The sequence below is a fragment of the Apodemus sylvaticus genome, chromosome X (genome assembly GCF_947179515.1).
Source record: "Apodemus sylvaticus chromosome X, mApoSyl1.1, whole genome shotgun sequence".
NCBI classification, from domain to species: domain Eukaryota; kingdom Metazoa; phylum Chordata; class Mammalia; order Rodentia; family Muridae; genus Apodemus; species Apodemus sylvaticus.
In genome coordinates, this window is record NC_067495.1 from 17,983,760 (window position 1) to 18,055,229 (window position 71,470).

At 45.4% G+C, this 71,470-nt stretch overlaps 2 protein-coding genes and 1 non-coding gene across 3 annotated transcripts; 1 reads left to right on the top strand and 2 right to left on the bottom strand.

The window, feature by feature from the left end:
• Positions 1-9,748: 9,748 nt before the first annotated feature.
• On the bottom strand, positions 9,749-17,518 carry Maged2 (MAGE family member D2). Its single transcript, XM_052171088.1, has 13 exons — positions 17,443-17,518; positions 15,879-15,945; positions 15,035-15,529; positions 14,070-14,378; positions 13,892-13,955; positions 13,560-13,639; positions 12,968-13,062; positions 12,520-12,599; positions 12,383-12,425; positions 11,994-12,056; positions 10,959-11,073; positions 10,083-10,554; positions 9,749-9,882 (listed from the first exon to the last, which is right to left on the bottom strand). The coding sequence occupies exons 2-12, from the start codon at positions 15,921-15,923 to the stop codon at positions 10,090-10,092; spliced, it is 1,854 nt and encodes a 617-aa protein (XP_052027048.1). The 5' UTR covers positions 15,924-15,945; positions 17,443-17,518; the 3' UTR covers positions 9,749-9,882; positions 10,083-10,089.
• On the bottom strand, positions 11,245-11,360 carry LOC127675964 (small nucleolar RNA SNORA11). The gene has a single exon (XR_007975625.1). It is a non-coding gene; the product is annotated as a small nucleolar RNA SNORA11 (small nucleolar RNA).
• A 10,024-nt stretch (positions 17,519-27,542) lies between the features above and the next one.
• Positions 27,543-56,505, top strand: Itih6 (inter-alpha-trypsin inhibitor heavy chain family member 6). Its single transcript, XM_052171866.1, has 14 exons — positions 27,543-27,644; positions 28,595-28,749; positions 37,506-37,616; positions 39,943-40,190; positions 43,061-43,230; positions 46,166-46,282; positions 47,210-47,381; positions 47,821-49,630; positions 49,743-49,879; positions 51,629-51,721; positions 52,853-52,888; positions 53,108-53,221; positions 54,653-55,030; positions 56,294-56,505. Exons 1-14 carry the CDS (start codon positions 27,543-27,545, stop codon positions 56,503-56,505), a joined length of 3,855 nt encoding a protein of 1,284 aa, XP_052027826.1.
• Positions 56,506-71,470: the final 14,965 nt, after the last annotated feature.

Consider the following 71,470-nt stretch of genomic DNA (forward strand, 5'->3'; position numbering starts at 1 on the left):
GGCTGAGATCAAAACCACAAGTGAAACCTCATGCTGAAAAGGTTGTGGAGCAAAAGGAACACCTCCTCCATTGCTGGTGGGAGTACAAACTTTTATAGTCACTCTGAAAATCAATTTGGCAGTTTCTCAGAAAATTGGGAATAGCTCTACCTCAAGAACCAGCTATACCATACCTGGGCATATACCTAAAGGACACTCCATTCTACCACAAGGACAATTGCTCAACTATGTTGATAGCAACTTTATTCATAATAGCCAAAAACTGGAAACAACCCAAATGTCCCTCAACTGAAGAATGGATAAAAAAAATGTGGTGCATCTACACAATGGAGGATTTCTCAGCTGTTAAAAAAAAAATGACATCCTGAAATTCGAAGCCAAGTGGATAGAACTAGAAAAAAAAAATAATCCTGAGTGAGGTAATCCAGACTCATAAAGACAAGCATGGTATATACTCATTGATAAGTAGACATTAGACATAAAGTAAAGGTAATCATGCTACAATACACAGACCCAGAGAAGTTAAGTAACAAGGAGGGAAGAGTGGAACACATGGATCTCACTGGGAAAAGAAAATAGAAAAGATTTTATGGGTAGGGTTGTGGTGGATGGGTATGGAAAGAGGAGGGATCAGACAAGAAAGAGTACTGGAAGAAACCACTGGAATTGAGGGGGGCATTTTGGGGTGAGATAGAAACCTAGTGCAATGAAAACTCCGTTATCTACAATGATGACAGTAGCAAAACTCCCAGTAATGTAGGGTATGGAACCTGACCTGGCTGTCTTCTCTATCCAAGCAAGGCTTTCAGTGGAGGGACTGGGACACCAAGCTAGCCACAAAATACTCACAGGAGGCAGACAGAGGGATGAAAGTGGGTGGGAGAGAGGAAGGGGAGGAAAATAGGGGGTGAAATCGAGTATGGGGAAAAAAGAGAGAAGCCCAGAGGGCCAGGAGAATGAATATGCAGCAGTGTGTGGTGGGGCATGGGGAGAACCTCTAGAAACCCACAAAAGCTTCGACCTACAATTTGTCCTGCCTGAAATATGTGCTAGGGTGAAGGTGGCACAGACATTGTGGGTCTGTGACTGGTCCAGCTTAAGATCCATGCCACAAGAGGGGCCCACCCCTGACACTGCCTATAGGTCCAGAAACCAGAGAGTGAATAGCCTAGAGACATAAGGTAGAACCAAACATGACTAGCAAAAAAAATCAATTAAATGATTGCTAATGATACTCTACTATATTTGTAGACCTGAGCCAATCATAATTCTCACGAGAGATATTTGATCCAGCACCTGCAGGAAGCAGATGCAGAGTCCCACATCCAAACATTTAGGCAGCTCTGGGAACTCTTAGGAAGAGGAGGAGGAAGGATGGTGGGAGCCAGAGGGGTCAAAGACACCATGAGAAAACATCGCACAGAATCAACTAAGCAGGGCTCATGGGGCCTCACAGAGACTACAATGATAATCAGGGAGGCTGTATGTGTCTGACGGAGGTCCTCTGGGTATATCCTATGGTTGCTTAGCTTGGTCTTTTTATGGGACTTCTAAAAATGGGATTGAGGCAGTCTCTGACTCTCTCACCTGCTCTTTGGACAATTTCCTTCTACCAGCTTTGCCTTGTTCGGCTGTGATATGAGGGTTTGTGCCTAGTCTTACTGTGAATTCTCATGCCGTATTTGATTGATAACCATGGAAGGCCTATTCTTCTCTAAAAAAAAATAGAGGAGGACTGCGTCTGGAGATAGGGGAGGGGAGTAGAGGGGAAGAATTTGGAAAAGAGGAGAGATAGGAAGCTGTGCTGAGGTGAGATATACGAAAGAAGAATGAATGAATGAACAAATGAATGAACAAATAAGCAAACAAAAGAAAAGAAATGCAATCACTATCGCCTGCATTAACTTAGTTCCAAACATGGAACCGCTCACGTCAATAACAAACACCACATTCTTCTCCACTGGCTGGAGGCCTCTGGGGGCAAAATGAATAAAATAGCCACCATAGACCTGGATAAAAAGAAGGGGAGGCAAGAAGCGTGGTGAGAGCCAGTCCTAATCAGGCCCCTCGCCCTCTCCCCCGGGAAGCCCTGCTCTCCCCTTCCCAGGCCAGTTCTCACTCCCTACTTGTGTGCCTTGGCCTGGTGCTTATCTGCACACCAGAACTGAGCCTGTGCTCTGCAGACCTCCATCCCGGGCCTGGCCCAGGGCAGCAGAGCGAAGAAGACAAGCTTGGGGCCCAGGCCTACAAGGGTCAGCATCTCTGGAATATGTGAGTTCCTGTCCACAAGGCAGCCTGACTCGCACAGGCCTGAGGGTCCCCGGGGACATTAGTCTGGGCTCCAGGAACGGAAAGTATTGTTTTAACCTCCCTCGACAGAGTGAGCCGGGGGCCCAGCTCATTGCTGCCAAGGGCTGGGAGCTTGCAGGGCCTCCTTCTCCTCCTAAACTCTCCTTTCTGCTGTTGCTGGGCAGAGCAGGGAGGGGGAGGAAGCAGAGGCCAACAGAGCTATGTGTTCAGAGGGGATTGGTTAGCACCAGGTGCAGATGCCTTGGGTTGTCCTGATGTGATTGGCTGTTGGTCCCCTGCCCCCACTCCCATCTTTGCCTCTGCAGAGACTGAGGGCTGGGTCAGTGGAGGGAAGAGAAGGACTTGGGCCAGGAGGCCCCCTCAGGACCAGTGTCTTCTCCAGCCAGGGAGGCCTATGCGGCCTGAGGGTCTAGGCTGTGCTGGAGCTAACAGCTTGAGGCCTAAGGAAGGCCTCGGGGCTGCCCGGGACCAGCAGCATGTGCTGCTGTGTGCTCTCAGTCACTCAGTGAGCTCCCTTCTTTGCCAGAAGAGAAAGGAATGGGAAGAGGAAATGCTTCCCCTCCATCCCCGCCTCTGGGTCGATTCTCATGGAATGGGAGGCCTGTCCCCACAATCGTGGCTGCCTGTCCCCTTTCCCCAAGGCTCCTGTCACTCGCCCGTTCTGTCACTGCCCAGACATGAGCAGAAACCTCGAGGGCCCCCTGAACCTGGTACATATGGGCAAGGGGAGTGTGCCGGCCAAAGCCTGAGCCCATTCAAGCAGTTCTGTAACTAGCCTGTATCCGGGGTACAGGACAGACCAGCAGCCTCCCAAGCCCACTCAGTCGATCATGCCATGCTGCGAGCCCAGGAACACAGTGAAGGGCACCAAGTCACACAAGCTTGTACAACCCACCTTGATGTCCAGAGGGGTCCCTATGCTCAAGACCGGATCCCTTCTGAGGAATTTGGAGCCGGGTACCCAGAGCATAATGTCAGGCCTGCTGAATTCAGCAGCTATGCTGGGTGCTAGGTGGGCACATTGGCTCTGGGCGACTTTGCTTCCTCCCTTCCGTTACACTGCTGGGACCCCACTACAGACCCCACAGACAAACCCCAGGCCACGGCACCCACGGCCCCTTCCCCCGCCGTGTCCCACTCACTGGCCACGTGAAGCATTGGAAAGCCCCAGTGTGTCAACCTGGGAGGGCCCAGGACCACCTTTGCCCTCTCCTCCAGCAGCCTTACCATGCTTTTGTCCTGGACACCATCACCAGGCTCCCTTCCCACCAGATCTGAGAGTCAGCCTGGCCCTTCCTGCCATGCGGACAGCCATCCTCACGGCTTTGATCTGCTGCAAACAGTCCAGGGCTCGCTGGCCTCTTCACCTCAACCCAGCCATATTTACAGCATGGACTGCTCACTCTCAGACTCCCTGTCCTAGTACAGGCCTTCCACGCTGCTCTCTGCAACAGACATTTCTGCCCCGAGTCTCCATATGTATCCTTGCCTGCAGTCTGCAGAGGCTGCCTCCTCCCCACAGCAGCCCGTGCCTCCCCCTACACTCCAAGCAAGGACTATTGCCACAGGACTTTCCACTGTAACTCTTTCAGGAAGACTGTCCTGACACCTCCTTGTCTGGCACCATGCACATACTGCCTAACACAGTGCCTCTGATTGATTGGATCTCTGATGACAACGTGGATCTGTCTGTCTGTCTGCTTCCCAACCAGGAGCTGGCTCGGGGAGAGGTTGGGAGCTGAGGCTGAAGCTTTCTGAGTTTCCAGGGCAATGAGTTGGGCCCTGGGCCTGAGTAGTTTGCTAGTGGACATGTCAAGACAGAGATGGGGGAGCAGCAGGCTTGCTCCCAGCACTGTGTGTGGTGGGGTAGAGAGAGAGCAGTGGGCCAGCTGTGGACGGATGAAGATAGGAAGGGAGTTGCCAGGGACTAGAGTGGAGAGGCAGAAGCTGAACAGTGGAGGAGGTGGAGGGAGCCACACCCAGGGCACCAGGGAGCCTGAATAAGTCAGTGCTCCTGTGTCCTGTGGGACTGGCTCAGGTAGGTGTGGAGAAAGGTGCTTGGTGGCCTGGGGCCTTTCTGCAGGGTGGTTTGTGTGCAGAACATTGCAGGGAGGCAGGGAAGACCTTCTGGGCGCTGACTTCTGAGTCTTTGGCTAACCTCATGAGCAAGCCCGGGGTCCCAGGTCAGAGCTCCACACTCTGTTGGAACACAGGAGCTCCCCTCTCCTCCAGGGATGTTCAGGCTCAGAGGTGACACACTTCCTGTGCAGGAAAGGGACTCGTGGTGGGGAACAAGCCTTCAGAAGTCAACCAGACAAGAAAGCCAAGGACAGGCAGACAGTGTGAGACATACAGAAAGTATGTGGCCCAATTACTCAGCAATACCTTGCCCTGCAGAGGGGCTGCTTACTGACACAACTCGGCGGCTCTCTTCAGGCCCTGTTCTAAGACCTCCAGTTCTGTGTCTCTAATTGTACTCTGTGACATGGTTCCCATGATGGGAAGCCACGTGCCTTGACCTGTGATGGTAGCTCTCACATATCCCTAGGAACTCACAGGGGGACACCTCCTATAGCCCAGAACATGGCTCTGGCCCCAGTGACTGTGTGACCAAGAACTCTGTAGCTCTGCGGTCCAGGTACCTGCACGTCTCCAATGATGTCCTCCATGACCACATCATAGTAGACGGTGAAGTCGGCCATGATGCCTGAGCTGGAGAAGGCAGACTGGTCTCGCAGTGTTGGGGAGAAGGTGATGTGGACGCAGGTCTCTCCCCTCTGTATCCTGGTGGATGGGGGCAAGTCACCCTCACCTGTGTGGGCATCCAGGTGGCACGGAGATCCCAGCAGAGAGAAAAGCCATGGATGGGGACAGTGAGAGCTCTGGGCAATGTATGGGGAGGGTGAGACCTGGAGCCCCCGCTAGCATGCCCTTCCTGCTGCCCACTGTCACTCTGTCACAAGCCCCTTCGTCAGTTCCTGCCCTGGCCCCGTTCATCACACCCAGACCCAGCCCTCCCTCAGCTCCCAGGATCATGAGGTAGAGGCTCTGTTCTCCACTCACAACCTCTCCCTGCCTCACTTCCCTTCCCACCCAAGGCCTGTGTCTGCAGGACTCCCATGCCCCCAGCTCCACACGGAGCCACGCTCTCCTTCTCCTGAGACCAACGTAGTAGGTGGGGAGGGCAGAGACAGACACGGTGGCAGAGCTGGGCTCCTCTCCTCTCCTTCTGCTGTGAAACAGGGCAGGCTAGCAGGGCTCTCCTCGGGAGACACAACTGTTGGCCTCTCTTCCCTCTCTTCCCCTGTCACTGAGAAAGCTGCCTCTGAATGAACCTCTTCGAGTCTCCTGAAAGCACAGGCAACTTTTGGTTCTGGACATTTGCTCAACTGCTGTGAACATCAACTCCTTTGGAATTTTAGTCCCAGACAAGTGTCCACTGAGAACGTCCCGGAGCCTCCCTTTCTCCAGAAAACAGAGACTTGGGAATTGAGCTCCCTGCTCCTTCCTGCTCCAGCTGTCAGGAAGCTTAGGGGCAAACTGAGCCCCTTGCTCTGAGGGCCTGGTCACATACATTCCCTGGGCTTCCTTCCTTCCAGGCCTCTTTGTTTTGTTTTATCCCCACAGGACTACTTCTATCTCTGTTTTAACCTTTAAGGAGAAGGGGGAGGTGCTGCCATTTATAGCTTGGGGCTCAGGCGTGCTTGCTGCTAGACTCAGCTGCCCTGTGGGCCCAGGTCCCTGATAGTAGTGTCCTGTGTGCCTGGGCCAGTTGTTGACCAGTGTGCTCTGGTCTCCATAGCCACAGCACAGGGGTGCCCGTGGCTCCTGGATCACTGCAGGCTGTCTTAGGGAGTCAGTGTGGGGTTATGGGAAAGGACATTTGGTAGCAATTGGTGAGTGTCAACTGAAGGGAACTGTTACCACCACCACCAGTATTCATCAGGATGCTATAATTCACATGGAAAGAAGAACGTTCTCATGTCTTGCAATAGGTCTTAGCGCGTGAGTGCTTTGAGTACCAACGACCTCCATAGAGTTACATTTTTGAATGCTTGGTTGGTCCATAGAAAGTGACACAATTAGGAGTTAAGGCCTAGTTGGAATACGGGTGGCCTTCTTGCGCGATGTGTGTCACTGGGGGGAGGGCCTTTGCTCCCTTCCTTCAAGGCGTACACCTCTCAGCTCCTGCTTCATCACCATCTCTGCCTGCATCCCACCATACTTCCTGCTGTGGTGATAATGGACTAAAACTCTGAAACTGTTATCCAGCCCCAGTTAAAAATTTTCTTTTATCATCATTGCTGTAGTCATGCCGATTCTTCCATACTTATAGCAGGGTATAATTCTGTGAGAGAGTCATTACCTGGCATGAATAAGTGCTGATACCTCAACGGGCTTCTTCCTCTGCTTTATAGAAAGGGAGAGCTGAGAATCAAGTCAGAGGACAACTCTGGGGTCTCCTGCTGAACCCAAAGTTTACCGTCTCAGCTAGATAGCCAGCTTGCACATAGGGTCCTCTGTGACTGGTCTTCATACCCATTAGGCTTTTTATGTGGGTGTTCAGGAGCCTAACTGCAGATCTCATACTTACACAGCAAACACCTTTATCTACTGAGCTCTCTCCACAGCCCCTAGTTTCAAAGGCACATTATTCTCATTTGTACAATTCTCCCTTAAGCAGCATCTTCTGTGCATCTGTGAGTGGTCCTTGGTACGCTCCACTCACCATTTAAAGTGTTCTCAAAGCTCAACAAATGGATGCTGTTTGCATCCTGCAGGCAGGGTACAAAGCCAGAGATGGGCAGGGATGTAGCCTAGGGTACCCTGTAACAAAGCTAATGAGATTAGTCTTTCCCTTACAGTTCCAGACAAGGGTTTTTTTTTTTTCTGCCAATGCACATTGGCTGCTGTCTTGTATCTATTACACAAATCTATGCCTGTGTGTATTCGTGCAGATGTACCTAGCACATGCCACCTTTGATTAGTAACACCCTGTACACAGGAGAACAGACACCCTGCTTCTCTAGGCTCCTACAGTTCATGCTCTCTCCACCATATAACCGTTCTTTTGAGAAACAGCTTCTATTTGAATGCAACTTGAAAATGACCTAACCAATTTCAAATGCCTAATGAGGGAAGCCCCACGTGACGGTGCATACAGACAGCATTTACTATGGAGTTACAAGAGGCTCATGCTGTCTGTAACGCCTACCTGTCCATTGCATTGCATTGCTTAGCTCACCCCTAGGCCCTACTTCAAAACACCTGATAACCAGCTTCCAGGAGAAAAGAAGCTAGAAGCGTGGTTTGTAGATGCATTATGGTAAAAAGGAACTCGCTGGAGGTTGAGCTGCTACAGCCCTGCTTAGATGTGACCCTGCTAGGACACAGGGAAGAACAATCCTCCTGGGGCAGGGGTCCTGCCTCTGCTTGATCGCCTTATTTGGAAAGCACCCTGTCATCCCAGCATTTTGGAGGGTGTCAGAGGTAGAAGTATTAGCAATTTAAGGCTAGTCTAAGCTACAGAGGGGTGTTTGAGGCCATTTAAGTTTGAGACTATTTAAGACTGTCTTAACAACACAAAGCAAACAGAAACCAAACTGGTAAGAAGCCTTAATCGATGTTAATTGAGTTAGACTAGAGGACCACAAAATGGGGGGGGGGGGGGAATTTGGAGAATTGAAAGTGAAAAGCACCGTTGGAGTCAAATGCTTCAAAGGCACACATTATGGACCAGGCATAGTTTGAATCGCTTTACCCGCAGATATTTTGAGTAGTAAGCAAAGAGCTCTGACAGAACTGGCTGTGTAGGAATATTTATGTCCTATTAACTCACCAAAGGCTTTCTTCAGACAACTCAGGACTGACTCAATGAACTAGTGTACACATTGCCCCAGTGCAACCATAATTGTCACATATAATTTCTATATGGGTTGCCTTTCACATTTACCCTTTAGCTTAAAACATTTTACCTAGTGTCATTATTAACCTTGTGTTGGATTTAAAAAGTGGAGTGATCTTTATTCAGTTGCAATAAGTCATGATGGGGATTGAACCAAGAACCCTTTGCACATTAGGCAAACACTCCAGTACCAAGGTACAGTTTCTGCTCTTTTTGCTTATTAAGATGGGTTCTCAGTACTTTGCCCGGGCTGGCCGTGAACTCACACTGTAAACCAGACATTCCTTGAACTTAGAGTTCTCCAACCTGTCTCCTAAGTAGCTTACTTTTTCATTATGTGTAGCGTAAAGCATAACTCTATTGTAAATTACAGTCCACTCATGGAAATCAAATTTCAAGGGAAGGGAACAATTCGGACAAAAAGATCTACAGGTGTTTTAGAGGGCAAAACTGTTCAAAGGGCTCTTCCTCCTCCTAGAAAAAAGCTATACAATGTGATGCAGAGTTCTTTGGATCTAACTAATGGTAACCTAAAGGAAGGCCTGGAAACCGCACTGTCCACTTGCTACAGTGCCATGGTGCGACCCCACGTGTCGGGAATGACTTTTTTCTCTGTGTCCCACCTGCCTTCAAGGCCTGACACTTGGGAAAGCCCTAATGCCCAAATTCCCCAAGAAGTGAGGATCCCCACAAACCTATGGAGGCCACACAGAAAGGGCAGAGTTCTTCATGACTATTAACTCTCTCAATCACACTAAACTCTGCTTTTATATTAGGCCCACTGTCCCTGAGTTCTTCAGGACCCTCCACTCTTAGTCCACATTTGCAGAGGCATCACCTGGCAGTGAAGTTACCTTGGATTTAGCACCTGCTGACTGACTTCCTAGGATGCCAAAGCAGACTCTACATGCCTATCATAGGGAACACCCAGCTTCCTGATGAGACCATGACCCCAAATGCAAGGACCTGCTTTCAGTGAAGACATCCCAGGGAATGAAAGCAGATCTGAATCGATGACCATAGTTATGAATCATTCCTCTCTGACTCGAGTTGTTGTTTGTTTCTTCAATCATATTTCGTAAGCAATAAATGTTGCTTTCATTGTATATAGAGTGGAGGGGGTGGCCATTACAAGGGCCTCATTGCCCACAAGACTTTCTCAGCAACTGGGACTCAGCTACCATACAAATTAGAGATGGTAAAGGATTCTTCCCAGAGTCCCCCATCCATTGGCTTCTACCCAGCTAGACCACACTCTTCTGCCATGAGAAAATGTTTCTTTTGTTTTGGTGTCTCCAATTACTCAACTTTCTCTGCACCTTTCGCCCACATTTCTCAAAAGGAGAATCAGGCTTTTTTTTTCTTTTTGGAATAGTGTCTTCTAACACTACAATCCCCATGACTCTCCCACATAGAAAGCCTCCCTACCCTTAAGGAGAGCAATTCTCATTCTCAGGAGTCTAACCAAGCAGATGGTAACTTTGACTGTTTTTAAAATGTGACAGTCTACCAAAAAAAAAAAAGGCAATAAACTCAGAAATGGCAAATAGATTTAATATAGAGTGTCGTCTTCAGTTGATTGATAGTGGCTGCCTGGAGTGCTGCATTGAGTAAGTTTCTGAGAGTGCACCCTGGCTTGAGAAGAAGATGCTGTGATTATTAGCAATCTGCAAATGCAAGTAAAGAAAAAACAGTCAGTTGATGTCTAGCAAATAGGACACAGTAAAACTACAGCAGTGTCTTTGCACATGCTCCAAGTTTATCTCCAACCCAGGAGTCAGATCCCCATCCAACCCCCCCACCCCCCCACACCCCCACCCCACCCCCCAGTGACCCCCAGCCACTTCACTGCCACCATGACAGATACCTGTATCTCACTTGTAGGAGAAACCACAAGCACCAGAGCTGCTGCTGGTACTGGCCCCAGCTCCACTAAGGCCAGCGAAGAGCCCAAATGTGAGACTGGCAGTCAGGCTGGAGTTGTTACTGAAGCCACCACTGGCACCAGCACTGGCACCAGTGCTGGTACTGCCACTGGTACCAACACTGGTACCGGTACTGGCACCGGCACCAGCACTGCCACTGGCACCACCACTTCCTTGGGCTTTGGCTTTAGTTTCAGCTCCTGACTGGATCCGGGCCTTTGCCCAGGGTCCAATATCAGCTTCGTCCCAGTTGCAGGGCCCAGCAGCATTCTCGGAGCCAAGCCCAATGCCCATCTGAGCTCTAATCTCAGCCCTCGCCTTGGCTTCGGCAGCAGCCTCAGCAGCAGCCTTCAAATCTGCTTCCATTGCCTCTCGGTACTGAGCTGCCCATTCCTTGGGATCCTTCTTTTGCACCTGAAATGGAAATAATAACCCTTAGAAGGCTCACAGAGAATTTAGCATCTACTGTTTGTAAGGCCATACTACACACTGTATGTCATGTAACAATACAGCTAGTAAGTACTACAAGCAATCCTGCGCCAACCATTCCAACCGTTCTTCACCACTTAGCTGGCTCCATGATTTGGATACGCCACCCACCAACTTCTGAGGCTGTTTCCACATGGGCAGTACAATAATGCTGGATCAGTTGTAAGGATTAAATGATCTAGATATATATCATGCTTGTCACAGTGTTTGATAACTCAGAAGCTTGAAAATGTCCAGATAGGAACTTCAGGACACCCTGAATATAGAATACCCATCCCAGGGCACCCCCATGACCTTCACATACCAAGTACAAATGGCTCTCCAATTACCTTACAAGCAAACTTGAGAACTTTCATCTTGCTGGTCTCATAGTAAGAGCGTAGACCCCAGAAGAACTCATACTCAGGAGGATTGCTGTTGGGTACTCTGGCATAGTCCAGGTACCTTTAAAGAAAAGAACCAAAGTCTATTTCTAGGGTCAGTTGGGGACCACTCATGAATGGACTAGTTAGGCTGAAGATGCATACATTCCCACTAAATCCTTTAGCCTATCCCCAAAATGGAACCGTATCCTACTGGTCATGTCCAGAAGCCACATGGAAGAACTGGGGAGAAACATGTAGAGCACTTGCTCACAGGGAGGACATAAGCGTTGTGCTCCTTGTTGTGCCTGATTCATGTTGGGTGTGGTGTAAACAGAGAGGCCTCTTTTCACCATCTGAGCACACCACACTGCAAGGATTTAAATGAAGGACTAACCAGGCTCTGGAAAGATCCACCATTAAAAAAAAAGACTGTCGAGATACTGTGGCACGTGCCATTAATTCCAGCTCTCAGGAGGCTGAAACAGGATGACCAGTAGTTAAAAGTCATCCCAAATGCACAAGTCAGTACCCTGCATTGTCCTAGGTTGCCTAAGGATACCAGTCAAGGCCATTTTGATGGATTTTTTTTTGACACAGTGTTTTTTGTGTGGTATAGCCTTGGATGTCCTGGAAGTCATTCTGTAGAGCAAACTAACCTTGAACTCAAAGATCAACCTGCCTCTGCCTCCTAAGGATTAAAGGCATGTACCACCACCACCTGGCAGAAATTAATTTTCATAAAGCACTACTTAGTAGAGTAAAAAGAACCATGTTCTAAACACAATATTTATTTGTCACCTGTGTAACGCAAAGCAAATGACTTTCGCTTCATTTAGACTATTTCTACATATGTACAAGGCTGTGAATAACCCCTCCCTCACAGAGTTGTTCTAAAAGCACATATGAAATAGAAATCTACAACTGCGCCCAGAAAGAACCTACCACTAGCCTATACACATGCACACATTCAGATCACAAACACATGCTGGGGACACTTACTTCTGCTTCACAAACTCATCAGTAATGAGCTTCTTCACATCTCCAAAGAGTGAGTGATGAATCCTGAGAATATAGAAAGCTCAAATAAACAAATAAAGATAATCAGATCTAGTACACTTCCCAGATACTGGCAGAGGCATTTAATTCCAAGACAGAAAAGAGATTTACAGCACAGAGAAAGTTCCGTGGAAGCTCAACAGATGGTTGAGAGGGTGAGCAGAGACAAGAGCCATTTCCCCATCCACGCAGGTCAAAATCTCGGGCCCACTACCCAGCCCAGAATCCCCACCCCCAGCTCCACCAGACCACCAGGCTGATGCAATCCTGGGACCGTCCTCTCTTGCCAAAAGACAACACGGACAGCAAGCGCTGAGAGAGCCCAATCATACCCAGGACGCAGCCCCAACTTGCGCAGCACCTCCCAGATGACAGCTGCAAGAGGAGGCAAGAAGGAGACAAGGACAGAAATTGAGCATCTGCAATTCAGGCCACAGACACCTATTCAACTGCATGCCCAGCCACTCACCCTCACTGGACCGGTTTCCATTCATGAAGATGATGCTAAGAAGCACCATGAGGAGACCCAGCTTAGGTGAGTCCTTGGTCCTAACGTAAAGAAAGTTTATGTTCATGAGCCATCATCTGTACAGCAGCTTGTTAGACCACCCTCTCCTAGATTCCTCAGACAGAGACTTCAGCCTACTCTATGGTCCCAGCCACCTGTGACCCATGGCAAGGTGCATTCACTCTTGAGCCAAGCTCTCCATGCACCAAAGTGCTACTCCTACCTAGGGGTTAGGACATGTCAACCCAGGCAAGTCTAACACCACCACTACCCACAGGGATCCAGCGTGTGTGGGAGGGGGGACAGGGGTGTTTAGGGTCTCTTTCCTAAGCTTCTAATAGACCATGGAGAGAGGGATAAATGGATAGAAGCAGAAGCCCCTTCCCACCCTAGCACTTTCCCGGCTTACGTTCCCAGAATGCCTGCATCAGTTGGCTCTAAGGTACTGAGAAGAATATACAAGTGGTCATTCTTGTCAATTTCTTTCAATTGGATTCCAAATACCTATGGATAGGAAGAAGAGCTTATAAAATCATAAAATTCAGCTTCCAGGGCTTCTGTAGTTTCTTTTATAGCTAAGGGTTTTCTGTGCACACAAATGTCTGTATGCATGTGTGTGTGTGTGTGTGTGTGTGTGTGTGTGTGTGAAAGTGATGGACTGCTGTATATAAAGCACATAGTTAAGTGCTATTTACACACATAACAAACATGGTGGTTATCCATAGAATCTTTGTAATCAGTGGGAATTTAGGGAGACAGAGGGGTGAGCATCTGCAATGCATGAGAGGGCGTATCCAGCAGCAGACAGAAGCCAGGACTAAGCCGCACAGCTTTAGTACTAGCTGTGTTTCCACCGCTGACTTGCTGTGATCAATGGCGGCCCCTCCCTAGGCCACCATGTGCTCGTGTAGGTCTCTGCTTTCCTCCAGGAAGGTGAGCATATACCTTTCTTCTGTTTAAAGCTTCCCCAGTGTGTCCATCCCCCAGGGCTGACCCTTCACCTTCTCCAAGGAATAGCCGGCTCGTTCAATGATTTCAGGGTATACATCAGTATATTCTTTGATGATGTCCTTCAGCATATCTGCAAATGAGAGTATTGCAAGCATCTGTGCTGTAGAGATGCCAGGTAACCCTGATGCCCAATCAACAGATCCTTTGCTGTCCATGGCATGGGTGGCAGAACCAAATTGGGGGTTTTTGAATAGAGATCCCACTGTTGGGAGAACTTTGCAAGAAGGGTCAGGAATGGGAGAATTAAGGCTGTCCCCAGCACACTGATGAGAAGACAAGAGAAGGCAAGGTTCAGGAGAGGAAAGTGTTTGTAGGACTCTACCTGAGCGCCTGATGGGAATCTTTGTCTGATCTTTAGCCAACAGGTACTTCACCAAATCATTTGCCTGGGAGAAAAAGAACTGGTGAAAAGAACAAAACACAGAAAACTGCAAAGCACAACTGAGAAGATATCAGGCAACGCAATGGAAAAGGCAGGGTGTAGAGGGTGGAGTTCATACCCTTCCTTGTAGAAGGGCCACATCTCTGGGTGGGGGTGCCTCAGGTTCCTGGGATGACTGCAGCTTGGCAGCTCTTCTTCGGGCCTTGCCTCTCCGAGCTCTAGGTGACCTCAGGGAGAGCAAAGCTCTCCGAGCCCAGGCAGCCAACCGAGTCCTTGATGCCCTGCGGGCCCAAAAGGCTATGGGTCCCCTTGAAGCTCTGCGCGCCATGGAGGCCATTAGGGCCTTTGAGACCCTTCGGCCACCTGTGGCTTCTGAAGTCTGACTCTGATCACTGTTGCCGTCCTCTTCTCCATCCAGGGGTTTCTCCTGAATCAAAAGAGGGGAAGGTCGATATCAGCGTCGTAACTCAGTCTCTTCTGGAACGCACTCCCAACCCCTTCTCTTCTAGGATACATCCCCCCAACCCTGCCCTTGTAGTAAGACTCTGCCTCGCTGGACACTAGCCATCCTGAGTCATGGGCTTATCATTGACTACCAGTTGGGAATTTCCTCCCTGAGTGGATCAGGAACAAGTCAGAAATAAGGCCTGAGGCTTTTCGTCTTCTCGCACCCACCCCGACTCTGCTCCTAGCACCATCATCTAGTCAGCCCTCATTCTGGATATCAGGTTCCTGCTCTACGGAATGGCACCATAAGGAGTTACTTTTGGATATGAGACTACACATGCACATATGCCCACCTCAAGGCCTACAGTGTGCAACTACTCTGCACATATAAAAACTGTGTTCCAGTCAGCATGTATATATATATATATATATATATATATATATATATATATATATATATATATATGCCTGCCTCATCTCCCCACCAGTGTGTGAGCTCTGTAGATACAAGAACTATGGCACACTCCTGTTAGTGTTCCCTGTGTCTTTCATGAACACAGGAATCGTTTTAATGTTGGCAGACAAATGAACAAGATGATTGTGGAGAAGCGAGGGCAGTTATGGCAGCGATCTTACCTTTTGGGTATTCTTGGCTTTGACCTTGGGCCGAGTATCCTGATTCTCCTGAACCTGGACAGCTGCACCCTCAGGCTCTGGTTTGTCTGCCCCAGCCTGAGAGGCAGGAGCCTCCGTCTCTGGAGCCTTTGTACTGACCTTCGGATCGGTACCACAGTTGACCTTTTTGGTCTGGGTTGCAGGCATTGTCGTAGCCTGCAGGTCAGCCTTTTTCATCTTGGTGTCAGCTGCTGGACTCTTGTTTTCAGCTGCCAGAACCTGGGTCTCACTCAGCTGTGTGGTGGTGGAGGAGGCCTCGGCGGCAGCTGCCTCAGTAGCCTCTGGGGCCTTTGAGACCTCTGTTGCCTCTGGGTTCTCAGAGGCTTTTGGAGCCTTCACAGCCTCTGAGACCTCTGGTGCTTTTTCAGCCTTTGGTTTCTCTGAAACCTCCAAGTTCTGGGTCACGGTCAACAGGTCCTGCATCACGGAGCCGCTGTTCTTTTCCGAAGCTTTGCCCTGCAATGAAGTTCACTGACCTTATTCCCACCCCCAAACAAGGCAAATGGTCCCCAAATTAGGAGACTACACTTTTCTGACCTGTAAAGTCTCTTACCTGTGGTGTGCTGACCACCCTAACCTAAACAGGCTTCCCACTTAAAAAGTAATGACAGAACAAGGGTGAGGGCCCGCCCACCCTCTCTCTCCCTTCCTCCTGGCCTCCCCTCCGCTGGGGAGAGGGGATGCACCCAGGCAAAGAAGTGGGTGGAGAATGACAAGGATGGGAGGAGAGGCTCCAAGGATTTAGGGCAGCAAAGGGGGCTAGAAAGAAAAAGCAGCAAGAAAGAAGGGGGAAAATCGGTGTTACCTGAGAGCGAGCTGGATCTGCACCACTCTCGCTTGTGTCAGACATGTCTCAAGTTCACCTGGCAAAGCTGAGTTCAAAGAGAAGGCCTGGGTCAAGTGGAGAACTGCCTGAACGTCGAATCCCTTGTTCTGCCTAGAAGCTGATCCTCACCTTCTTTAGGGCCCCAAAGCCCAGCCCCTCCCGAAGCCCCAACCAGTAGGTGCTCAGATACAAAAATTCTGTCTCTAGGTCTCAGTTCTTTGCAGCCGCACCCTCCCCTCCTCCAGGAAGATGTGCCAGCGCGGCAGCTCTGAGGACCCCGCCCCCTTTTCCCAGCGCACCCCCCCCCAGCCGCAGGCTTAGAGTGCGCATGCGCGTCTTCTGCAGCGCCCTTTCAACCCCGCCTGCTTTCCCAGTACAAACCCGTTCTTTGAAGTCCACCGTGCACATGCGCATTCAGCAGCTGGCCCTGTCTCTCTGCGAGCCCTTCTCAACACGCCCCTTTCTAGCTATACATAAAGCGCATGCGCAATGGACACAGTCTCAGTCCAGCACCAAGCTCCTACACACGCCCCTCTCCAGGTCCGCAATGCTGTTCAGCCCCGCCCCCTCCCCAACAAGCCTTCCTCCCAAATTGTCGCAGTGTCTGGTGGTCCTAGCCCCTCCCCTACTCACATCCACCCTATCAATTTCACAGAGCCTCCAGGTCCCGCCCTTTATCCTAACACGCCCCCCTCCAAACGGTAAAACCCAAATTGGTTTGGCTCCTTCCCTGTAACACCCCCTCCTCAACTCAGGATTGAACTAGTGATTCCATCTTAGGCCCAGCCAAACGGGGTCCAGTCCCCTCCCTTCCTAGCTGGATGGATTCGGTAAGATTTGGCTCTTAAGGCAGGTTTTCTCCAGATCCCAGAGGGTGGGGCCGACCCCTAACAGGCTCTCATCCAAAGCTGGGACCCATGACTTACCTCGTCCTCCTACAGTTCCCGAATGTGTCCACTCTCTCCAAGCCCCTCCGAAACTCAGATACTGCCCTCCCCACTAAAGGCCGGAAGTGGTCCCGCCCCTTTCCGCCTCCCTAGGGGGCCTCCGTCCCAGCCCGTCTGCCCCTCCCCCCCTCAACACTCCTTATTCCCCCCCCCTCCCTATTCCCTCTGCCTGACTCCGGACTCCCTATTTCCCATCGCATTTCCTATTTACTCTACAAGAATCTCTTCACATTCCTTACATCCTCTCTGTATTACCTATGCAACTCCCCCTCCCCAGAGTCCCTTAACCCTTCTCTGCATCCCCTATTTTTGTCCCTGGATCTTGCCTTCCCCTTCTTATTTCCCCATATTCTTCCTTCTCCTCCAAACATGCACAGTTCCCCTTTTTCTCCCGTCCACCTCTGCCAGGCTCTGCTGTCCAGTTCATATACAGCTTACTACTTTCTTGGTCGTTCTTATTCCCACACCGCATTAAGTGCAGCACCTCTGCTCCAGCTACAGTGCCCAAGTAAGAATTGCCCACCTGCCCAGCTGTAGGTTTTAGGTAGTTAGAATCACTCTCTGCTCACCAGGAAAGCCCACTCTTGTTCCCTCACCTTGTCCTCCAGTGAGTCTGGGATGCGTGTGCCTGCTCCTCAGTCCCTCTCGAAGTCTCAGCCTCCTGGACTAGAGCTGCAGACAGCCCAGCCCAGCCCAGCCCCTTTCCGCAGCCCCCTACCCCCGCCCCCTTCCTCGGGGGTGGGGCAATGGGGCCCTGCTCAATGCTGTCTGATGCCAAAGCCCATGTTTATGCCTCTGTACCAGGTTCGGTCTGAAGCCCTTCCAACCCAAACTGCCCCACGAAAACGATTCATTCATTGAAATTATTTACTTTATATCGTTATTTTTCTTACTACAAAAGTAGTGTGTTGTCATGTGAAAGCCAGAGAAATGCAGAACTATGTAATAAGAAAAATGAAAAGCTATCTTTAATCTCCTTCCGCAGAAATGCTCATGATATTGAGTATTTTGATAGACATTCCTCCATGTTGTACTACTTACCTACTGTACTGTAGCTGCTTTTTTCAAGTTATATATTCAAACCTCTTTCCCGTACTGTATGTATTTTTAGTAACTTATAATGTTTTCTTGTATAGGTGTCTTGTAGTTTATTTGCTTGGTTCAGCTTGCAGGTCCTTTCTGGATTGTTTCCCCCTTTTTGAACTATTACAAACAAGCCTACAAGGTCCACCCTGGTGTCTATATTGGACTGTTTTTGTTGTTTTATGTTTTGCTGATTCAAATCATTTGAAAAAGACTACCATTTTCAGCGTAAGTTAACGGTACAAAGTAATGACTTTTATTATGGCATTGACAGATTCACCCTCATTAACGTTTCTCCCTCGTTTGAAATGGCACTTCTGTTACCTAATAAATTCACATAAACAACTGGGTTTCTTCAAGAGAACAAGATAAAATGTAAAAGAGAAGTAGACAGAATATCATTAGCAACAGAGCATGTGAATGCAAACCCAGAAAAAGCTTATTATTAACTATAATTCATGGTGGTTATAGAAATAAAATTCAAGATCTTTCTTATACACAAATAGTTACAAGTCTCCTTCTTGAGGTCACCTTTCCCCTTACTGAACAAATGAAAGATAAGGAATCCCTATGGCTTTATAGACAACGTGATTCACATACATTTTCATACATCATCAAGGCGGGTTTATATATTCGTTTCATTTTCTGTAAACTGTTAATTCCCCCAAGTTTGTGATGTCACACCGTACCACTTAACATATCTCCTAGGCTCTCTCTACTGAGCACATTAGAGCAGTCTCTCATTTTCTTCCAATTCTGGTGCCCCAAATTCCTATCCTTTCCTACTTATGGCAAACTTTCAATACCGAGAAAATAAAGTTCTCAAACCTGAGGGTCCTGAGGGTCTATGAAAGCACCCTACAGCTGGTCACTGCATAGATGTTGTAGGTGTGTGTTTTAGAAGGTCTTAGGTATTGTAAGGGGATTAAGTGTCTTCTTGGAACTAGAGAGCATAGCTATGACCTTGGTAGTCATCCAAACAAGCAGTGCTTGTGGTTTGGCCTAGAGTGTTAGCAGGGGAGAGAGTGAGGAGATTGGCGGGGGCAGGGTGGATTGCTAGGACTTGATGAGTAATTGGACTGTGGAGGGATGGATTGGAAGGAGGAACATAGTCAAATATTGGCATCTTTCTTTAACAGATAGTGCAGATAGTGACCCTTTCACTGAGTCAGGGAATGATGGAGTTAAAAGGGAAAGAACATTGATTTTATGGCACCGGTGGTACATCCAGGTAGAAATGTCATATTGACAGTTGGATAAGAATGTCTGAGAATTAAGAAGTTCTGAGTAGAGGGTATCAATCTAGAAATTAGCACTTAATAAATGGGTCTTTAGTTCAAAGAAAAGTGGACCCAGGAGGAAAGAAACACCAAACTGGAAGATGCTGGCCCTGGAGACCAGCAACATATATGGATGAAATAAAAGACACTGTAAGGAGTGACCAAAGGAAAAACAGGAGAAAAAATACATGTTTTAAAGCAGCGGTTCTCAACTTGTGAGTTGCAACCCCTTTGGGTCACATAGCAGATATCCTGGACATCAGACATATTGCCTAGTATGCACAAGGCCCTGGGTTTGATCTCTATCACTGGTTTAAAGAAAAAACACATACTGGTGATTTTTTAATAGCTGGGCGTGGTGGCACACACTGATAATTCCAGCATTTAGGGGCTAAGAGAGCAGGGTTAGCTGGTCTGGGAGGAGGAGGAGAGGGAGAAAGAAAAAAGGGAGAGGGGGAGAGAGAGGGCAGGAATGAATGTGTTTATAATGTTAAATATTGCTGACACCAAGGAAAACAATGTGTAGAAATATGTATGGGTGTGTTCACAGGTAAATCTCTGGTGAGCTTAGAAAGAATAGCTTCACTGCAGGCATTTGCAGTCAGCTATTAATGACATAACCTAATATCTAGTCTCTTTTTTTAGTAATAAAACATCTAATTTTTAGGATACATAAATCTGACACTAGATAAAGGCCAGGAAGACTTTAGTATACTTTAGAGTAGTAGCGCAGTAAATGAAAAGAACCGAATTCCTGACAACTTTGCTGAATGGACAGCCTACCTTTGAATTTCTTTTAATGAGATACGTGTATGCCTCATTGAGCCATTGTATTTTGGAGTCTACACTGCGCACCAGTTTCCCGGCGGTTCTCAGTGTCATATTGGTATTCATGACAGTGGGCAGATTTTGAAGAAACACCTATCCCTATTTGTCAGGCTTTTCCTTCTGAAAATTATATATAGTTGCCCATATACCAATTAAACAACACACTTCACTATCAGTAGATGCTTTCTTTCACCTAGGAACTTCTTCCCCTGGAACTGCTTCCTGTGTGCTCTGTTAACAAGTTCCGACATTTAGAGTTCCACAGAATTGGAACCTCACATATTATTCAATTTAACGAAGTAAGTTCAATCTTTGTTCATCACCCTTCCTCAGTTTTACTTCCTTCCTAACACAATGGCATAAATATCCTTATCTTAGGACCCGGAGATCAGTGAGGAGAGGCAACCTTATCTGAAGAGAAAAACCAATTAGTTCAAAAATCTTTACCCTTTGAGAAAGAAAATTTCTTCCATTTTCTTCTTATGAACTGTCGAATCTTTTGATCGTCAGCATTAGTCTACAGAATCTGAAAAACCCAAGTCATTATGCCCTAGGCCTGTTTGCAATAACCGTAGACAACCAGGAAAAAATGAGACTGTGGTCAGCAGGCACATGCTCTTGCCGTAGAGCCTGCTGGTCTGAGTTTGAGCCCAGAGTCCCATATGGTAGAATGGATTGTAGAAAGTTCCTGTGATTACATAGGTCCCACATACCAGCTTAGGGAAAACATGAAAAGCTGAATTACCTTTAGATGCTTCAATTAAGAAAATAAAGAACCCTGGTTAAATATTGCTTAGCATAGAACACCTGGATGAAACTGATTTATGCAGGAATAATGGTATTACAGATCCCTGAAGCTGAAAGAGAGGGTGCAGAATATCCCTACCACCAATCCTGCCTAGCAAAGTGTTCTTCCCCTAAACTATACAGAACCAATGTTTATGACTTTGGGGAAATTCAAAGACAGGTCTTGAAAGAATGGAAAAAAACTATCCTTCCAGGGCTACTTATCATTCCTTCTGTTACCTAAGCTGCACAGGATAGCAGGTTACAAATTGGTCATCAGACTTTCTCCTTCAGACACCACAGCCTTTCTCAGTACCCCATGCCTCACACTCAGTGGGACTTTTCTGTCTTCTACCCTTATTGCCAGCTTACTCCTTTCCATTTCAAAGTCTGTCCCTCTCCCCCCTCCCCCAACATCTCTCTCCCCTCCCCATCCCCCCATCCTTCCCCCTCCCCTCCCCTCCCCTCTCCTTTGCCTCCCCGTCCCCTCCCCTCCTCTCCCCTCCCCTCTGCCTCCCCATATGCTGAAAGCTTGGGAGTTGGTGGAGTGGTCAGAGATGGGGCCAAGTGGAATATGACTAGGTTACCGGGCTAATCACTGTTGGGACTCAGGTTACTTTTTCTCTACTTGTGAATTGTCATTAAAATATAGCTCGGGCTGGAGAGATGGCTCAGCGCATAAGAGCACTGACTGCTCTTACAAAGGTCCTAAGTTCAAATCCCAGCGACCACATGGTGGCTCACAGCCATCCGAAGATCTGCCACCTTCTTCTGGTGTGTCTGAAGACAGTTACAGTGTACTTACACATAATAATAAATAAATCTTTTAAAATAAGACTCACAGCTCACAGTTTGCCCCCTCCTCATTTGTGCTTCCACCATGAAGCTATTTGTCTTGTTGAGATTCAGCCTTGCAGGAAGTGGGACCAACTGATCTCGGTCTTTGAGCATGCAGCCTCAGGCACTTTGCTATAGCAATGGAAAACAAAATAAAACACTATAGCCCTCTTCCTAACTGTGTTAAGGACATGGTCTGATTTTCATCTATGGAGGCAAGTCTAACTGGATATCCCCAGTTAGGAAGCATCATAAGACAAACATTTTGAGCTAGGCCCTTCAAACCCCGTGCTGGGGAGAGACTGCATGATTATCTCCATACTCCAGGCCAACCTTGTTTGCATAATGAGTTCTGGACCAGCCAAGGGCTACAGTGTGAGACTCCAGTTCATGGAAAAGTTAATTTTATTTCATTTGTGAGACCAAAATAATGTTTTAAATATTATATTTTTTATTAAGTTCTTAAGTGTACATGGTAACAACTCAAGCAAAGGAATATTATTTAAAAATGGTACTATGCCTCAGCCTTCCACATCTCTATTCTTCATGTCTGAAGTTTCCTTTTGAAATTTAATATTTTTTTACCTTTTTATGCAAGTATTGTATTGTTGACCATATCCCCCCACCTTTCTTATCCCCTTTCCCCTTATCCCTCTTTGCACCCCTGGGCAGTACTTATGCCTTCATATACATGACTTTATGTGTCTAAGAACCATAAACAAGAGAAAACATACATCTTCCTGAGAGTAGCATAATTTGTTTAATAATATTATCATCTCTAGTTCGATCTGTTTTCCTGCAACCAATGTACCTTGGTTCTCAAAGCTACCATTTCATTTTCACATCCACCAGTGGCTCTCTCTACAAGTCTTGATAATAAGATTTGCTTCTTCTTAGTTTATAAAAGACAATTTCCTATTAACTCCCCCAAGGTGGCAATGACGATGTTCTTCGTGAACAGAACTTCCTTGTTTTTTCTTCCCACTCCCCTCCAATGTCTAGCATCAATCCTTTTTTCTATCAGTGCTTAATTTGGAGCCTGAAAACATGTATTTTTCCCATTATTTTCCACCTCCATTTCCTATTTTGTCAATTTTTACTATAATGTCAATAGCCTGCTTTGCCAGCTATGTTTTTAAGAGACTTTATGAGTCTAGCTTCTCTGACATTTCTAGGAGACACAATTTCATACCAAACTACCTGTTCCCCTGGTTCTTACAATCATTCTGGTCCCTCTTCTTCAGTGACCCTTGAGCCTTAGGTGGAAGAGGAGCTGTGCTGAAGGTGTGCTGGTAGGGATTAGGCTCCACTTCTCTGCATTTTGATCAGTTGTGATTTTCTGATCTTTCTCTCTGTTGCAAGAGGAAGTTTCCTTGAGGAGGGGTGAGAACTACACTTATCTGTGAATATAAGTACCAGAAGGTACAACGCAAACTTCAAAAGTGTGTGTGTAGGGGAACCAATAGTACTACATAGCCATGATGTCTATGAACCCAAGATGTTCAGTTAGCATGATGCATTAGCCCCAAGGGTGCATGAATACTTCAGCAGTAACCAACAGCTCTCTGGGGGAAATTATGCCTGGTACTGGAAACGTAACCAAATATCAAGGTCTGGAGTCATGGATCTTTACTAATCCAGCATTATCCCTAACTGCCTACTTAAAAAAACAAAGCTATTAGCCACACACTACCCATCAATGCCCTACATTATCTCTTTGACTTTTCCTTTTACGTTATACATATTATTGACATTTACATTCTGTTCTGAAGTATTTACGAGGTCTTCCTCTCTTTGTCTTTCCAGGGTAGCTCTTAAACCTAAAAACCAATAAACAGTATTTACATTGTCTTGACTATGTAAATATTTTTTCCAAAATCCAGCTAAGTAATGAGCCAAGAATATACTTCCTCATTACAAGTCAAATGTCACAAACCTTGGCCTTCTTAAAGGAGATTTTTTTTTCTAGAATGAAGGTCTTATATTGTTTTATATTTGAGCTATGAATTTCTTGCATATATAAAGACATTGTAACAGGTCTTATTTTTCCATAAGTTATATGCCTTTATTATATCCACTCTTTCAATGAATATTTATTGGCAGTCTGCTAGGTACTGGATACTGTTCTGGGAGCTGAAGACAACAGTGGAGAAGGCACGAGATCAATGCCTGTTTCCCATGGAGCTCTTTCTAGTAAAAGGAAAAGAGAAAACAGTCAGATCAAGAAGTAAAATCTGTAACACCTTAAATCAAGTGAGATGGAGAAGATAAATGCCAGGTGGAATGGTGCACTCCTTAATTCCAGCATTCAGGGGCCTGGGGAAGGAACATCTGGAGTTGGAGGGTAGTCTGAGGTACATAGTAAAACTATTGCATAGAAATGAGGGGCAGGAGAATGGAGAGGAACTTAAAAAAAAACGGGGTAAAGGAATTAGAGAATGCCTGTGAAGGAAGGAGGTTATTTCCATTTTAAGTAGGTTGTTCAAGAAGTAATTCACTGAAATAGCCAAATGTGAATGAATACTTGCAAAGGCAAGGGAGTTAGGTGGATATCTGGGAACGATCTTCCTAGCAAAAAAGGTCAATGCAAAGACCTACCCATGGCACCTTTTTCCATCCCTAGCATTTTGGAAGAACATAAAGTCCAGAGTTGCTAGAGTAATAGCAGAAGAAGGGGAGAGAAGGAACAGTCTGTGGGGTGAGAATGGTAACAAGGGCTTGCCTCACTAGCTCCTCTGAAGTGAACCATGGAGGGTTCTACTTTAGGCAGAGAACAGGAAGAATGTGGCTTGAATTTGAAAGGGACCTGTAAGTATATTGATGGAGGACGGATAGGAGGATGATAATGTGGTGACTAAGTTGGGTCAGTTGTCTGCATTCACTATTCTGTCACCTGCTCTAGAGATCTTTAGCTTCTGACACATTTTTACTTTGGTTTTGGGAGACAAGGTCTCACTATGGAACTCTGGCTAGCTTGACACTCACCATGTAGACCAGGCTGGTTTCTGAATTGCAGCAATCCTCCTGCCCAAGCCTTGCCAGTGCTGAGATGACAGCTATGCACCATTATGCTCAGCTCCTAATACACTTAAAAGTTTTTTCATACAGTATATTCCGGTCATATCCTTTCCCTCCCCCAAACTCCTCCCAGATCCCTCACCCTGCTACCCACCCAACACCATGCTTGCTCTCTCACGCTCACTCTCTCCCCTCTCCCTCCTCACAAAACTAGTAAAAACAGCAAAACCATTTAAAAATCAAAGCAATTTTAAAAGGAAAAACAATAATGACAAATATACCAAAACAACACACAAAAGTACTTCGTTATCTTTCCTTTAGTGACTCCTTTTTCTAAGTGTTGAGTTTGCTGCGTCGGTCTTTATCTTTTACATTGTTCTTTCCTGTCGCCTACTGTTGCGTGTTGTTTCCCCTCACAGTCTGAGAGAGTTTTCTTTATATCCTGATCTCTGTTGATATGTTTATTTCCAGCAACTTCTTTTCCATTTCTGGAGTGTCTTCCTTTCCCTTGGTTGTCCCTGCTGTGTGGCATATCAGTTTGTCTCACACATGTCTTTTTCTTGAAGCACTGACAATCACTGTTTTTCTCCTGAAGTAAAATTATCTTTTGTTACTCAAATCCCCAACTTGCTCTGGGTTCATTTGTTCTATTTGTGTGTTTGGGCTTTTTGCTTTCATTGTACAGGCCTTCTTAATTTGCCTGAGGACCCTTGGTTATCTGTCCTAAAGAGAGAGTGTGGGTACCAGATGGAGTTTTCTCTGGTGTTGTATAAACAAAGCTTCTCTGGAGAAAGGACTCTACCCTATGAGGAAATTCCTTCTTCTTCTTCTTCTTCTTCTTCTTCTTCTTCTTCTTCTTCTTCTTCTTCTTCTTCTTCTTCTTCTTCTTCTTCTTCTTCCTCCTCCTCCTCTTCTTCTTCTTCTTCTTCTTCTTCCTCTTCTTCTTCTTCTTCTTCTTCTTCTTCTTCTTCTTCTTCTTCTTCTTCTTCTTCTTCTTCCTCTTCTTCTTCTTCTTCTTCCTCTTCTTCTTCTTCTTCCTCTTCTTCTTCTCCTCCTCCTCCTCCCCCTCCTCCTCCTTCTCCCCCTCCTCGTCCTTCTTCTCCTCCCCCTCCTCCTCCCCCTCTTCCTCCTTCTCCCCCCTCCTCCTTCTCCCCTCCTCCTCCTCCTTCTCCTCCCCCTCCTTCTCCTCATCCTCCTCCCCCTCCTCTTCCTCCTCTTCTTCCTCTTCCTCCTTCTTCTCCTCCCCCTCCTCCTCCTCTTTCCCCTACTTCTCTTCCTCCCTTCCCCTTCCCCCTTCCCCCTCCCCTCCCTCTTCTCCTCCTCCTCCTTCTAAATGGTCTCACATAGACCTTAAACTTCCTAGGCTGCTGATGACAACCTTGAACTTCCAAACGTCTAGCCTCTACCTCTTGAGGACCAAGAGCACAGACAAGCTACACCATGCTTATTTACAGGGTGCTTGCTGAAGGCGCAGCCCAGAGCTTTGTGAATGTTAAACAGGCATTCTACCAACTGAGTTACATCCCTAGCACCTGTGCCTCTACTGTGGATGCTGCTGCAATGGGAAGCTTTCAGCGGATTTGGGGTAGCTGGCAATTAATAGGATTTGGGATCCCCCAAAGGCCAGAATGAGACTTTGTTGTGCAGTAATGAATGCCACGGGGCAAATTCAGGTATCTTTGTTGTCTTTATGCCAATTTATAAAAAAAGTTCTCAGAGGAGTTGAGATAAAGGTTCTGATAAGCACTAATGGCCTCTATGCAGGCCTACTCTTCAATCCACCCACCACAGAACCTTCAGACACTAGGCTCAGAGCACCTCAATTCTGCATCTTTCTGTCCCTTTCATGTCTACAGTGGAAAAGGGGACTCCCCATGATCTTTTGCTGTTGTTTTTGAGGCAGGTTCTCTCTGCAAAGTCCAACTTGGCATGGAATTCACCATGCAACATAGGCTAGCATCAGATTCATATTCCTTCTGCACCAGTCTCCCAAGAACTGGGATTATAAATGTATAGCACTATGCCTGACTGCCACACTTGGCTTTTGGCCATATTTCATCCTGGCATGTATTTATTGAATATTTACCAGATGTCAAGAATTCTAAAAGTACAAGTTCAGTGTTACTATTTTTATGAAATTCTACTGTTATCTTCATTTCACAGATGAGGGAACTGAGGCTTCAGAGTTGTTAGTCTCCTCGCTGAATATCATGCACTCAGTAAGCTGCAGAACTACAATTCAAACCTAGATATGGTCTCAGTCCCAAGGCTATATTTAAAATGACTGAATTGTACTCTTTTTCATCTCCATCCCAGCCCACCTTGACCTCTGATTATTCTTTCGATTGGCAATCTCATGGCCGTGGGGCCTCTGCATTGTTATAGTTCCCTGGGTCAAGACTGAAGTCAGCAACAGAAAAGATCGACAACGGGTACTTGCCTCTCTAACCCTCTTTAAAGTTAGCTACCTTTTTAAGCTGATCAGCGCTGAGTGACCTTTCTCTGGCTCCAGTTATTGAGCTTCAGTGGATGTTTATAGGAAAGAAAAACCCCACCCTGAGCCAACATAGCAAACAGACAGACCCAGCACTCTGCTATGTTTAGTTTCCATTCATCTTACAGCTGGATGAAGGGGAAAAAGGAGGCACAGAACTGGCCCGTCTCCAGGCAAGATGCCAGCCTTAGCTCTTGGACAATCCTGGTTTGTGTGGGCCTCAATGGCACATTCAGAGACTTCCACACCCTTCAGCATGGTCCCTCCCTCTGAAGAAAAGGGATACCTGGAAGTTTAAAAGAAGGAAGGCTTGCAGATCAGGTCCAGACATTCTGGATGAGAACAGCAGGCCCAGGCCAGAAGTGGTACCATGTCTGAATGGAGGTACCTCAGCTGGGTCAGCGTTTTGCTGACCATCCTCCTAGACCTAACACACGAGGGACCTCATGGCTCTGCCTCACCAAGCAGCAAGGTCAGTTCTAGCATGAGAGGACAAAGCTCTGGAGTTTGTGAGAAAAGTAGCTCCATAGGGTGGGAGGAGTAGAAGTTTCTCAAGTGTGTTTCTGCAGGGCTGAGAAGCTGGAGCTAGAGAAAAACAAGTTACTGTTTGTTGAGTGCATGTCGGGTGCTGTACCAGTGGTTTTCATTGTTGTTTCAATTGGTCCTTTCAGCATCCCTGTAAGCCATGCTCTCTTATTCCCATTAATGAGAGAAGGAAACAAAGCTCATATGTTAACAAAGCAGAGACAGAACCTGAACCTATGCCCATCTGATTCTAGATTAGCTCTGTGTCCCACTTCCCTACACTGAGCAAACTAGATGTATGTGATGTGGGTAGATGGGAGGATCATACATTCAGGAAAGATAGGGAAGAAGATAGTTATCTGCCTGCTGACTGACCTTCATGTCTAAACCTCAGTTAACACATCTGTAAGACATGGGAAATACTGGAATTTAATGCATCAGACACTTTTCATGATTGTAATACATTATAGTATGTATGAGGCTCAATCCTTATAGCTGAAATCATAAAGAGGAAAAAACTAATTATCACATTGCCTTGTAAGAATGTAGAGCCCAATGAATGCATCCATTCTGTTGTATTCTAAAGCTTTGCTAAAATGTTGCATTCATTCTAAAGTGATCCATGGACCACCACTACCAGCAGCAGCAGCAGCTTCAGGAAATTTGGGAGCAAGGAGAACATCAGCCTCCCAGGGGCAGGGAGAGGCAAATATGAGTTCTGCTTGCTGCACTCTCAGGCAGGTCCACATATGACAAAGATCACTTTCCCTCGAGTCACCTCAGTTTCTCCTCTGCAGCCTGAAACCAGTTCAGGAACCTTGAGACCCCAAGTACCTGCTCATCTGGGCCCAAAATGGACTCTCTCCAACTCACCTCTTTTGTATTGTCTCTCCTCAGTTGTTGATGACAAGCTACTCCATACATTCCACTGTGGTGTCTCGTTATGCACACACTTTGGTCACCTCTGTCCTCTTCAATCCACATGATGAAGCCCATGAAGCCATCTTTGACCTGAATCTACCCCGCATCGCCTTTATCTCCAATTTCACAATGTAAGTCTGCTTCAAACTTACTAGTTCATTCACTTCTGCATACATTCATTCAATCTTGTTCTTTTATTAGTGCAGAGCAGTTAAAAGGATGAATTATAAAAGCAGACATCTTGACTTTGAATCCTGCTCTGCCAGCTGTGCCACTCAGGATAAGCTACCTAACTTCTGAGTCTTATTTCACACATCTGTAAAATGCAGATAAAATTAGAAACCACTTGCAAGGGTTAAATGAATTAAAATGTATGAAACTCCATGCTGACACTAGTGTGTGGCATATAATAAATACTTGATAAAATTAGGGGTCTTTTTTGAAACAAAAAAAACAGTGCTGGCTAGATATGGTGGAAAGATGGACTACACACGGTCCCTACTCCCAGTCTACTGTCTAATGGGGAACACGCACATATGCACACACAAAGGAATAAGGTGATTTAAATAGAATACTCCAGGAGGAAAGAGAAAACTGATTGCAAAAAGGTAGGAACCACAATGGCCCAACCAGAGATAGAGATCAGTTCTGAACTCCCATCAGTGGATGGGAGCCTTGGAAAAATGACACACAAACTAAAGCTTCAATTATGAAATGTTCACTAACCAAGCACTACGGAGGCAGGTCTGGAAAATCAAGGCAAGAGAATTTAGACACACATGTTCCCTCATGAGGAGAAAGTCCATGTACTTCTATGTCAAAGAAGTGTAACAGGCAGAAGAGTGGTCAGAATGAGACTTGAGAGGTAGGAAAAGACTAGGCTTTTAGGACATTCCAATGTGAATGCAAGTGCAAGGAACACACACACTCACACACACACTCACACACACACACACACACACACACACTCACACACACATTACACTACACTATATTACACTATACTATACTATACCATACTTTAGAACAGATATGAACTATGAGAAATATGCATGTGAAGTCATCAAAGAATAATGGAAAACTCTAAATAGAATACTAATATTCTTTTATCCCCCCTTTGATTTGTCCCCAGCCTCCCCAGGGACATGTGCATCCCACTTTAGAGGTAGCTGGGCCCCTTAGTAGAGAGACATGGTGATGTGGTAAGCAAGGAATGACAATCAGGACTCAGGGGTAGGCTGGAAGAGCCAGCCAAGAAGCTGAGAAGCAGAGAGGGGTCCTGTACTAGAAGAAAGAACACAAACATGATGGTAGAGTTTGAGAGACCATTGGAGGGAGAAACAACCCATTTATGGTAGAAGTATGAATGGGCATAGGCTTTTTTTCCCCCAGTTTTGTTTGGTTAGATGACAGGCGATGGATGAGATGATGAATGAGGGAAGAGATGCAGATGAAAGAACTCTTAGTCTGAGTTATGAAATGGCTTCTGGGGTTGGGGATGCTGCTCAGTCAAATATTTTCCTAGTATACCAAAACATCTTAGATCCAGTTCCCAGTAACACATAAAATGGCCACTGTGGCACACACCTGTCATATGAACACTTGGGAGGTGAGAGCAAGAAGATCAGAAATTCATGGTTATCATCCACAGCTATATATAGCGTGTTCACATTCAGTGCCAGCCTCAGCTATGTGAAATCCTGCATCGAGGAGACAAAAGGAGAGGGGACTTCTGTGTTGGAGTGGAGACACTCTAAGAGTTAGAATGGGGAGTCCAACCCAAACAGAATTTCTGCCCTTGCTCAGTCATTGTCCCCCTGTGATGGAGGAGAAGGTTCCTATGCTGTAAACAATCTTTACAGTCCTGAGCCCATACCATGCCATCAAGAAGCTCCTGGCCTTGCCCTGAGAGTGGGTAGGTTGTGAAGAGGTGATTGAGGTAAAGTCGGTATAGGGGAGAAGAACTGACCATAATGAAGGGGTGCTTCCCTACAACAGGATATCCAAGTTGGTAAGACTCAAAGGAACCGAGATCCTTGCAAGTAGGGGACCAAAAGAACCAAATACAAGAATAAAAGTAGCCCCAAACAAACAAGTCCCAGGTATGATGTGAAGTGTGGGGGCGACCTGAGAGGTTGGCAGTCAGGTGATGTAAAGACCGAGCAATAGGCAGAATGTGGGTTCATTTCAGTAGGAAAAAAAAACACCAAAAGGATTTATAAAACATTAAGCAAAGCAGGCTGGAGAAATGTCCCTGGGCAGACTCTGTGGAAAGTATGCTGGCTGGAGGCAGCTCACACACAGAGGCCCCAGTGTGCTACTGCCAGAGTGGCTCCACCCTACCACCCCAGGCCCCAAGAGACCTTGAGGCCCAGCCAGCACTGTCCACCCCCACACTAGCCAAGCCTCAGCAATACTGTTTCAGCTGCCTTGAAATGCTCCTGCCAGCTGTATATCTTCCCCTAGCATTCCTGGAAGCTGCTACTATCTGTGTCCTAGCTGCTCCATTTCTGAAATGGAGACAGCTGTTCTTGCCTCCCGCAGAGGTATATTAATGTTCTCTAGGACACCACATTCTCACATCTCAAAGGTAGCTCTGACCTATCAATTCCTTCCCAGTGTGAGCCTTATCCAACACTTCACATTCCTTGCTGACATGTGAGCTCACTAGGTCTTGAGTTCAAAGCCCTGGATTCTCTCGCCATCTTTCTCTAACTCCCTTTTCTTTGATCCACTAGTCCATGAAACGAGCTCTGACTTTTCTTGCTGTCCTTCTTGGTTGCCCATTATGAAATGACCAAGTGAGTGCTGTAGTCCAGGCATGAGCAGCAAAGCAGGCAGGCATTTCTTTATTCTCAAGGAGCTCACAGTCTCCTCCAGAAAATAAGACGTGGGGAACATAAGCACACATGCATTTGTTTGTCATTGAGAAGTGTTAGCATAGAAAAGAAGCAAGGGGAGCAAAGGAGACAGATTGAGCGGAGGTACTAGTCTACAGCTATCAAAAGTCAAGTGACATTAAACAGAGACCCAAAGAGAATGCTATGAAGACTTACAAAGATCTGGAAGAGGAACATTCTACATGCATAATTACCAAGGCTCTGGGGCAAGAGTGTGCTGAACAAGTTAAAGAAGAAAAAGAACAAGAAACACTATACAAAGCAGCCAAAACTACAGACAACCTAAGGATCTAATTGCTTCATGGACACCTAAATGCAGCACAAAAAGAAAGGAAGTTCTGTTTCTGGTGACAGTGTAAATGGGCCAGGGCTATGCCTCAAATCCAAGCATATAAAAGGCTGTGACTAGAACATCAGGAGCTCAAGCCAACTTGGACCACACACCAAAACCATATCACAAAAAATAAATAAATAAAACAGTTTTTGTTTTAATTCTGGTTTTAGGCTGGGTGCAGTTCCTCATGTGTAATAATACCAGTTTTGGAAAGTGGAGGTGGACAGATGGGGAGTTCAAGGCCAGCCTGAAGTAGAATAAAACTTGGTCTCCAAAACCAACCAACCAACAAACAAAACTGTCTCAAATTGTGGTTAGAGAGCCGACTTGCAGCTAAGAGTACTGGCTGTTCTTCCAGAGGACCCAGGTCGAATTCCCAGCAACCATATGATGGCTCACACTGTCTATAACTCTAGTTCCAGGGGATCAGACACCCTCCCTGGCCTCTGCAGGTACCAAGCATGTATATAGCATATAGTCATATACACAAGCAAAGCATCCATACACATTGTGTTGGCTGGTTTTGTGTGTCAACTTGACACAGGAGGCTGGAGTTATCACAGAGACAGGAGCTTTAGTTGGGGAAGTGCCTCCATGAGATCCAGCTGTAAGGAGTTTTCTCAATTAGTGATCAAGGGGGGAGGGCCCCTTGTGGGTGGTACCATCCCTGGGCTGGTAGTCTTGGGTTCTATAAGAGAGCAGGCTGAGCAAGCCAGGGGAAGCAAGCCAGTAAGAAACATCCCTCCATGGCCTCTGCATCAGTTCCTGCTTCCTGACCTGCTTGAGTTCCAGTCCTAACTTCCTTTGGTGAGAAACAGCACTGCAGAAGTGTAAGCTGAATAAACCCTTTCCTTCCCAACTTGCTTCTTGGTCATGTTTGTGCAGGAATAGAAACCCTAAGACACACACAATAAAATAATAACTTTAAAGATGTTTCAAACTCTCAAACACTGCCAAATGGGTAGAGGGAGAATGCTAAGTGAAGTATGCCAGACACAGAAAGGCAAATACTACATGATATCTATCACTCACATGGTTCACCGAAAAGCTAGATCGGTTGGCCAGTGAGCCCAGAAATCCACTTCTTTCTACCTCCCCATTTTTTGGCAGTCCAAGAATCCCTCACTATCCACACTCTATCTTTTTCTTCTTAATTTAACTTTTTTATTGGCTATTTGTGGGTTTCACATCATGCACCCCAGTCCCACTCATCTCCCCTTGACTTTGGACCTGACCTCTGCACCCAAAAGAAAAAAGTATCCACATTGTGGAAGCTGTAGTGTGTGACAGTGTATCCCACACTATATACTCTTTCGTCCACACTTCTTTGCTTTAAAATGTTTACTGCAATGAGTCACTGGTCTGGTTCAAAGCCTCTGGCTTCTGCTACGCTATCAATACAGGATCCTCACTGGGACTTCTCTCAGATATCCTGTTGTTGCCCTGTGTCATAGAGATCCTGCAGCATTGGATCTGTGGTACCAGACCTTTCACATGCTCAAGCAGTTCATAAATGGAGTAGATGTTGGGGTGATAGCCAACTCAGACCCATGGATCTGGGCCTGTGTGGTAGCTGAGTTGGTCAGCCAGCCAGCTCTCCCACACTACCTGACAAACGCTCCAGCATTGCCCTGGACTAGCTCATCCAATGCCGGCAGGATCCAGCAAGGGACAGAGCCAGCTCACCCACTCTCATGCCCTCAGGGCTAGCTCACATCAGGGCCAGCTCTATTGTGCTGCCTAGGCAAGGTACAGGGCCCAGTCTCCTGAATGTTGCAGCCAGTGAAGGGCGGTGCCCTATTTAAACATATGTATGGAGGATTAAACTCAGGTCTTTATACTTGCAAGGTAAGCATTTTACCTCATATGCTTTTATGTATAAGTTAAAAATAATTTTAATTTTTAAAAACATATATAGAGAGAGGCAAGACTATTAAGTTCAAGGCCCTTTGAGCTTCGGAGTAAGCCCTGCTCAAACAAAAAGAAAAAAACGTGAAGGATTAAAAAAAAAAGGTAGGAAGAACATGCTACATAATGTCTTCAAGGCTAGCCTAAGCTACATAGTGAAGGCCTGTCTCAAAAAGCTGCTATAGACCAGCCTGGTCTACCTAGTAAGTTCAGACCAGCCAATGGTACATCATAAGACCCTGTCTCAAATAAAGATTAATAGATATTTATACTGCTATGTGATCAATCTATAAAGAGCAAGAGCTTAAAAATGGAGCCCAGTTAGTAGGTGTGATAAATAGTTCTTTCGTTAACTTGACATAGAATAGACTCATCTGGGAAGATTGAACCTCAACTGAGAAAATGCCTCTATCAGATTGGCCCATAAGCAGGGATGTGGGTCATTTTCTTGATTCATTATTGATATGGAAGGGCCCAGCCCTTTGTGGGTGGTGCCATCCCTGGTCTGATAGTCCTGGGTTTTATTAAAAAAAAAAAAAAAAAAAAAAAAAGCAAGCTGAGCAAGCTGTGGGAAGCAAGCCAATAAGCAGCACTCTGACATGTCCTCTGCATCAGCCTCTGCCTCCAGGTTCCAGCCCTTTGTGAGTTCCTGTCCTGACCTCCCTTCATGATTGGAAGCTTTAAGCCGAAATAGACTCTCACCCTTCCCAAGTTGCATTTGGTCATGGTGTTTATCACAAAACAGAAGGCAAACTAGGACAGAAATTGGTACCAGGTTCATGGGCTATGCCTGCAACAAAGCTGGCCGTGTTATTTCAGGGATGAGATTGTGGAAGATTTTGGAATTTTGGACTGGAAAAGCGTTTGAGTGCTTAGAGTCTAATGGGCTATTCTGTGGGAGCATGGAAAGTAAGAGTGCTGAGAGCAGTGTGATGATAGAGAACTGGATTGTCAAGTTTCCTAGGGAAGCAAAGGCTTTATTGGGTTATTCTTATAGTTTGAATTGAGAAGCTTTGGATTCTGGTCACTGAAACTGGGCTTGAAAAAGCAGCTGTGATTAACAAGAGACCAGTATTCCTAAAGTGAAAACGTTGCTTTCCTGGGACACTCAATGCTGGTTAGCTTGGGCTAAAGAATCAACAGTGATTAATAAGAGATTAGCATCATTGAGGTGAAATCTTGTGGGGAGTATTTCCTTGGCGTCAGCACACAGAAGTTGTGGTCCAGGAACTCCAAGGCTGCATCTCAAGCTGATAGCCAGGCTTGGCGATGTGCAAGAGTCCCCCTATGTAGTGCTGTTTTTGACATTGTGATGGGGTCATAGAGAGCAGCTGAGGCTTGGCACTGTGAGAAGCCAGGAGAGGCCACTGACAAAGATGAAACCTTAGCTGTAGTGCAGACCTAGCATATTGGAGGTGCCAGGACTATAGGATGACAAAGTGTGGTGTGGAGCTGGCTTGAGCCTAAGAGACCAACCAGTTTTGTGTATTGCAGGTGGCAGAGCTGCAAAAGTGGAGCTGCCCACTCCTCGGCACTTTGGAGCCCAGGAGTTTATGAGTGAATCCCAAATGTTGGACTTTTTACACTGTTGGAGTATGGTTTTGCTTTGATTATAACTGTGTCCTATCTAGCTCTCCCCTCTTGGGACAAGAAGTATGCAACTTATTTTTTATTTTACATGAGCTCACACTTAAGGGATTTTGGATTTTTAGAGAGACTTTGGATATCTTAAAGAAGCTGAACATCTTTTTAAAGTCTGAATTTTTTTTAAAGAGTATGAGACTTTTAAAGTGGTTTTATGATTTTATTATGATAGTAGCTTGAGATCTTAGGGAGAAACAAGAAAGTAAAGGTTATGGTTTAATAGTGATGTATTTGTGTGTCATGTTGAATAGGGGTCACTTGTAGGGTTTTGTTTTGGGGTTTTGGATTGGATTTTTTTTTTGTCAACCTGATGCAAGTTGGAAGAGGGAACCTCAATTAAGAAAATGCCCCCCAATAAATTGGCCTGTAGGCAAGCAGCAAACATGTAAGAGCATTTTCTTAATTAGTGATTGATGGGGGGGAGGTTCAGCCCATTGTGGGTAGTGTCATCGCTGGGCTGGTGGTGCTGTTTCAATAAGAAAGGAGGCTGAGCAAGCCATGGGGAGCAAGCCACTCAGCAGCACCCCCCCATGGCTCTGCATTAGCTCCTGCCTCCAGGTTCCGGCCCTTCTTGAATCCCTGCCCTGACTGCACTCTTTGATGGAACATGACCTCGGCTTTGTAAGCTGAAATTAAACCCTGTGTCTTCCACTTTCATCATTTCTTAGTTATCTGCAGTTCTTTGAATAAGGTTGAGGCCTCACAGCCTTTTCTCTTTCCATGTTAAAATAGCTGCTGGTTTCTTCTTTGTTCAGGTCATGTTTAGTCATATTGTTGAGACTTCACAGGTGTTGCTTCCCTGACATCCTAGGAGACACAATCTTAAAACAAACTTCATGTTCCTCTGGCTTTTACAATCTTTCCATCTCCTCTTCTGCAATGATCCCTGAACCTTAGATGTAGGAGTTGTGTTGTAGACATGCCAGTTGGGACTGGGCTGCACAACTCTGCAGTTTGATTGGTTGTGGTTTTCTATACTAGTTATTTGTTGCAAAGAGAAGTTTCCTTGATGAGGGGTTAGAAATACACTTATATGTTGGTATAAGGATAAATGTTTAGATTGTATTTAGGAGTTATGTTGGCTTAGTAAAGTGGCAATTGTATGTTCTCCTCCGAGATCCATGATTTCATTAGCCCTGGTAGTTTTCTAGTGGTCATCATTGTGGTTCACAGGAATCCTAGCTGGGTAGAACTACTGGTTGCTTCCCTCCTTTAGAAACTTGTAGGGTACAATCTGGGATATTCGGGGAAGGGCCATTCAGGTCAGATCAGATCTAGTTCATGTCCTTTGGGGCCTGTGTCACTGACAATTTTTTTTTTTACTAATTGGTTATTTTATTTACATTTCAAAAGTTGTCCCCCTTCTGGGCCTCCCCTCCACAAATTCCCCATCCCATCCTCCCTCCCCTTTGCCTCTAAAGTGTTCACATACAGGAGCCTAATATGGCTGTCCTCTGAGAGGCTTTGCCAGCATCTGACTAAGACAGATGCAGATACAGCCAACCATTGACCTGAGCCTGGGGACCCCAATGAAAGAGTCACTGACAATTTTTAACCGTTTATACCATTCACAATATTATTTACCTAGTGTGTTTTCTCTTAAAAGACACACTTTTTAGATTGTTATTCATATAGGCCTGGAGCTCACTATATAGACCAGCGAACCTTGAATATGTCACCCTAAGTGCTGGGATTCTATGTCTGCATCACTATGCTTAGCTTGATATGTTTTATTTAAAAATAAATGTTATAGCAAATATACAACAATTACAGTAAAAACACTCAGCCTAAAACATTTTTTGTGTGTTAAAAGGCAAACATTGGTCAATGCTTAAAGAAACACAAAACTGCAACCTTGGTATCCCACATGCTGCATGGTCTCTCTTTCCCCAGTTGACAAACAGACTTCAGAAGAACATTATCGCCTCTTTTATCTCACTTTCACTGCCATTAATTGTTCCCACTCCATTTTGAATTTAATGACACTATTTTATTCTTTCTTTACCCATCCCCCTTCTCCTCCCTTTTATTTCTGTCTGGTTTTGACCATCATTTTCCTTTGTCTGACTTCACTATCCCTTCTTTTTCTCTACCCCATCAGGACCATTGATGATAAAATCTATGTTGCAGAAATTAAGGAAAAACATGAGGCAAAGAAAATGTATGAGAAAGCCTATCAGCAAGGAAAGACAGCTGCTCATGTGGGTATCAGGTAAGGCTACATCTCCTCTAAAATATGATTAGGTCATCATAGCTGTATGACCAGGAAAGATATACTTTCTCTCTGGGCCTCATACTCTACTTCTTTAAAATGAAGAAAATGATTTCTACTTCAGAGGATTTACATCAAGATTATGTGAGTCAGTAAAAACCAAAACCTATAACAACAGATGTTTAACATGTGGGGGGTTAATTCCCTAATTCTAGCTTTCTTCTGCTAGCAAGATGGAGCTTAGCATGCTTTAGGGGAAGATTATATACAAGTGAGTTTTTCTCTCCTCTTTTTATTTTTATTTTGAAATTGATATCTATTTATTCACTGTGAATTCCATACTTGTATACAATGCAATTTGATCATAGCAAATTTTCATCCTCCATCCAACCCCTCATATACCCCTTTAATTCATCGCCCTCCCAACTGCATACCATTTCCTTTCTTTTCTTTATCATTGTCTGTGTTCAGTTAGCAAATGGGTGTGGGGCTACTCACTGGGGCATGGCAATCTACCAGGCAAGACTACATCTTCCAAATAAAGATGACTTTCCCTCCCCCAAAGAAACCGTCAACTAGCTCTTCCATGAAGAATAGGATCTCATGGGTCCTTCCCCCAATTCATGCTAGGATTTTGGTTGGCTTCATCTTGTGCAGGCCTTGTTCAGGTAATTATAGCTGCCGTGAGTTCATGAGTACAAAACACACATGCTGTGGATAGAAGATATTATCCCTTCCAATTCTTTAGGTTTTGTATTCTTTCTGACCCCTACTCCATGAGGCATCAGCATGGGTGGCATAGATGTCTTATTTAGGGTTGATTCACTTACTCTCAATATTTTGATCAGTCTTGAATCTCTTAACTAACCAAAATGAAGATTTTTTTAATCAACGTTGAGTCCATTTTTACAACATGACCCTTTAGTAAAACAATAATAGTGGGTTCTTTCTTAGGGCCTTGACCTCCTTAGCCATAGACTTTTGACTAGGGTTTTTGGTACCAGGAATGAAATTTTTCCTGTGAATCATGCCTCAAATCTAATCAGAATAGTTAGGTACCCCTAGAACACCCATACCACTATTACATGTCTTGCTGCATAAACAGATACTGCAGTATGCTAGGTACAGCTCTGGGAAAGACAATTGATATATCTTCTCCCTAAGCAGCCTAGGTAATACCTCCCAGCACTAGGAAAGCTAGTTAGCAGGAAGGAAGTTTCCTGATCACTTCAAGATTGATTTGTCTATTATCTGCAACCAAAGTGTATGACATCTTCAGCAATAGGGTTTGCCTATCTTTCTGTAATGGGCAACGTAGAGAAATGGTAATAGCCTATGTTATTTGGGGGCTTGTGAGGCCTACTTGAACAACAATTCCCAAGGAGGTAAGCCATAGGACACTTTAGGATTTTAGTTTTATAAAGCATGGTTTCTGGGAGTAGCATTCCCACCTATGTAGGGTAGGGTGCCTCCATTAAAACTCCTTGAAAAATGATATTTAATTTAAAATAATAACAAAATCATAGCTTTCCGTAAGGCTTTTTCACACATCATTAATTTGGTTTAACCCATACCCCAATACTCCAACTCTCACCAGCATTTAAAACTTTAGACACCAGTATTCCCCTCTTCCCATTCCTTCATACTATGTATGTACCCATTAAGGCCTCTTGCTCCTCCCCCACATTCATGGGCCCTTTCTGGCTTCCTGACTTCTACAGACACTTTAAACATGGATATCTACAAATTTAAAGTTAGGATCCACATTTGAGAGATAAATGATAGTATTTGTCATTCTGGCTTGGGTTGACAAAGTGAGATTTGTCTAGATTGACTTATTTCTTAAGTGAGTTCTATTCATTTGGTATAAGTATTATTTTTCATAGTATTACAATTTTTATGGATTCTTCTCAGCTTCTAAGAGAGTTTCATTTTACAGAAATGAATACTTTAGCTTTTGACCATATAAACAAGCTGAGTTTAACATAGGGATCAAGCAGGTTTAGGGGACTATTTAAAGGTAGAAAGGCACTTTTGCATATATTGAAAACTCTTTTGGTTAAATCTGGATTCAGATTTTTATCAACCACATTTCCATAAGGGAGACAGTGAGATCATTTTGCAGGTAGAATGTTCTGGAGAGGGGATGAGGGAGGAAAAGAGGTTGCTGACTAGATGCCTGCGTGACTGTGGCCTAGAGACTTATTTAAGACCTGATCAGGTCCAACTGGTTAAGGGTGAGGGTTAGCAGAAGCAAGCCATCCAATTCTTCCCTACACAACAGGAAATCCAACACCCTTCCAATCCATTTCTACTTCTTGCCCAGGGACCGGGAATCAGAAAAATTTCGAATCTCCACTAGGCTGGCAGCAGGCACAAAGGCAACTTTTGCCCTAGCCTATGAAGAACTGCTACAGCGACACCAGGGCCAGTACCAGTTGGTGGTAAGCCTGAGGCCTGGACAGTTGGTGAGGAAGCTGAATGTAGAAATCACTGTGTCTGAAAGGACAGGCATCGCCTATGTGCACATACCTCCACTGAGGACCAGCCGAATGTGCACCAACAACCAAACAAGTATGTGAGCAGTGCTATGAGATGCCAAAGACATTGCCATTCTTTATATAAAGAACTTGGACATTCTGTGGGACAGTAATATCCCTCTACCTATTTCCTTCCCAAATCAAAGACAAGGGGGCTTGCTTAGAGTTCAAGATATTTGGAATTCAATATCTACCCAATTCTTCAAGTTAGTATGAACTTGGCATGGAATAGAAGCTTCTAAAAGTACATATTCAATTATTAAAATTATAACAGACATGGCATGGTGGCACATGCCTTGAATCTCAGCAATCAGGAGACAGAGCAAGTACCTCTGTGAGTTCAAGGCCAGCTTAGTCTATATAGTGACTTCCATATCAACCAAGGCTAAACAGTGAGAAAGAAGAAAGAAAGAAAGAAAGAAAGAAAGAAAGAAAGAAAGAAAGAAAGAAAGAAAGAAAGAAAGAAAGAAAGAAAGAAAGAAAGAAAGAAAGAAAGGAAGGAAGGAAGGAAGGAAGGAAGGAAGGAAGGAAGGAAGGAATCAGGTAGATGTGGAGTGGATCATGAAGTACTGTATTAACAATGTAGAAGGATGTAGAAGCCTTGTGGGAGGAGTTCTCCTTTTCCCTAAATGACCACAAAGTGAAGTAGAAAAGCAGAAAGGTAGGGCAGGTAATTCTGGGGCACCACGCAGAACAGAAAAGCATCTTAACTAATAGGATTACTGCCAAGTCCATTGGTGGGACTGAGACAGGAGAACTGAGTGCAGTGCAACATGGATATAATCTTAAGAAAACACAGAATCCAGTACCTCATCCTACTGGAGCCCAGTGCAATAGGCTTTGCTTAGGACCCCAAATCTCCATATTTAATGTGTCTGAAGTGAATTTTGTATCCAGCCAAGCTGGGAGACACTAAACCAATTTAAACAATTTCCTGAGAGTTGAGTGGATAGAAACAGGGAAATTACATAGCTCAAGAGGCTATTCTTGCAGAGTTTTTCAGAACTAGAGGGGTCTGGCTGATGGGAACCTGCCCAGCCAGAAAAAATGGCATGGCACAAACTGGGTTCGAGGCCAGATTGACTCTGCCATAAGATAGGAGTATATGCTTCCCTCCCTCGGTTGAACAGTCAAATGAAAGAGAGGACGTCTATGATCCAGGACCACAAGGACAGATTACTTTTCCCAGAGCTGAGGAAGGAGCCTAGGCCCTTGTTCATCAAAGAAAGTTATACCTTAAAAAAAGAAAGAAAGAAAGAAAGAAAGAAAGAAAGAAAGAAAGAAAGAAAGAAAGAAAGAAAGAAAGAAAGAAAGAAAGAAAGAAAGAAAGTTATACCTTGGCTTAGTTAGGGTTTCTATTGCTCTGAAGAGATGCCATGACTACTGCAATTCATAACAAAATTTAAATTGGAGCCGACTTACAGTTACAGAGGTCTACTCCATTATCACTAAGGCAAGGAGCATGGTAGGGTGTAGGCAGACAGAGTGCTGAAGCAGGAGCTGCGAGTTGTACATCTTGATCAGAAGGTAGCAGAAATGAAAGCCACATTTTGCCTAGATTGAGCAGCTAATCCTCAAAAGCCCGCATCCATTGCCCAAGAAGGCCACACTTATTCCAACTAGGCCTTAACTCCTAATGGTATCACCTTCTATGGACCAACCAGTCATTCAAACACATAACTCTATAGAGGACGTTCTTATTCAAACCCCCTTACACCCTGAGACCCGTAGCAAGATATGACAACTTCTTTCCATGTGAATTATAGCATCCTGATGAATACTGGTGGTGGTGGTAACAGTTCCCTTCAGTTGACACTCACCAATTGCTACCAAATGTCCTTTCCCATAACCCCACACTGACTCCCTAAGACAGCCTGCAGTGATCCAGGAGCCACGGGCACCCCTGTGCTGTGGCTATGGAGACCAGAGCACACTGGTCAACAACTGGCCCAGGCACACAGGACACTACTATCAGGGACCTGGGCCCACAGGGCAGCTGAGTCTAGCAGCAAGCACGCCTGAGCCCCAAGCTATAAATGGCAGCACCTCCCCCTTCTCCTTAAAGGTTAAAACAGAGATAGAAGTAGTCCTGTGGGGATAAAACAAAACAAAGAGGCCTGGAAGGAAGGAAGCCCAGGGAATGTATGTGACCAGGCCCTCAGAGCAAGGGGCTCAGTTTGCCCCTAAGCTTCCTGACAGCTGGAGCAGGAAGGAGCAGGGAGCTCAATTCCCAAGTCTCTGTTTTCTGGAGAAAGAGAGGCTCCGGGACATTCTAAGTGGACACTTGTCTGGGACTAAAATTCCAAAGGAGTTGATGTTCACAGCAGTTGAGCAAATGTCCAGAACCAAAAGTTGCCTGTGCTTTCAGGAGACTCGAAGAGGCTCATTCAGAGGCAGCTTTCTCAGTGACAGGGGAAGAGAGGGAAGAGAGGCCAACAGTTGTGTCTCCCGAGGAGAGCCCTGCTAGCCTGCCCTGTCTCACAGCAGAAGGAGAGGAGAGGAGCCCAGCTCTGCCATCGTGTCTGTCTCTGCCCTCTCCACCTACTACATTGGTCTCAGGAGAAGGAGAACATGGCTCCCTGTGGAGCTGGGGGCATGGGAGTCCTGCAGACACAGGCCTTGGGTGGGAAGGGAAGTGAGGCAGGGAGAGGTTGTGAGTGGAGAACAGAGCCTCTACCTCATGATCCTGGGAGCTGAGGGAGGGCTGGGTCTGGGTGTGATGAACGGGGCCAGGGCAGGAACTGACGAAGGGGCTTGTGACAGAGTGACAGTGGGCAGCAGGAAGGGCATGCTAGCGGGGGCTCCAGGTCTCACCCTCCCCATACATTGCCCAGAGCTCTCACTGTCCCCATCCATGGCTTTTCTCTCTGCTGGGATCTCCGTGCCACCTGGATGCCCACACAGGTGAGGGTGACTTGCCCCCATCCACCAGGATACAGAGGGGAGAGACCTGCGTCCACATCACCTTCTCCCCAACACTGCGAGACCAGTCTGCCTTCTCCAGCTCAGGCATTGTGGCTGACTTCACCGTCTACTATGATGTGGTCATGGAGGACATCATTGGAGACGTGCAGGTACCTGGACTGCAGAGCTACAGAGCTCTTGGTCACACAGTCACTGGGGCCAGAGCCATGTTCTGGGCTATAGGAGGTGTCCCCCTGTGAGTTCCTAGGGATATGTGAGAGCTACCATCACGGGTCAAGGCATGTGGCTTCCCATCATGGGAACCATGTCACAGAGTACAATTAGAGACACAGAACTGGAGGTCTTAGAACAGGGCCTGAAGAGAGCCGCCGAGTTGTGTCAGTAAGCAGCCCCTCTGCAGGGCAAGGTATTGCTGAGTAATTGGGCCACATACTTTCTGTATGTCTCACACTGTCTGCCTGTCCTTGGCTTTCTTGTCTGGTTGGCTTCTGAAGGCTTGTTCCCCACCACGAGGCCCTTTCCTGCACAGGAAGTGTGTCACCTCTGAGCCTGAACATTCTTGGAGGAGAGGGGAGCTCTTGTGATCCAACAGAGTGTGGAGCTCTGACCTGGGACCCCGGGCTTGCTCATGAGGTTAGCCAAAGACTCAGAAGTCAGCGCCCAGAAGGTCTTCTCTGCCTCCCTGCAATGTTGTGCACACAAACCACCCTGCAGAAAGGGCCCCAGGCCACCAAGCACCTTTCTCCACACCTACCTGAGCCAGTCCCACAGGACACAGGAGCACTGACTTGTTCAGGCTCCCTGGTGCCCTGGGTGTGGCTCCCTCCACCTCCTCCACTGTTCAGCTTCTGCCTCTCCACTCTAGTCCCTGGCAACTCCCTTCCTATCTTCATCCGTCCACAGCTGGCCCACTGCTCTCTCTCTACCCCACCACACACAGTGCTGGGAGCAAGCCTGCTGCTCCCCCATCTCTGTCTTGACATGTCCACTAGCAAACTACTCAGGCCCAGGGATCAACTCATTGCCCTGGAAACTCAGAAAGCTTCAGCCTCAGCTCCCAACCTCTCCCCGAGCCATCTCCTGGTTGGGAAGCAGACAGACAGATCCACGTTGTCATCAGAGATCCAAGCAATCAGAGGCACTGTGTTAGGCAGTATGTGCGTGGTGCCAGACAAGGAGGTGTCAGGAGAGTCTTCCTGAAAGAGTTACAGTGGGAAGTCCTGTGGCAATAGTCCTTGCTTGTAGTGTAGGGGAAGGCACCGGCTGCTGTGGGGAGGAGGCAGCCTCTGCAGACTGCAGGCAAGGATACATATGGAGACTCGGGGCAGAAATGTCTGTTGCAGAGAGCAGCATGGAAGGCCTGTACTAGGACAGGGAGTCTGAGAGTGAGCAGTCCATGCTGTAAATATGGCTGGGTTGAGGTGAAGAGGCCAGCGAGCCCTGGACTGTTTGCAGCAGATCAAAGCCGTGAGGATGGCTGTCCGCATGGCAGGAAGGGCCAGGCTGACTCTCAGATCTGGTGGGAAGGGAGTCTGGTGATGGTGTCCAGGACAAAAGCATGGTAAGGCTGCTGGAGGAGAGGGCAAAGGTGGTCCTGGGCCCTCCCAGGTTGACACACTGGGGCTTTCACGTGGCCAGTGAGTGGGACACGGCGGCGGGGGAAGGGGCCGTGGGTGCCGTGGGCTGGGGTTTGTCCTGTGGGGTCTGTAGTGGGGTCCCAGCAGTGTAACGGAAGGGAGGAAGCAAAGTCGCCCAGAGCCAATGTGCCCACCTAGCACCCAGCGTAGCTGCTGAATTCAGCAGGCCTGACATTATGCTCTGGGTACCCGGCTCCAAATTCCTCAGAAGGGATCCGGTCTTGAGCATAGGGACCCCTCTGGACATCAAGGTGGGTTGTACAAGCTTGTGCGACTTGGTGCCCTTCACTGTGTTCCTGGGCTCGCAGCATGGCATGATCGACTGAGTGGGCTTGGGAGGCTGCTGGTCTGTCCTGTACCCCGGATACAGGCTAGTCACAGAACTGCTTGAATGGGCTCAGGCTTTGGCCGGCACACTCCCCTTGCCCATATGTACCAGGTTCAGGGGGCCCTCGAGGTTTCTGCTCATGTCTGGGCAGTGACAGAACGGGCGAGTGACAGGAGCCTTGGGGAAAGGGGACAGGCAGCCACGATTGTGGGGACAGGCCTCCCATTCCATGAGAATCGACCCAGAGGCGGGGATGGAGGGGAAGCATTTCCTCTTCCCATTCCTTTCTCTTCTGGCAAAGAAGGGAGCTCACTGAGTGACTGAGAGCACACAGCAGCACATGCTGCTGGTCCCGGGCAGCCCCGAGGCCTTCCTTAGGCCTCAAGCTGTTAGCTCCAGCACAGCCTAGACCCTCAGGCCGCATAGGCCTCCCTGGCTGGAGAAGACACTGGTCCTGAGGGGGCCTCCTGGCCCAAGTCCTTCTCTTCCCTCCACTGACCCAGCCCTCAGTCTCTGCAGAGGCAAAGATGGGAGTGGGGGCAGGGGACCAACAGCCAATCACATCAGGACAACCCAAGGCATCTGCACCTGGTGCTAACCAATCCCCTCTGAACACATAGCTCTGTTGGCCTCTGCTTCCTCCCCCTCCCTGCTCTGCCCAGCAACAGCAGAAAGGAGAGTTTAGGAGGAGAAGGAGGCCCTGCAAGCTCCCAGCCCTTGGCAGCAATGAGCTGGGCCCCCGGCTCACTCTGTCGAGGGAGGTTAAAACAATACTTTCCGTTCCTGGAGCCCAGACTAATGTCCCCGGGGACCCTCAGGCCTGTGCGAGTCAGGCTGCCTCGTGGACAGGAACTCACATATTCCAGAGATGCTGACCCTTGTAGGCCTGGGCCCCAAGCTTGTCTTCTTCGCTCTGCTGCCCTGGGCCAGGCCCGGGATGGAGGTCTGCAGAGCACAGGCTCAGTTCTGGTGTGCAGATAAGCACCAGGCCAAGACACACAAGTAGGGAGTGAGAACTGGCCTGGGAAGGGGAGAGCAGGGCTTCCTAGGGGAGAGGGCGAGGGGCCTGATTAGGACTGGCTCTCACCACGCTTCTTGGCTCCCCTTCTTTTTATCCAGGTCTATGGTGGCTATTTTATTCATTACTTTGCCCCCAGAGGCCTCCAGCCAGTGGAAAAGAATGTGGTGTTTGTTATTGACGTGAGCGGTTCCATGTTTGGAACTAAATTGCAACAGGTAATGAGGTCTTTGTTTGTTGCCTCTGAAAACTATAACTATCTTCCCTTTAGATTCTATAAAAGGTTAGTGCTTTTTGTTTTTGTTTTTTTAATGCCTGCTCCTCATTTTTCTCAAAAAAGCTTTTACATTGCTTCTGTGACACCTGTATGAGCTAATATAGCTTAAGTGTTCAACAATGTCTGTTACATTGAAGTGTTCTATAAATTGTACCCAATACTGGATTCTACTTGCTATGGATCCTCCTATACGCCTAGCTCTGTGTTAAACATTGTCTTGGGAAAAATAGAAAGGATGTGGAAGAAAGTAACTCCGGAGGAAACAGACAGCGGTGAGAATCAGCAACAGATCTAAGTGGAAATTAAGCAGGTAGAAGCCAGGCAGCTAGGTGTATAGCTCTGCAATCATAGGGTTATCTAGCTTGTAGGGATTGAAATCATTCAACCCAAGATCACACAGTCAGAGACCATTGACCATAGAGACCAAGGAGCCCTGGGAAGGACAGAACTGGAAACTTCAAGAGTGAGGCTGTCGCAGTGGTTCATTTATTTGATCGTTTGTTTTCTCAGACAGTCTGTATCACAGGTTCAGCGTCCTGAGTGCTGATTATAGGAATGTATCACCATATGTGGTTCCACTGGACATTTCTTGATGATAATCTCAAATTCTGTACTATCTAATACAATAGCCATTGGCCACATGTGGTCATTGAATACTTGAAATGTGACTTTTGCAACCTAAAATCGATGTTTTTCTATTGAACGTCTAGGCCTACCATAAGGCCCAACAAACATTTAGCCCTGACACCCTCAACTCACAGAAAGACAAGGCCAAAAGGGTTAAAAGAGCTTAAGTGTCTGATAGAAAGAGCCTTTCAACTTCATGGGGATCCATTTTTGTTTTATCTTCTTCACCCTTTTTCCCCAGACTAAAAAGGCCATGGATACGATCCTCAGTGATCTGCAAGCCAGTGACTCCTTCAACATCATTACCTTTTCTGACACAGTTAACATCTGGAAAGCCGAGGGCTCAATCCAGGCCACTGTCCAGAATATCCGTAGTGCCAAAAACTATGTGAGTCGCATGGAAGCGGATGGCTGTAAGTGTTAGATTTTATTTCCAAGCATTTGCCCTGGTTCTGACTTCTGTCTCAAATAATCAATCAATTCACCCAGATCTACTGCCTCTGTCATTTAAGCCTTCTTTCCCCCTGTAGCAAGAAAGGCTCTGGTTCTGTCTTTGGGTGGTTGTCATCTGACTAAAGAATGAAACATTCCTGCCTCCCTTCCACCACCCTCCCCTCCCCACACCCTGGGAAAGAATGGTCTGAAGCAGGGAGTGATAAAAAACAAGGACATATGGGCCCCACTATCAGGTCACTTGAGCCAGGGAGAGAGTGAAGGAGTTAGGATGGATAAGCAGTGGGAACAGCACAGCGTGAGAAAAGATAACGTGGGAAGGATGAGCCTGGGAGTGTGTCTCTAGTGGGGGTAAGAAATGGCCTGAGAACATGGTCTCACAGTCTGCTCCCCGATTAGGGACGGACATCAATGCAGCTCTGCTGGCAGCTGCTTCAGTGCTGAACCATAGCAACCAGGAGCCTGGAAAGGGCCGTGGTGTGGGGCAGATTCCTCTTATCATGTTCCTGACAGATGGGGAGCCCACAGCCGGTGAGACAACTCCCAGTGTGATCCTTTCAAACATCCGTCAGGCACTGGCCCACAGGGTATCTCTTTTCAGCTTGGCCTTTGGAGACGATGCTGACTTCTCCCTACTGCATCGTTTGTCCCTGGAGAACCAGGGAGAAGCAAGACGCATATATGAGGATACGGATGCAGCCCTGCAACTAGAGGGTCTCTATGCAGAGATTTCCAGGCCTCTCCTGGCAGACGTGCACTTAGACTACCTGGGTGGCTTGGTTGGGGCCTCTTCTAGGGCCCATTTCCCTAACTATTTTTGTGGCTCAGAGCTGGTGGTGGCTGGCAAGGTGCAGCCAGGTGAACAGAAACTGGGCATCCACTTGGCAGCCCGTGGCCCAAATGGTCATCTTCTTGTGGCCCACCATAGTGAAGAAGCCACCAACAGCAGCCAAAAAGCCTTCGGTTGCCCAGGGAAACCTGCCCTCAATGTGGCCCACTTTATCCGCCGCTTGTGGGCCTATGTCACTATTGGTGAGCTGCTGAAGGCACGCTTCCAAGCCAGGGACACCACAACTCGCCGTCTGCTGGCCGCCAAAGCCCTCAACCTATCCCTTGAATACAACTTTGTCACAGCTCTGACTTCACTGGTTGTGGTACACCTCGAGAAGACCAATGAGGAAGCCATAACCCAGCCATCCACCACAGCCAAGACAAGCACAGTCATACCCTCATCCAGCAACAGGCTTGGACTAGGAGCAGGCACAGTTCAGCCAGCCTCAATTCTCAAGGTCTCTTCCAAATCAAAACCCACAAAACCAACCTCAACTATTACTGTTCCTACAATGAAGATGATCAGTTCCAAGGAGCTAGAGACACTGGGTCAGTGGTCTGATAGCGTAACAACTTCAATACAACCAAAGCCCCAAATTCCAGCCCAAGATTCCAGCACCTTGGCACTGCCAACTTTGAAGATGAAACCTCTTGCCCATGTGCCTTCAAATTCTAATGACCCATTGCCTCAGAAGCCCAGTACTTCAACACACCAGAACCCTGGCATCACATCACAGGTTAATTCTGGGACACATATTCTGACGTTGAATCCTGGGAGCCCTGCCCAGCCCAAAGGTGGCACCACGAAACATTTTAATCCATTTACTCCTTTCAATCTCCCTGCTCCATCAGATGCCCACTCTACACCAGATACCCCATCATACCTTCAACCTGTATCACAGGAACCTATATCACAGTTACCCCAAAGCCTGCCACAGCCCAAATCTATTTCCACATTTCAAATACCCAAACACCCATTACACCTCAATGTCAAAGATCTTGCTCCCAAGACTTCCCCAAATTTACCACACTCTAAACCAGGGAATGTCTCACCCAAGTCTCCTAAAATCCCTTCATCTCATAAACCTAGTATCTTATCTCAACAAACTTCTCCTAGCCTACTACTTTCCAAGTCCAGAACACCAACTCCCTATAGCACCCAAATCCCACTGCCTGCCAGACCCAGGCCACTAGTTCCTCAGAGCCTCAGCACATTCTCAAGTACACTTTCTAGTTCTACAAGTCCCAGCAGCACTGTGGCTACCTCTGTTCCTGGGGAACCTCTCCCTTCTCCCTTTACCTCTCCTCTGACCTCTCTGCTGCCCACTACAAGACGCTGGCACCAGCAAGACCTGCTGCTAGGACCCAAGAGCACCAGGCAAGTTCTGAGACCGTCTCTGTCAGGGATTCCAATAATGGCTCTACCCAACAGCTGTGCTCCTATGCCAGAAGACAGCTCCCCTAAACCTCCCAATCTTGCTGCCTTCCAGTACTCTCCCGGAAGCCATCAGTCTTCACCTTCTCCCAGAGAAGCTCCAGCTGCTGTCAGAGTCAGTGGAAGAGTCCAAGTTCGTGGAGTCCTTGAACCCACCAGTTTTCTATACCTTCCTCACACCTGACAAAGATGGTGAGTGTTGCTGGCAAGAGGCCAGGCCAGAGTGGGGGAGGTGCACATGGAGAGAGCAGGAGCTGAGAGTAGATGAAGTATGTAAGGGTTCTAGTAATGCTCCAGAAGCTCCCTTGGTTGCTTTGGGACTTTGGACTAGTTAACATTTCCAGACCTCTATACATAGACACAGAATTTGAGGCCTTGGCAAATAAGACTGGAAAGGCTAAACAAAAGCAAAGTGGCCCAACTAGAGTTGACATTTTTCTCATTGAAAAAGAGAATAGTTGCTGACTCCCAAGCATGGGGGGGGGGGATGTGGGAGTGTAAATGGAGCATCACTAGCTAAGACAGGGCTTCTTGTTCTGTTCTCTGTGAACAGCCCCACTGAATAAATTTTATGGGAAATATTGGGAATTTCCAATACATTTCCCAAAGACTATTAAGTACTACTTCCAAGCTTTCCCTACGCACAGGTACTTCTTTTCATTTCATGTGTCTAATCCAGCATTTAATTTCCTATGAGAAACTATTGTTATATGCATTTTATACACAAGGAACTGGAAGCACAAAGAAGTGAAACAACTTGTTTAATGTCACACAACTAGTCAGAGACTAAAACCCAGATATTCTGGTCTCCCAAAGAAATGGGTTTCTGCCGTCCCACTAAACTGCAATCTTGAAAGAAGGGGACTCTCTTGGGTTACTTTATAGTACAGGGCTAGAAAGGGTTAAGAGCAGCAATAATTCACAGGGATGTGATTTTAGGCAACATCTTTGACATACCTTGTCCTTCACTTCCCCCAATATCCAACCCATCTCTGCATCCTGTTGCTTGTATTTCTAATCTATTTCCCAAATCCACTTCCCACAATCTCAACTGTTACCATTATAAATCAGACAAACACTACCATCTTATCTAAAAGCTGCCTCTGCCTCCTCATGAGTCACCTTGTTTGTGACAAACAGGCTCACGCCCCTTTCCTACATAGTGCTCTTCTAGGATTTCCCATCAGTCCTGAAATAAAGTTCAAGGTCTTTTTTATGGCTTGCAAGGCTCAGCATGGTGAGCTCTGTATGCGCACACCATGGCTGACTTCACCTTCTCCCATCTTCCCATTCATCCTCTGAACTCTAGACTCGGATTTCTTCCTTACTCATCCCACTGAGCCATCCCCAGGCAACACTCAAGTACTTCTGCCTATTGTTTCTTCCAGATGCTCACCTGGCCTGCACTTTCCTATAGTCCTCATTCCCTCCCTACTCCTTTCTCTTCAGCCTGTGCCTTGGCTCTCAGACCAGTTTCCTTGCCCACCCTCCTCCACAGGCCACTTCAGGCATGTATCAGTCTTGATCAGTCCAAGTTTTATTTTGTGTAGGATCCACCACCTTTGACCATTTCTCCAGGTGAGAAACCCCATCTATCTTTCTCACCATCATATCCTAATGCCTAAGCAGTACCTAGATGAATGAATGAGTGAGTGAGCAGATAAATGTATAGGTGCTGTAAGAAAAAAATTTGAATCTGAACTTGAAAAAGGTATCAACGAATATAGACATAAGTAGGTCAGTTGGGGTAGCCACTGGGAACTCTCCCAGTTGGAAGGAAAGAAGGAGCAGATATGGAGGTCACATAGAATCCTGACACATGGGAGACAGCAGCATTAGAGTCAGTAGTTGGAGGCAAGCCTGGGCTGTACAGCAATATCGCCCATCTTCTCTTTGGCCCAGGCATGGGAAGGATTCATTTGATTTCTTTGTGTTTGGCAGGAAGTCCACACTGGCATGGAAATTCTGAGAGGATCCTGGGAGTTGCTGAACATGACATGGACTCTGAGGAAAGTTCTAAGGAGCTGGTAACAGGTAAACAAGGGGCTCTTCTGCCTAGGACTCCTCTAAGCCCTGTTTATACTCAGTGGCATCTGGAACTCTCATCAACAATATGGGAGCAGTTTAAAACAACACTTATTGGAAAATCAGTATTCTCAACGCAGTCTCACTGAGTATATCAGGCAAGCAGTAGGGTAGGTCCAATGCTTAAGTTAGCCAACACAGGATGAATTCAATGGTGTTTTTGTAGACTTTTGGTCTCATATTACTTTGTCTGGACAGGTTTTTTTATCTTATTGGTCTCTCGTTTGGTTTTTATTTTCATTTTTGCAATTTTCTTTTTCTTGTGTTTTTTTTCTTTACTTTTGAGCGAGAGAGAAAACATAAAGTCATGTGCGTAGAGAGGTGAAAAGGTTCTTGGAGGAATTGGAAGGGGGAAACATGATCAAAACATATGATTTTTTTTCAATTAAAAAAAAGGACAGCACCCATTCCCTCCTTCCACATTTGACTGCTATAACAGGCTGCTGAAACATGGGTAATTTATAAAGAAGAGAGGTTTGTCATCTCAAAATTATAGATTCTGCTCTGCTTGAGTGGCTGCATCTCCTGAGACTCTCCTTGATGCTGCAGACTCTCAAAGCAAAGAGAGGCATCACTCAGCAAGACAGAGCAAGACCACCGGGGGAGGGGGTGCTTTTAGAACATTGCTATCGATCCACCCATCAGTTGATCTGGCCTTAAAGGAGAACTAGAAATTGACTTGAGTAAGAAAAAAGTAAAATAAGAGGAAAACATTCCAAATGGCAAGAAAAACAGGAAGAAGCTAACAATGAGCAGGCACTCGGAGCAACCACCAGTTCAGGGTCAAGTGCGATGGTCATGTGTGACCCCAACACTCTGGAGGTTGAGGGAAGGTGGATTGGGAGTCTAACCTGGCCTATATGTTGAGACCTTGGCTCAAAGAACAAACAATAGGAAATAAATCAGTTCTCTGGGATAGGATTAAAGCATAAAGAAAAAATTGGAGAAATACATTTCAGAAAATGTATTTCTGAGCTCAGGACTTTGGTTCCTACCTAAGACCCAGAAGCTGAGGGCCCTAGGGTTGTTGGGGATGTGTTAGATCAGTTCCTTACTAATTCATGTCCTCCATCTTTGCAGGCACATGGCCAAGCATCTTCACCTTCTCGTCCTCTGGTAATCCATTCGCCCCTACCCCTTGTGCACTGGGACTGACACTGGGTACTCTCTCTTCCTCCTTTCCTCCCTCTCTGCCTCCTCCCCTTCTCCCTTTCCTTCTTCTCCTCCCTCCTCCTCACTCATGGAAAGTAGGCATGGCCTTTTTCATTCCCCTCTTCTCCTTTCTTCCATTTCTTCAAGACTCGTAACATCAGAGTTTCATCTCCTGCCTTACAGTGGATGGGGACCCCCACTTTGTGATTCACATTCCTCACTCAGATGAGAAGATCTGCTTCACATTGGATGGGCGCCCAGGCGACCTCCTGAAGCTCATAGAGGATCCTAAGGCAGGTGAGAACCCCAAGGACTCCATTTCAACACAAGACCACAGCTGAGTGTTCTCATGTCAACAACCCTAGACATTTAGCACTTTATTGTATGTATCCTATAGTAGAGTGCACAAAATATTAACATATCTGAGGCAATAGAGTTTGTGTTGACTTATAGTTTTGGGAGGCCTCGGGGCTTCTAGAGTAAATATATACATGTATATGTAATATATGTATATGTTATAATATGTATATAATCTCTATCATATAAGTATATTACAATATATGCTCCATATATTTATATACTTTATAACATATAAAATATATAATTATATATAGTACCTTGTAATATATAGTAATATACAAGAATGCATATGAAAGCAAACACATGACTCATAGATATCTGTAACTCCAGTTCCAGGGGATCTAACAACCTCTTCTGACCTCCATGGGCACCAGGCATGCACATGATGCACATACTTACATACAGTAAAAACATCCATAATAATATATAAATACACATAAGTAATATATAAATAAATACACACAAATAATATAAAATAAATCTAAACTCAGGCATAGTGCTGTACTCCTTTAACCCAAGCACTAAGGAGGCAGAAGCAGGAGGATTCTCTATGAGTTAAAGGCTAGCTTAGTCTACATAGTGAGTACCAGACCAGCCAGAGCTACATAGTAAGATGCTGTCTCAAAAATTAGTTAATTAATTGATTAATTTTCAAAGTGAAAACAAACACGCTCATAAAACCACCAAGATAGTCAGAGATACATACCAGGACATGTGGTAAGTTATTTTGACATTCTGTATACTCATAAATATGCAAATATGTACCACACAGTAACCCATACACATCAACAATTCAGACATAGAAGCTCTGATGCTTCCAGAATCATTCCAATCCCCAGGAATCAAATACACAGAGACAGCACATATTCTCTGCCCCATCGGACACATGAAATACACTAGTGCACAGAAATAGTCACTTGACACACACTGACATGCATCTAGATGCATGCATACTTACACTTTATACATGTTGGCATATCCCACAAATAACCAGACATATACAATCATACAATCAAAGATGAACATTGAAACATGCCATCTTCTTCAAATATGTGGCTGCACTGATATTCCTGGAGATGCTCATCAGAATATAACCAAATACACAGATTTATACAGCAGTGGGCAAACATACACATAGACATGCAAATAACATTAGAGTAAGCATGTGCACACATACTACATGCCCCTCTTACACACAGCTCAGGGCGGCCCATGATGAAAGTAATTTCACATACGTGCTAACACTCTAACCACAAATCTGAGTGATATCATCTGGACCCTGAGCCCTCACAATTGCCTGTGCTTTAGGTTACCATGGATACACTGTGGTGAAATCTTATGCTCCAGGCCTGCATTTCGCCCCTACAGGATTGCATGTGAGTGGGCAGTTGCTTGGAGCGCCATCAAGACCAGGTCATAAGGACCAGATCCGGACATATTTCCATATCATCACAATCACTTCAGATAAGCCCCAGGCCTACACCGTTACAATAAGTCGAAGTTCTATAACTGTGCAAGGTGAGAGCACGTTGAGCTTACCCTGGAACCAACCCACCCTGGTGAAGAAGCCCCAGCTGGAGCTCCGTGTGGCTTCTGCAGCCTGTCTCACCCTCCGCCTCGGACCCCACCTCAACTTCCTCATCCTTCGTCACCAGTACAGACACCCCAGCACACTACAGCTGCCCCATTTGGGGTTCTATGTGGTCGATGGCTCAGGCCTCACCCCCTCAGCCCGTGGCCTGATGGGTAAGTGCTTCTGAGGCAGAGAAGAACCAGTCCTAACAGAAGCCTCTTTTCTTTTTCCTTTTTTTTCTTCTTACTTTTTGTACTTGTGAATGTTTTGTCTGCATGTGTGTTTGTGTACCACACGTACTCAGGGTAGCCCTAGAGGCCAAAAGAGGGCTTCAGATTCCTTGAAACTAGAGTTAAAGAACTTCGTAAGCTCATGCGGGTACTGGCAAGAGAACCCTGGACCTCAGCAAGGAGAGCAAATGATCTTAACCTCTGAGCCTTCTCCCCAGCCCAGAAACCTTCTTTAGGATGAAGGTCTAGGGGGCCCCTCACATTCAGTAATCCCAACTTGACAGGAAAAAAGACAGATCCAGACAGAAGAGTGCTCACAGGGAGGGGTGACTGCAAGGCAGAGAGCCGAGCAGAAAACTAGAGTGGCCCAAGGTGGAAATATTTTCCCAGCCTCAGAGGGAGAGGATGTGCCTAGTCCTGCAGTGACTTGATGTGGGGGGTGGGGTGTCGGGGAGGGGAGAGTAGTGGTGCTGATACTTAGAGGGGAGCTTCCCCTTCTTAAAGGAGACGAGAAGGGAGGAATGGGGGAGGATCTATATGAGGGTGTACTTGGAGGAGAGAAGGGGCTGATATTGGGAGGTAAAGTGAATAAATAAATTGAATAAAAAAAAATTAAAAACAATGGCAACAAAAAGAAAGGCCTCTGAGAAGAGGGAGGGCCTTGCATCTGGCAGGCTAGGCAAGAGTGTACAGGAAAGGAATTGGCGATAGCAGGAGTGAGAGCTGGCGTGATCAGGCTGAATGTCAAGGTGAGGAATTTGACCTTATCTCAAAGACACCAGAGGAGTCATGAAAGGTTCTAAACAGAGAAAAGACACAGCAAGGTCTTAGTGTTTTAAAGCCCCATCTGAATTGTTAGGCTCCTGTTAACTTACACTCTGGGACTGTAGGTACCTAGACTATAAGTCAGAAGACCCCAGCAGCAGAGATAGTAGGTTGGATAGATATCTTCACCATCCTGGCTCCTTGAACCATTTCTTCCCCTGTATCTTCCTGTTTTCTCCAAGCCCAGCTGCTCTCTTTATCTCTGCTATCTTGACTCTCGACTGCACGCCACACTCCTGTTCCATCTGGCTTGTTCGTGCCCGATGCCTAGCCTTCCCCCTCCAGTAGGCCTGACCCTCAAACCCTGCCACTTTCCTCCTAAATTCCCTGCTCACAGGCCTCCCTAGAGCTCTAATTGGTGCTATGTCTTCTCTCCCTCAGGACAGTTTCAACACACAGACATCCGGCTGGTAACAGGACCTGCTGGGTCTTATTTACAGAAGCCCCATGGCCTGGACGTGCCAGTGGACCTAGGCAAGCGGCTGCTGAAAGAGTCACCAAGGCTGCTCCCCCGCTGGACTTCATGCTGGCTGGTGAAGCGCTCTCATGTGGAGCGGCTGCTGGGTCGGCCCTACCTTGCTTATGTTCTGTGATGGCTCCTGAACCCAGAGATCCAGAGGCTATGGCCTGGAGTGAATCACTGCACAGGCCCGGGTACATGGGGGTGTACATAAAGGATGTAAACGCATGTGCTAAGGGACAAATATACCAGGATAAACAAAGATACACAAAGCTGAGCACAACTTTGGTCCTAAAAGCTTTAGTATTCTTTTTGCCTTGTTTATAGTCTCTGTTCCTTCATAATTTGCATGATCCCTGGAAGTGACTTTCTCTTTATTCATTGAGAATTTCACACATGAATACAGTGTATTTTGATCATATCAAGCCCCCAATTCCTCATTCTATTCCTCCCACAATCCCCCACCCCCCGCTCAACATCCACTTTCCAGCTTCATCTTCTCTTTTCATAGTTCACTGACTGTCATTCTTAAAACCCAAACCTCACTAAGTGACTGGTTCTGCCTTGGAATTTCCCTAATAAGCTACCATCTTAGCCATCATTGGACTTCTGTATATATTCATCCTTCTGTTTGGGGCTTGCTTCCTTTGCTTTATCTAGATAAACTCTCTTCATCTTTAGAGTCTTAGTTATCACCTCCCCTAGAAGGCATTCCCTGGTCCCTCCATGTGATTGAATTTGGTGCCTGCTTAAAGTCCCCTCCGAGCTCACAGCATTTTTGATACCAAGTGATAATCATGTTTGCTCACCTGGATCCCAGCGGAAACTGTGAGCTCCTGGAGAGCAAGAAGCTGTTCTGATTCTGCTGCATAGCCACAGTTCATGGCCCATGGTATGTGCTTAATAAATATTTGTAGGATATATGAATGAACAAGAACAACCATGAAATAGCAGTAGGCAACATACATACATGCAACCAAAGACATACTTCACATGCAGAAAAAGATACACAAAGACTCAAGAATGAGAATACAGTGACAGAGGAGACATGGACAGCTGTGTGTGGGGCCACATGGCTGTGATCTCATCATTTGGAAGGCTGAGGCAGGAAAGTGGCTGCAATTTCAAGGTGAGACTGAGCTATGCAGTGAGTTCAAGGCTAACATGAGCTCTGAGGCAAGGCCCTGTCTCAAATAACAACAACAACAACAACAACAGCAACAGCAAAAAGGGAAACATAGACATATGGGCACAAAGACATGAAAAGGACAGGTGTCAGAGTGACTTTATCAGAGACAAATGCTTTCTTGCTGGGGTTCTACATTGCCTTGTCTTTTAATTACTGTCCCTTTACAAAAATACAAAAAGATTTAAAAAAAAATAGATCACTTTGCACCAATCATGCGCTGGCAGATGTGAAGAACTGAGACACAACAACATACAGAGTAATATGCACGGAGATTCAAACTGGAGAGCAGAGACTAAGATCACAGAGACACAAGGATACAAAGACAGCCAGAAGGACACTGGTCAGGATCACAGTCCAAAAAAAGCCAAGGGCAAAAAAAAAAAAAAAAAAAAAGTAGAATCATGGAAATACACTGGCACTCTGACTGTCAGACACAGGTGGAGATGAAATGCTAGTTTGGAGGTGCAAAGCCACAGACATGCAGGCTGTGGAAGCAGACACTGCAGATTCGTGGATGCCATGGCAGAGATTCAGTGATATCAGCACATGCAGAAGACTGAGTCAACATCACAGAGCCACATAGCCCAAGATCCAGAGACAAAGAAGGAAGACACCCCCCCCCCAGCCACGCTTCAGTGGGACCCAGTGACGCAGTGACAGCAAGGGAGTGGCATAAAATTCAGGGACAGAAGTAGTAGACATGGGAATGTGAACCCGCAAATCCAGTTACATGGACGGAGGGTAGATTTATAAACAAAAATAGATATGCCTAGAAAGGTAAAGATAGAAAGAAAACTAGGCACAGAATGTAGACTAGTAGTGGCTAGAAGCATACATAACGATGAGAAAGGAAGGTGTGCAAAGCCATTGAAACAGGATATACCTGAGGACATCTCTATGTCACAGAGAGCAACAAATAATGGATAAGAATAGCGATTTCAACAGAAAGACATAAAGGTAGTGGTTCAATGACTTAAAAGCATGGCTCTGGACTCCAGTCAAAATAGGGAGGCAAAGACATGAAACTGAGGACGATGAGGTAGAACAAAACAGATGCAGAAAAATACTCAAGGAAACTCACAAAACAGACATGCCGTGTGGAACCCAAGACAAAGACTCAGGGACTATGAGGGTACCGTTTCACTATTATAAATAATCACACACAGAGGCATTGACAAGGATGTGGGAACAATAAATGGAAGAGAGAAAAACAGCAGAAGAGAGGTTTAGACATGAGAAAGGAAGTTCTGGAGATGCACAGGCATGGGCACACTTCCATGTCAGGCACATGGATGGCAGCCTATGCAAACCATGAGCATACACACTGTCTGGAACAAAGGAACCCAGGGAGACAGTGACACAGAACTTCATGGGCTTCTCTGTCTCCACAGAGACAGGAAGACACAGACAGTAGGAAAGAAGGTTGGATATATGGGCATTTATAAATACACACTATATGCTATAGCACATGGAGACAAGAGCAGAAATAAGGCATACAATGTCACATACCCAGAGATATGGCTAGGTTGGTACTGAAACACAGAGACTATGAGAATTTATGGCATAGAGAAGTATTACAGAGTTGGAAATACTCTCATAGACTTACTGAAAATCAAGGACAATTAGTAGATCACAGCATACCATAGAAACCACACACGCCAGGACACAGAAACATTGGTATACATAAATCTTGGGAAACTAAATTATGTAGACATAACTCAAGAGTTAGTTATATAGATATTATGATTCATGCAGCAAAAGGAAAACACACATAGCTACTAAAACGCAGGCACACTGGTATGAACAAATATTTAACGCACACACACACACAAAAGCTCTATGGCAGCTGTCAGATACCCAGAAATACAGAGGCAATAGTAACCAAATACTGGTACACAGAGATGCTGGTATACATAGACAAAGGAACACACAGAACCTAAGATACTAGAACACAAAGAACAGGCACAAAAACTGAAGCATATGGAAAACTAATCTCAGAGACAAAACAAAGTACCAACACTAGAAGAAATAAACTCTGAGGTACATAGACAGGACGCTATAAGATACTACCAAGATGCAGGAATACAGAGACTGACAGACATTGGGAAAAGGAAACACTGGGATACACATTTGCCAAGGTAAACTGGCACTGAGACACAGGAAAACTGGCACATATGCTCAAGGGGATAGAGTCAATGATGAGGCATGCACATACAGACATAGAGCTGGTCTTTGCAAATACTGTGCTACAGACACAGGAAGTTAGGAAGTTTAAAAACTAAAAGACACATTCTGGCTAGGGAAACAGGTAACCTAATTGTAGATTTTCACCTCTCCCTTTGCTTCTCCAAGTGCAGTTCCCCAGTCTCATCCCTAGCTTTGTAGCAAAAACCCTGCTGCAGTCCCCCTTACCTTCCTGTACCCATCTCCAGAGGATCACACAGATCATCTTCAAATTCATTGATTTGTTCTAGCAGGTACTCCCTGGGAAACCACAGAGCACTCCAAAAAGAGAAACAAGCAGTCTAATTGCAGATCTTTACTTCTTTCTCCATTCCTCTAAGTCTAATCCCACCCCTCCCCATTCTTATGCCAAGGTCTGTAGCAGAACTTCTGCTGTGGCCTCTCCTCACTCTCTGCCCTCATTCCTAGAGGACCAAGTAAGCAGATCCTGTGGAATACCAGGCTTTCCTTCCTCTTATGAAGCGTCCCATACCCACCTCCAGCCCATTCACATTACTAAGTGACAGTTCCCAACACCCAGAAACATATCTGTCCCAGAACCTCCAGTGCCCACATACATCAAGACCCCAGAATTTTTTCCTGGGCAACACACAGCCACAACACTCTTCTAAGAACCACAGAGAAAACAGAAAACAAGGAACAAAACACCTACCCAACAAAGATAAGACCAGAATACAATCTTCCCAAACGCAAATGCCTAGATACCAGAATAAAAACAATAACATCCAGGACCAAGGGTCTCTACTAGAACCCAGTAGCCCTACCACGGCAGACCCTGACTATTCCAACATGGTTAAAGCACAAGAAAATGACCTTAAAACAGCCCTTATGCATAAGACAGAGGTCTTTAAAGAGGAAATGAATAAATTCCTTTTTAAAAATCCAAGACAACACAAATGGTAGAAGAAAATCAAAACAAATGATTAAGAACTGGAATTAGAAATAGAATCAATAACAAAACTTAAACTGAAAGAACTTTGAAAATGAAAACTTTAAGAATTCAAACAGGAATTACAGAAGCAAGTTCACCAACAGGGTACAAAGAGATGAAAGAGAAAAATCTCTTCCATCAGTCTATTTAATCAGGCATTGACAATACTATAATAGAATTGGATTCATCTATCAAAGAAAATATGAAATCTAAAAAATTCCTGGCACAAAATACTCAGGAACTGGGACACTATGAAAAGAAGAAGAAGAAGAAGAAGAAGAAGAAGAAGAAGAAGAAGAAGAAGAAGAAGAAGAATAGGTATAGAATAGGAAGAAGAGCATGGGTCAAAGTCACAGAAAATGTTCCCATAGAAGAAATTTTCCTAACCGAAAGATGCATATCAAGGTACAAGAATCATACAGAACACCAAAAAGACTGGACCAGAAAATTAAGTCCCCTTGACACTTAATAATCAAAGCAATAAATATCCACAGCAAAGAAAGAATATTAAAAGCTGCAAGGCAAGAGAAAGGACCAAAACCTAATGATGAAAACCTAATTTATGCAAGATCTATATACAAATCCAACCCTATAGAAGGTACTAGAAGGTAAACTCCAAGATCAAGGGGTTAACTGCATCCAAGAAAATAAGGAAATAAATAACATCAGATCAGCAAAGTCAAAATAGGAGAAACACATAAATACATCATCTTCATCACCTCCACTACCATTACCACCACCAACAAAATAAGAATCATCAGTCATTGGCAGCTCTCAACATCAATGATCTCAAGTTTTCAATAAAAAGACACAGACTTATAGAATGGATGTGAAAATGAGAATTCATCCTTCTATTGTGTACAAGAAACACATCAAGGATAGATAAGGGTTGGAAAAAGATATTCCAAGCAAATGTACTCAAAACTAAGCTGGTGTAGTCACTTGATATCTAACAAAATAGAATTCAAACCAAATAAATAGGGAAGGACACTACATATTCATCAAATGGAAAAAAAATCCACCAAGAGGTCTTTTCTCATACAACATATCCTGATTATAGTCTCCCTTCCCTTGATTCCTCCCAGTTCCTCCCCACATATCCTTTCATCTGAAGCCACTCCATTTCTGCCTCCAATAATAAAAGAACAGGCTTCTTTGAGATAACAACAAAAACATAACAAAATAAACCATAATAAGACAAAATCATCACATTGAAATTAGGCCAGGCAGTACAACAGAAAGAAAATAACACTAAATTAGGCAAAGGAATCAGAGACCCATTCATTCACACACTCAGGAGTCTCATAAAAACACTAAACTTGAAGCTATAATATGTAAGCAGAGGACCTGGTGCAGACCCATGCAGGCTTTATGCTTGCTGCTTCCGTCTCTGTGAGTTCACATCAGTTTTGCTCCTGTTGATTCAGATGGCCTTGTTTTCCTGGAGTCCTCCATCCCCTCTGGCTCCTACACTCTTTCCACCTCTACCCTGGGGTTCCTTGAGCTCTAAGCAGAAAGATTTGATGGAGACATCCCATTTAGAACTGGATATTCCAAGATTGTCTTCTCTGTCTCTTTGTCTCTGTCTGTCTGTCTGTCTGTCTGTCTGTCTCTCTCTCTCTCTCTCTCTCTCTCTCTCTCTCTCTCTCTCTCTCTCTGTGTGTGTGTGTGTGTGTGTGTGTGTGTGTGTGTACATGTGCACACACTGGCTGTGGGACTCTAGGTCTTCCCATCTGCTGCAAGAGGAAGCTTTTCTGTTGATGGCTGAATAAAGCACTAATCTATGAGTATAGCAGAATATCATTAGGAGTAATTGTAACACTACATTTTTATAAGTCTGGTAGTATTTGGCTTGACCCTAGGTCATTGGGCTATGTAGTTTCTGGCTCTTGGTGCTGCAAACGGTGTCAAACATAGGTTCCATCTCAGGGAGTAGGCCTTAAGTTGAAGGACCCTGCAATTGTTAACATCTATGTACCCAAAACAAGTATACCCTGAGTTTGTTAAAGAAACGCTACTACAGATTAAATCACATATCGACCCTCACACTTCAATACCCAACTCTCACCAAAACAAAAACTAAATAGAGAAATTCTGGTATTAACTGACATTATAAACCAAATAGAGCTAACAGATGTTTATATATTTTACCAAAACACACAAGAATACACCTCAGCACCTCTTGAAACTTTCTCCAAAACCAACTTGGACACAAAGAAAGTCTCAACAGACACAAGAAAATTAAAGTAGCTCCCTTCATCCTATCTGACAACCACATAATATTAAAACTCCTTATCAACAACAGTAAGCTTACAAATTCATGGAAACTGAACAACTCACTACTGAATGAAAAAGGGGTCAAGGCATAAATCAAAAAGGAAATTAAAGACTTTCTAGAATTGTAGGAAAATGAATACACACAGCAACCTTATGGGACACAATGAAAGCAGTGCTAAGAGTAAAGTCCATGAGCACTAAGTGGAGAGAGAGAGAGAGAGAGAGAGAGAGAGAGAGAGAGAGAGAGAGACAGAGACAGAGACAGAGACAGAGAGACTCACATTGGCAACATAACAGCACACCTGAAAGCTCTAGAATAAAAAAGTAATCATACCCAAGAGGAGTAGATGGTAAGATACAGTCTAATTAAGGGTTGAAATCAATAAAATAGAAACAACAAGAACAACACACACACAAAAAAGCCCAGCTAAACAAAGACTTGGTTCTTTGAGAAAGTCATTAAGATAGACAAACCCTTACCCAAACTAACTAAAAGGCAGAGAGACAATATCAGATTCAAAGAAATCAGAAATGAAAAGGCAGACAAAACAACAGACACTGAGGAAATCCAAAGAATCATAAGGATATACTTTCAAAGCCTCGACTCCTCCAAATAGGAAAATCAAAAAGAAATGGATAGTTTTTGCAATATGTACCACTTACCAAATTTCCCAAAGCATCAACTCTTCAACATTTTAATATAATGTTTTTATTAGTTCTTTGAGAATTTTAAACAATATATCTTGATCATATTCACCCTAAGTGCTCCTGGTTCTGCCCCTCTCTTTTTGCTCCTCATTTGCTATTTCCTTTTGGAAACCAATGACAGTTTTCAAAGTAGTTACAGCCCCTAACTTCATTTTTTTAGAAGAGACTACCTCACAGCAGATGTTCTGACCCTCTGGCCCTTATAATTTTCCTACTCCCTCTTCCAAAATTTTCCCTGAGCCTTGGGTGTAGAAGTTATAGCATAAATGCATTAATTAGACATAGGCACACCATGATAAGTTTTTCTCTGCAATTTGACCAGTCATAGCTTTCTGTAACTGTGTCCATCTGCTGCCAAAAGAAGTTTCTTTGGTACAATCTGAGAGCTACACCTATCTGTGGGTATGAGGATAAATAGTTAGAATGCAGCCAGAAATTATACTTATGTAGGAAAGTGACCTCGGTAGTTTCTCTTCTAGGGTCCATGACCTTACCAGCCATGAATAATTGGATAAGACAGGCATAAATTCTGAATTGATTGATTAGGTGGCTTTTGGTTGCTCCCAGGACATAAATGACACTATTGCACTTTTTGGACTATCTTGCCATGCTGGTTATTGTTGTGGTTCATAGGTTTTACAACCCAACCTGTGGGTTTTAAATGAGACTGGTTAAATAGGAAGCCTTTTCAGTGTTAATGCTTGCAAGTGGAATCTGCCTCATAAAATTATGGATTATCAAGCATATGAAAGTGATTGCTAAGGGAAAATGCTGGTGAATGTCCACTACCTCTTGCTTACATCAGTCTTCCCTGGAATTCTACAACAAGGCCATCCACTCTGAAGCCAATTGCTCCAAGTTCATTTCCCAAGATAGCAAGCTAACAAAAATAGGGGGAAATGGATTTAGAAAAGGGTGTCTTCCCTTTCTTCCTCTGAGGCTGGTTGGAGTGGTTTACTCATGTAGGAGCCCTTTGGAAACTAGCACCAAATTCTCTAAAAGGAGGTTTCGGATTGGGAGGGCTTATAGTGCAAATGATCTTAGAAGAAAAGGAGACTTGAGAAAACCAAAGAGAAGAAAGTATATCTATCCTAGTCAACTTCCCACCTCTCTCTCTCTCTCTCTCTCTCTCTCTCTCTCTCTCTCTCTCTCTCTCTCCCTCTCTCTCTCTCTCTGTATGTGTGTGTGTGTGTGTGTGTGTGTGTATCTGGCTTTCTCTGGTCCTGGTCCTGGTCCTGGTCCTGGTCCTGGTCCTGGTCCTAGTCCTCAGGTTCTCACAATCTCCATATACTTGTTTGAAAAGTTCCCCAAACCTAATCCCATCGTAAGTATTTTGATCATACTTACCCCTGAACTCTTCCTTGTTCCACCCTTATTCTCTATCCACCCAACTTTGTGTCCTTATTGTTAAAATGAACAAACAAAAACCATCATGTCCAATCTGTGTTGCCCATATACTCTTGGATATGTAACCATGCATTGGAGCATGATGAACCTACTGACTTAAAGGAAACTGTCTCTCCCTCACCCGCCAAGCTACTACTGGACAAACTTGGAAACCACAGAGCACTGCAGCCTGACCTATAGCCTTGAAATATAAGCACAACTCAAATTTAAAAGTAGAAGTATATGAAAATGTCAGGCAATGAAGGTGATAAAGGCAGTTTTGGAAGAATATTAACATCCCCAGCTTAAACTCCATCAACCTCCATACATCTACCCCATGTGCATTGAATGCAAATCTTGTTCTTTGGTATGCATAACTTGTTTCTTGATCTTATGTAAAGTGAGACAATATTTTTGAGAGATTTCCTGCTACAACTGACTGAAGAGATTACCAACTCTTCCCACCAACAGTAACAGCTTACCATAATGATTTTTGTTAAAATGGGTTTTTCCTTTCTTTTCTATTTTAATTAGATTACTAATTAATTTACTTTACAACCCAATTACAGATTCCCCTCCCTCCTCTCTTCCCAGTCCTTCCATTCTACCTCCTCTTCCCATCCACCCTCCTCCCTTTCTCTTCAGAGGCGTGGCCTCCCATGGATATCAGCCCACCTTGGCACATCAAGTTGCAGTAAGACAAGGTACATCTCCTATTGAGGCTAAATGAGGTAGCCCAGTAAAGGGAAAGGGTCCCAAAGGCAGGAAACAGAGACATCCCCTGATCCTGCTGTTAAAAGTTCCTAAAGAATCAAGCTGTACTTCTGTTACGTATGTGCAGAGGACCTAGGATATTCCCATCCATGCTCTCTGGTTGCTGGTTCAGTCTCTGTGAGCCCCCACAGGCCCAGGTTAGTTGACTCTGTAGGTTTTCTTGTGGTGTCCTTGACCGCTCTGGCTCCTACAATCCTTCCTCCCTCTCTTCTTCATGATTCCTCAAGCTCTACCTAATGTTTGGCTGTGGGTCTCTGGATCAGTTTCCTTCAGTTGCTGGGTGAAGCCTCTCAGATGACAGTTATGTTAGGCTACTGTCTGCAAGTAGAGCAAAATATCATTAGTAGTGTCAGGGTTGAGGTGAGGTGAGGTTCATCTCATGGCATGGGTCACAAAAGCTGACCCAGTCCTTGGTTGGCCATTCCCTCAGTCTCTGCTCCATCTTGTAGATAGGACAAATTGTAGGTTGAAGGTTCTGTATCTGGGTTGGTATCCCAATCCTCCCATTAAAAGTCTTGCCAGGTTATAGGAGATGGCCAGTTTAAGCTCCATATCCCCTGTATGATATGATCCTCCATATGATAGCTAGGGTCGCCCTCATAGATTCCACTGTCCTAGGTTTCTAGCCTATCCCAGAGATGCCCCCAATTCCAATTTTCTCTCCCATTAATCTCTGCCTCCACTCAGGGTTTTTCAAAGCCTAAAGTCATCAGTTATATTAAAAGCCTAAAGTCTTTCACTCTTTTTTATTTTAATTAGTTAACTAATTAATTTTAAACTGTTTAATTTTTAAAATTTGTGAACTGGAGTTAAATTAAAACAGAGGAGATCTATGGCATTCAGGCCTTAGGTTGATATTTTACTCCTCAGAAAAGCACATGAAGTTCTGTCCAGTTTTGAGTACAAACAGGTTTTCTACTATTGTCAAAGGGAACTCACTCACATGATGTGTAACAGTAGGGGTTGTCCATAATCAGTTACACTGTCCTTGGAAGTTGATGTTTGACACTGGCCAAGTGAATGAGACTTATCAGGTCAGAGTCTATTATTCTAGTTATAGCCATAATTGTGACAAACCTACTTCTGGGTAGAGCTTGAGAGGGCATAAGCTTCATGTCCAAGCCTTAAGTTGTGTTTAGCACCTTGGAGAACTATAGGAGAATCAAAAATCTGGAGCAGACTTTAACAGCATCTAAACTTTGAATTCACTTCCTAACACATACACAGATCTATTAGCAGAAAAAAAGAAGACATCATGGCTCATGAAGATTGAACAGCATTTCTATTCAATAATTGACTCATCGATAGGTGACCCAGAAACAAACAAAGCTGCTAGGAAGACAACATTTTCTTTAAAAACAAATGTTTTAAAGAGACAATGCAAACAGGCATGGCAGCACATGCTTTAATCCCAGGACTTGGGAGGGAGAGGCAAACAGAATTCTTGAGTTCAAGACCAGCCTACTCTACTGAGCAAGTTCCAGCAGCGTCAGGCCTATAGAGAGAAACCCTGTATGGAGGAGTGGAGAAGAGACTTGTGGGGCAGGTATGTGCACATAAATGTAGGTTCCTGAAAAGGCCAGACTCGTGGGATCCTCCTGGATCCAGTCACAGGAAGTTGTGTGCTGGAAACTGAACCCGGGTCCTCTGCAAGAGCAGTAAGTACCTTTAACCACTAGACAATCCCCTTCAGCTTGTAAAGACACAAGTTTCTTTATTGCTGAAGAAGTCTTCAAGGACTGAAGTTATAGGTCAGTTGGTAGTTATTGTCTGGCATGTATAAAATCCTGAGTCCAATCATGATTCCTGAATAACCAGGTGTGGTGGAGCATGTCAGTAATCCCAGAACTTGGGAGGTGGGAGTAGACTATTAGAGTCACCACCCTTGGGTACATAAGGACTCCAGATCAACCTGGATTATGACTATTAAATGTCTGGGTAGCCAAGAACCTGAGACTAAGCCGGGTGGTGGTGGTGCATGCCTTTAATCCCAGCACTTGAGAGGCAGAAGCAGGCAGATCTCTGAGTTCAAGGCCAGAATAAGTTCTAGGACTGCCAGGGCTACACAGAGAAACCCTGTCTGAGACTATATAAGTCATGGGTCCAGAGGAGAACCAAATACTTTGTTCTGTTAAAGGAACATAGCAGTGAGATGACTCCTAATGATATTCTGCTATCCCCATAGATGGTCTCATGCAACCGTCCTTAGAGAAGCTTCCTCCTGCAGGAGATAGGAACTAAAACAGAGGTCCATGACTAGGCAATATGCATAGAATGAGAGGCTAAATCAGATGTCTTCACCGAACCCTTCCCCTCAGGGTTCAGGGAGCTATGCAGAACAGGAGGTGAAAAGATTGTAAGAGCCAGAGGGGATGGATGACTCCAAGGAAATGGTCTTCCAGACACAGGACTGACGCACATATGAACTCATAGTCTGTGACAGCATGCACAAGGCCTGCTCAGGATCAAGCCAGACAGAGACCCAGCGCTGAGAAGGGGAATTGGAAACAGGTTCTTACCTCTACCAAGATGCTACCTCCAATTGATATCCGCTGGCAAGGAAACACTTAAGTTTTCTCCAATAAAGTCTCACTGGGTATATAAATCACACTTAAGGGTAGGCCCCATGTCCAGCAGTATATGGCCAACACAAAACAAAGGCCATGGGATTTTTGTAGATTTCTTTTTTGTCTCATATTGCTTTGATTGGACACTTTTTTGCCTTATCAATCTTTTGTTAATATATTACAGTTTCTGATTTTGTGTTTTTATGGGGTGTGGGGAGTTGGGGGGCTGTGAACGCATGTGTGTGTATATGTGTCTGTGTTTCTATTTTTGTTTTGATTTTATTCTATTTTTTAATTTGCCTGTTTTTTATTAAATTTGTTTATTTGTTTTACATCCCAATATCAGCTCTACCCTTCTCAGTACCCCCTCAGGCAGATCCTTACCCCATTCCACCCTCCCCTTCTCCTTTGTGAAGAGGGAGCCCCCTTTTGGTGTTTGACCCCACACTAATTGCCCCCCCACACACATACATCAAGTTGCTAAAGGACTATGTCCATCCTCTCCCACTGAGGACAGACAAGGCAGACCATTTAAGGGAATGGGATACACTGACAGGCAGGAAACAGATTCAGGGACAGCCCACTGCTCCAGTTGTTGGCGTATCCACATGAAGACCAAGCTGCACATGTACCTCATATGTACAAGGGGGCCTAGGTCCAGCCCATGTGTGCTCTTTGGTTGGTGATTCAGGCTCTGGGAACTCCCGAAGGTCCAGGTTAATTGACTTTGCTGGTCTTCCTGTGGAGTCCCTGTCCTCTTTGGATCCTTCAGTCCTTCCAACTCTCCCATAAGACTCCCTGGGCTCCATCTAATGTTTGACTATGGATGTCTGCATCTCTTTTCATTGGCTGCTGTGTGGAGCCTTTCAGAGGACACCTATACTAGGTTTTTGTCTGCAAGACAACAGAATATCATTAATAGTGTCAGTGATTGGTTCTTGCCCATGAAATAGGTCTCTGGTTGGGCCAGTCATTCGTTGGCCGCTCCCTCTATCTCTGCTCTGTATTTGTCCCTGTACTTCTTGTAGCCATACACATTTTGGGTGAAATATTTTATGTGTGGATTGCTGTTCTTATCCCTCCATTGGGAGTCCTGCTCGCCTAGGGGAAGTAGCCATTTCTGGATCCATATCCCCTACTGCTAGGAGTCTCAGCTAGAGCCACTCCCATATACTCCCTGGAGCCACCAAATATTTGGGTCTCTGGCACATTCTAGAGATTGCTTCCCCCTTCCAACATTGCTTCCCTCACCATCCCCTCTCCCATACAGTTCTCTCCTTCCATCCACCTTGGACATCTATTATGGTTCCCATTCTGAAAAAGATTTAACCATCCTCCTTTGGGCCCTCCTCGTTATTTGGCTTCTTCTGTTCTGTTGATTATAGCACGGTTACCCTGTACTTTTATGGCAAATATCCACTTATCAGTGAGTACATAACATGCATGTCCTGGTTTTAGCCCTGAAAGATTCCATGTCCTAGGTAACCTTTCAGTACTAGGACAGTTAGTCAATCTAGTTAAGTCAAACTACGTATGTCTAAAAAGAAATGAGGAAGGAGAACCGGCAATCATCAGGAAGAAAAGTGGGTCCAATCAGAACAATAGCCTCACCTCACCCGTCACAGTTCTTGCCTTCCACTGCAATGGGATGAGGAGGCAGGCATTCTTTGCCTCACAACACTCCACACTGCCCAGGGAGAGGAGAGGAAAACTGGAGGGAGAGGTGTGTCTGGAAAAACTGGCAAGGGCAAATGCTGGGGGACTCCAAGGTAATCTGTGCTCCCTCTGCTTACACACATGGCAGACTTCCTCAGAACTCAGTAAACACAGAAGAGCTGATGCTCGTGTGTATATGTTCATAGATTTCATGGTTCAACAAATGTGTACTTCTGTGTTTTTTGGACAGATTCTCATGTAGCTGAGCCTGGCCTTGAACTACCTGTGTAGCTGTGGATGACCTTGAACTCCTGATTTTCCTGCCTCAGTATCCCAAGATCTGAGATTACAGAAATAGACCCATCATGAGAAGCTTGACAAAAGCTAAAGATAGACAATGCAGAATTAAGATGGATTTTTGTTTAGCATCTCTATGTCAGCTTCTAACATTTGTGTCCATAGATCCCCATCTTCCCTTTGCTCACTCTTACCGGAATGTCAGGCTTACACCGCCAGCAATGGATCATTACCAAACACTTCTGAAGGGGGCAGGCTGTGATATCAGAGGGGGATTTTGAAGAAAGCAAGTAGTATTATAGAGGACAGGAAAGAAGGAATTAAGGCTCAGAGAGGACGCAGCAATTCCAAAGATCTATGGGAAGGAGCTCTCTGATCACAGTTTGGATTCTGAAAACTAAGTCTTTGTCAGCTTGGGGCTTTGAATTCTGGAATGATGGATCTTGAGAAGATACTCACCAGACAAAGGAAACCTATCAAGCTTAAATTCAATGGATGCCTTCTGCCCATAAATTGACCTAGTGCCCTCTTATTCACTTGAGAAACTTGGTTCACAGGAAGACTGGCAAGTCTTAGTGATGCTGTATCCCCTAGAGATTAGCCTCTTAACCATGGAAGTGCACATCACAAATGGTGCTGCGTTAGACACCAGGAAAAGGACAGAAAGAGAACTTTTCATTTTGGGTTGGTGGTTTGGTTGTCAGCCCACTAAATTAGAATGAGTTTTCCCAATATGGAACTGTCTAAGGTGTGGGTTCTTCTACGACAAGCATTTTGACAGAGTGGGGAGTAGTGTTTCTTGGAGTGAACAGTTAATTTCAGATATCTTTCCCAATCCTGACATACTAGGCTAAGGATGGGAGTAATGAATCTTCCCTCCTGGCTTCCTACAAAACTCATTGGAATCTCTACTCTTTATCTTGATGGCATCCATGAATCTGCAGAACTGGCACAGGCTTTTTACTTCCACTGGGTAATACCCTACCTAGGGCCTCAACTCATCTTACTACACTATCTGCTACCATTCTAACTTCTTGCTACTCATCTGCCTTGAGCAGAGCCCAGAGAC

What these genes read in the sequence shown, in the direction of transcription:
- Maged2 (XM_052171088.1), bottom strand. Translation starts at nt 15,923, where the DNA reads ATGTCTGACACAAGCGAGAGTGGTGCAGATCCAGCTCGCTCTCAG. An exon ending in TGGCCCTTCTACAAGGAAGG is followed by an intron (nt 13,956 to 14,069) that starts GTATGAACTCCA and finishes TTTTTCTCCCAG; the next exon opens with GCAAATGATTTGGTGAAGTA. An exon ending in GATGAGTTTGTGAAGCAGAA is followed by an intron (nt 11,074 to 11,993) that starts GTAAGTGTCCCC and finishes TTTTCTTTAAAG; the next exon opens with GTACCTGGACTATGCCAGAG.
- Itih6 (XM_052171866.1), top strand. Translation starts at nt 27,543, where the DNA reads ATGTCTGAATGGAGGTACCTCAGCTGGGTCAGCGTTTTGCTGACCATC. An exon ending in GCTGCTCATGTGGGTATCAG is followed by an intron (nt 37,617 to 39,942) that starts GTAAGGCTACAT and finishes CTTCTTGCCCAG; the next exon opens with GGACCGGGAATCAGAAAAAT. An exon ending in ACATCATTGGAGACGTGCAG is followed by an intron (nt 43,231 to 46,165) that starts GTACCTGGACTG and finishes CTTTTTATCCAG; the next exon opens with GTCTATGGTGGCTATTTTAT.